Raw genomic sequence first — 62,671 nt, forward strand, 5'->3', positions numbered from 1 at the left:
AAAAGCTTGGCAGCATTTTATAAAACAAAATCTATGCATCTATGAGATGACTTAGCAATTACAGTGAAAAGTTATATTGACACAAAAATATGTACATGAATATTTACAGCAGCTTTATTTTTTATATTTATTTGCTGTACTGGGTCTTAGTTGTGGCAGGTGGGATCTTGATTGTGGCATGCAAACTCCTGAGCTTTAGCATGTGGGATCTAGTTCCCTAACCAGTGAACAAACCCGGGCCCCCTGCCCTGGAGTGTGGAGTCTTAGCCATTGGACTACAGGTAAGTCCTTGCAGCTTTAATAGTCAGAAACTGGAATGAGCTTAGATGTCCTTCACGGATGAAATAGTTTATACATACCATAAAACAGTACATACATCCAGGGGAGAGGGTGTAAATCTCACGCTAGGCCACACCCATATATGCAGGTCTCCAAGGTGAACAGCCTCTGGCATACATACCGTACTACTCAGCAATAAAAAGGAATGAATAAAAAGAATGAACTATAGATACATGTGACAATCTAGATGAATCTCCAGGGAGTTATGCTGAGTGGAAAAAAGTCAATCCCCTGAAGTATTGTATGATACTGTATGATACCACTTACATAACATTCTTGAAATGACAAAATTGTAGAAATGAAGGATTAGTAGTTGTCAGGGATTAAGAATGGGAAGTGGGGAGGACATGAGAGATGGGTGTGGTTATAAAAAGATAAAACCAGGGGTCTTTGTGATATTAGAAGTGTTAAGTATCTTGTAGGACACAGGAGCCCACACAGGTTATTATACAGAAAAACACACCATACAGATGAGTACAGGCAAGACTGAGAAATCTGAGGATGATGGGTAGACTCTCAGGACCATATCCTGGTTGTATTATTAGATTGTAGCTTTACAAACTCTCACCTTTGGGGGAAAAGGTATAGAGAAAGTCTCTGTATTATTTCTTAACAACTGCATGTGAATTTATAATGATCTCAAAAAAAATTTTCGATTAAAACAATCTGAATGCTTAATAATGCCTTTACACAAATTGCATCTCTTTTACAAATGAGGGAGCTGGAGTTGGATGTTTGGTACCTAACCTGAGATTACAGAGCTAAGTAAGTAGATGATGTAGGATTAAAATCTCAGGTCTGCAGAGCTCCGAAGTCACAAATTTAATCACAGAACTATTTTGACTGATGGTTCACAATGGGACGACAGGAATTAGGTAAGAGCAGAGTATCAAGAACTACTGTAAATATAAGCGATTTCATTTTCAGGTGCCTAAAAAAATAAAGTCAGTTTTTAGTCTAATAAAACTGAATTATAAGATCAGTCATAGAAAGCAAATACCAAACAGCACCCAAGCTTGCTTGGTAGTGTTCGGCTTCAGATTAAAATAAAAATATCATAAACCAAGTTGAAACAAAATAATTTTTATTTCCTAACCCATGGCAAACATATACATCCAATATGTACTTATCTTCCATACTCAGTCACAGATGACTTCCAAACTACAACCGCCTTGATATTTAAGCAGGAACTAAAAGTTACTTTAGTTGACATGACAAATGCTCTTAGATGGATAACGTATGAATATATTGGATTGGTGACAGCAGAATCTGACTGATTAGTTCTATAAATTTAAAGCTTGAAGTCTCATGGTTTTTCTCGAGTTGCGGCGGGAACCTGGGGTATATTCTCGAGTTATGACGGGGATGGCTACTACTTTGACATCTAACACTTTCCAACAAGCAGGATGCAGCAGTATCAGCTTGTATTCCAGAGAAACTTCCTTAGTTTTTCTGGTGATGGAACCACTTATCCACTGTAGTCAGGAAAAAGATAAACAAATTAGAATCCCTGTTAGGAATCAAAATTACACCCAACATATAACAGTGAATAATATATTCATTGCTTTGATATATCCTGCTATGGATTACATTAAAACAAATCTACATACATGCACAGCTTCACTAAATTACCAAAACAGGTAATTTATCAGTATTTTGTTTGGGGCATCCTTACTCTTGTGGAGAAGGAAATGGCAACCCACTCCAGTATTCTTGCTTGGGAAATCCCATGGACAGAGGAGCCTGGTGGGCTACAGTCCATGGGGTCGCAGGGTCGGATATGACTGAGCAACTAAACATCCTTACTCTTGATGGCTGATCCTACAGGCAATTCTCACCAGACGAACCTTACAGAGAATTCTAATATCTAAAGATGGAAAGAACTGTTTTCTGGGTGCATCAGCCTATGGCCAGACAGGGATGCAGAGCCCAGCCTGCTCCAGCCTCCACGAGGCATCTACCTCCATGAGGCATCTATCCTCCATGAGGAACTCAGAACAGTGGGTGATGACTTGGAAACTGCTGTCACTGGGGGCGGCACTAAAGGGGGTACGTACAGCCACCTTTTCCCCACATCTGCCTCAAGACACTGAGCATGTGCTTCTCCCCCTTCTCCTTTCTCTGTATGTATGTGGTATGTAAGGTATATCTAGAGATATACATGTAATTTCCCACACTAATGCATAACGTTTAATGTAATTTTACTAGAATACAGATCTTACCATCTGTTGGTATTGTGCAGGCAGATTCACACGGTGGTGGTAACTAAAATACAGTATTAAAATATATTAGCCTAATCCCAGAAAAAGAATAAGCTAAAAAAAGTATATTGACAGAAAGATCAAAAGGAATGTGAACAAAAGACAACGATCTCAAATTTTAAGTTCTAAAAATAATTTACACCAGATGGGAACAATGCAAAGCTTGCTCTACTGCTAAGAAATGCTAACAAATTCAAAACCTCTTGGCTTTTAATGATACACAGGAGAATAATTAATAAAAATGTTAAAAAAATGTATATATAGACTTTATATATACATACATATATATAAAATGTAGGCAGAATATTCTTATTGAAAAGTAACGGTTGTTAACGGCTTTTCCCTTCTAATTTATCTCAACTTTGTCAAAATTTATACACAAATAAAAATAAATCTAAAGGTACTGGCTTCTCATTAAATTGTCTTTTTCCCTTGTACTACCTTGTTTACAAGTCAGTAAAGTCAGACCTCATTTTCTTTGTTTTTCTTGTCTAGTATTATAAATGAGAATAATTTTAAACAAGCTTCAGTCTTTAGGTTAATCAAAATCAGATTGTTTCTTTGATGGATGATTTATTACCTCACATGAAAGTCTCTCTAGGACTACAAACCACTCTTGGAATGGTACCTGAAATTTGATGACTTTCTCCATCCTTGCTATGAGCACGCCAAGTAAGTTTCCATTGGTACTCTTGTGAAAAATGGCTTATGATAAGTACTCAGACACGTGGATTATTTAGAACATTCTAGAGTCATTTTGAGTCTTACAAACTGTCCTACCTTGCTATCTGCCCAGGTTAGGGTTGACTAGGATTCTCCTCAGGTTTCCCTCAGTCCAACGTCTACTTGAGTTTATGGTTTGTAATTTCAAGACCTCACACCATAACAGACGTACAGGACACCCTCAAATATTTATTGAACGTACTTTCCCTCCCCATTCAACACCATATTTTTTGGCCGTTGCGTGTGTTTTTTTTCCAGGAAGCCTTTACTTACAGCATCCACAATGGCTTTGGCAGCATCAGGATCACACTGGAAGGGGCTCTCAGACACCGTGGTGTTCATGCTGTTACACAAAGGGAAAGTGTCACACTAACAAACTTCTCTCATTAAAACTGGTGTATAAAATAACAAGTTGAAGCTGGTAGGTCAGGTGAGATTCAAGTTTGGTGTCGTTGAAAGACTTCTCACCTATATTAAACATTCTGATTATTTTGGCAAGATACAGCTATTCTTAAGGTAGATTTTACTCAAATACTTTAACATGTTCAGATTTTAAAATCTGTGATTGAGTGCTTTCTAATTCTTTGAGAGAGCTAAGAAATGCAAATTAAAATGAGAAACCTATTTTTTCTAATTAGATAAAATGAAAAAAACAAAAATTTGGTTTCTATCGGTGTTGACACCTGGCAGGAGCAACACCTGGTTCAATATTTCTGAAAAATAATCTGGTAAAATGTCCACAACAAAATATAAAAAGAAAAAAAATGTAAAACTACCACCAAAAAAAAAATGTGTCCAAAACCTTTTAAAAAGTACATACACTTTGACAGACAAATTCCACCTCTCCAAACTCTAATTTAAATAATTATGTACAAAGATGTTCAACATACATGATTTCACTATTGATAAGATTGAAAAACTGGAAGTTACCAAAATGTCCAACAACAGAGATGATTAAAAATGATTTATCCATCAGACAGAACAATATACAGATGGAATATTTATAAAATATTATATATATAATGACATAAATGCTTGCAGTGTTAACTTTTCTAAACCACAAAACAAAATGTATATATTATATATGTGCATATGCTTAGTTGCTCAATTCTGTCTTACTCTTTAGGACCCCATGGACTATAGCCCACCAAGCTCCTCTGTCCATGGGATTATCCCGCAAGAATACTGGAGTGGGCTGCCATTTCCTACTCCAGGGGATCTTCCCGACCCAGGGATCGAACCTACATCTCCTGTGTCTCCTACATTAGCAGGTGGATGGATTCTTTACCACTGTGCCACCTGGGAAGCCCATATATTATACATACAATATGATTATTTTTGAAAATATACTTAAAAAGGACTGTAAAAAGAGAAAACTCTACATGTTACTAAGAGTATCTATGGAAAAACTGAGATTAGAGTGATTTTTTAAAAACTTTTTTTGGTTAACTATGATGCAAAATTTCCTTCACATTGAATTATTATATACTATTATGTTGTTATGATCAAAAATATTCTATGAAAAATAAAAAATATTCAGCTACCTGTTACTTAACGTGCACTAAGGCCATTTCCATAGAAATAATAGGATACCACAAAATAGAGAAGTTATTAAAAGCAAAGTCTCATGATTGTACATTTTCATACAAAGGTGTGTGTGCTCAGTTTTCCTTATGTGTGTGGAAAGACAGATGTTTTTATTTCACAAGACATTATCCCGACTTACAGAAGATTCCCGGGAATTTCCTATAGTTCTTTTCTCCCTCCAGAAAAGAAATTTATTTATTTTTTTTTTTCAGAAAAGAAATTTATAATATAAACAGATGCTGGGGTGTGTATGTATATCTTACCTTGCATAAATGGGATCACACTATAATAAATATACTGCTACGGACTTTGCTTTTCTCATTTTAATATATTTTGGACATCATTCCATATCAACATATAGAGAATAATGTGCCATATACTGTTCTATGAATTGCTTAATCATTAAAATTTGGTTGTTTCTAACTTTTTTGATATTATAAATGACACTGCAATGAACATCCTTGTACATACATCTTTCAGGACTATCTCTATAGGATACATTCCTAGTAGTAGTGCTACAAAGAAATACAAGAATTTAAAATTTCGAGATTAATGGCTGATTTACATGTTATACAGCAGAAACTAACACAACATTGTAAAGCAATTACCCTCCAATTAAAAAAAAAAAAGACACACAAAAAACTAGGAACTGACTACTGTCAAACTGCCCTCACAAAGGCTGTACCCATCCAAACTCTCACAACTACATATAAATGTTGCCACTCCAGGCTATCATTTAATTTTTTAAAATTTCACACATCTATTGAAGGATAACGCTATCTTTCTGAGCTGCATTTTAAATTATAAAGTGAGGCTGCACATCTTCCTATATGTAAACTTACTTTATCTTTTTCTCTCCATAGTACTCCTTCTTCTTATCAATTTGAGTAATTTATTTATAAATTAAGAAATTTAGTCCTTTGTCAGGTGTTAAGAAAAAACTGGGAAGAACTGCCTCCTGATACATTAAAAAATCGTAAATCTTTCTTTTCTGGATTTTGAGTCTGTCTTCTGTTTAGAAAGGTCTTCCCTACTACAAGCTAATGAATTAAATTCACTGAGTCTTTTTCTAGAATTTTCTCACATTACAATTTATCTGTCTGGAATTAAACACTGACATAAGAGCTGCAAACTCATGCTGGCAGCCAGCGCCAATTAACATGTGGGTATAAAGTAGCTGGGGTTAAGGACACTGGTTGGTGCTGGGCTATTTGTACAGGGCACTTGTGGAGCACCTGCCTGGTTACAGCACCTTTCAGAAATGAAAAACAGCCACAGCATAAGGGTGGTTGCCAGTGTGCATATCTGGAGGAAGAAAGGAATGTAAAGGGCAAGTTAAAGATCTATCCTCATTTTCTTCTTAAATAGGCACTTGGTGCAAACCTCACCACCACTACACCCTTGTTTTTTTTCAGGATTTCTCTCACTATTCTGACATGCAGTTTTTTTTTTCTAGATGAAACTGAATGTTATTCATGAATATATGATACCTTTACATTTAACATCTTTTATATTTCTCTATAGAGTTTTAAAGTTTTCTTCTTCTGGGTCCTTCATATTTCTTATTTATACTTTTTTTTCTTAAATACTATTCTACATGGGATCTTTTCCTCCATTATAGTTTCTGTTATGTTCATATACTAAGCTAGCAATGTGCATATATACTCATTTTATAATCATCTACCTTATGGAATTCTTTTTTCTAGGGTTTTCTGGGTACACAGTCACATCATCTGCAACAATTTGCTTCCCCCTTTTCCAGTATTCCTGCATCTTATTTCTTTCTCCTATTTACTTCATCAGCTAGTATTTTCAGAACAACACTAGTTAAGTGGTAATGGTGGCCATTCTCTTATAATCTTTTAAAGGAGGGAGTATATTATACTAAAAATAAGCTGGGGCCACACAGACTCGGATGCGAGTCCTCACTCCAAAACACTTAACTGTGGTATGACCTTGGTTAAGTTTAATCTCCCTGTATCTCTGTTGCATGCTTGGCAAATATTAACTGCTCAATCAGTATTAGTTATTGTTATTAGCAGCAGAAGTAGTAGTAGTAGTTAATTCAGTGTGCATGGTAGATCCTGGTTTAGTTGTGATGATCCTACATATTTACATCAGAGAATACCAACCCTTGCACTCAACCCATTCTGAGCACCCTGATGCTAGGCAGTTTTCCCCAGTTACCCTTACAAAGCTCTGATCTCACTCCCCTTTATAATTTTAGTTTGTACTTATTCAGAGTATCTTTGTGGCATTTTTTTTTTTTAACTTTCTGCAAAGAAAAAAATGTTGCCTGCTATATTCCAGTTCTACAAGGATCAAGCCATTAGCCACTATAGTTACCTGCTGACAGTGTGCCCTGAGGGGAATTCAGGATGGAGAAGAACAAGAAAGATTTGGGTATACTGGCTCCTAGATAGTTAACATGAATTTCTAAGAAAAAATTTCAAATGACCCCAGATTCTTGCCTCTTCTCATACATAGAAAAGCACTGAAATCCTTAACTTGAGATGCCTCTTCTTTATGATTAGCAGTCATCTTTTTATGCTTGATTACATGTTTTCCCAGCAAAAAAAAAAAAAGTTTATATCTCTCTTGGCTTCTCCCTTACATCTCTGCAGTAGTTCTTTAGGGCTATCTGAGAGGCTGTCTCCTGGGCTATAGTCCTCAAATAAACTGTAACTCACAACCTTTACGTTGTGTGGTTTTTCTTTCAGTCTACACTTCCTATTGACGTAAGTACTGATAAAACCAGTTATCTCTTTCCTAAGTGAAGGTTATTAATGTATCTGGAGTAAGCTAGTCTGCTTTGTGTGTTAACATGGAGAAAAGAGTTAATGCTTACCAGCTGATTCCTTTTCCATCAGTTTTCTTAGTCACTAATGCTCTCCAGTAGTCATGAGTGCTTTCAATAATGTCAATTGCAAAGTTCTAAAATTTAAAGAGATATTCATTAGAATAACAGAAACAAGTTCTTTCCTTTTCTAATTTTGGGCACGGTGCATGGCATGTGGAATTAGTTCCCCAACCAGGGCTAGAACCCATGGTACTTGCAGTGAACACAGAATCTTAACCCCTGGACCACCAGGGAACATCCCTGTTCTTTTCTTATTATCAACATTTTACCAAAGCATGATAGCTTCCTCTCTTCTGAATCATTTCCTTGTATCAAAAATGGAAGAAAACCATTTAAACGAACAAATCAACATAAAGCCTGTCTTGGTGTCTTTAAACATCTATTTTATGGTCATATAGTCTTTAGATGGTAAAAATATGGTTAAATTATGTCTCAATACAGATAGGCCTAAAGCTACAGTTCTGAGCGACACCTTACCTTATCTTTAAACTCTGCATTGAAAGCAAACTCATTCTCAGGTTTTCCATCTGGAACCTTGTACCTCCTAAACCAATCCACAGTAGCTTCCAGGTAGCCAGGTTTCAGCCGCTTGACATCATTAATATCTAAGAAGAGAATAAGTTTCTCTTCTCAGATTGCAAGATATATATGTAATTATTTATGCATTCAATAAAAATACCAAGTACTTTGAAGAGCTATACGATGGATTGTCAAAAAAGTTCAAATAATGTTAGAACTAATATCTTTTTGAGAAGAGAACATATATACACATTAAAAGAAAATCATCTAGTGTCTTAGAATAGCTCTGACATTAAGTACTAAAAGAACAATCAGTACCACAATAATTCCTATTAAATAAGAGGAGGGAGAAATGACTGGGGGCTGCATGAGAGAATAGTTTGGCAAGCGTGTGTAACTTCCCAGGGCTCAAACCTGCGTCTCCAGCAATGCAGGCAGATTCTTTACCACTGAATCACCTGGGAAGCCCTAAGAGAAGGATGTGTGTTTCAGTTTTCAGTCATGTCCAACTCTTTGTGACTCCATGGACTAGCCCTCCAGGCTCCTCTGTCCATGGGATTCTCCAGGCAAGAACACTGGAGTGAGTTGCCATTCCCTTCTCCAAAGAGAAGGATAAAAGATACTAAGTTTCTGTATAGTCATTATCAATGCTGAGCCTCAATGCCATCAAACTCAAGTGTAAATGACCAAACTGCTTTTCCATGCAAACAGAAGATACAAGTACAAAAAAAATCCATCAGGAAAATTGTAATTGGAAGGAGGAATACGTTCAACAACAGCTTATTTATATTTCTGTAATATAAACTTGCCTTAAGCCTAATTTATAATGTATATAGTTAAAGAAAATCATGCATTTTATTATCAGAGTACCACTTAAAGTAGGGAAAGTTTACAAAGTGGACGGGGAAATGTTTAAACACTGATAAATTTCAAGGAACTTATAATTCACATAAAAGGTATCATCTGATACAGAAATAGTTTGAAAATCCAGAAATCCAAAATGCAAGTGTATGTTGTCTTCCAACCAACTTCCCATCCAATTCTATTCTTTAGGCACCAAATGCAAGTCTGACAATTCAGTTCAATAATGACACTGACTAATGGAGTCAGGTCGCACAGTTAGAGGGCTCAGTTCCACAAGAGTGATCCCACTTCAGATGTTGGTGGCAAATTCCAAGCCATGACCACTTGCTATAAATCAGTTTCCTATAACTCTCTCCTTGGGTTTGATAATTTGCCAGAAACTCATAAAACTCAAGGAAACACTGAGCTTATGTTTACTGCTTTAGTATAAAGAATACAACTCAGGAACAGTCCAATGGAAGAGATGCATAGGACCCAGGATGGGGGGATGCAGGGTGTAGTTCCCACGTCCTCTGCAGGGCGGAGGGAGGCATGCCACTCTCCCAGTACTGCAGTGTGCTCACCACCTCAGAAGTGCTCCACATCTCATGATTCCAGACTTCTCATGGAGCCTCCCCTGCCAGTCCCAGGGGTCAGTGGTTGGGGCTATAAGTTCCCACCCTTTAATCATTCAGTTTTTCTGTTGACTGAGCCTGTCTGAGGCTAGCTAGGGGCCCCACCTTAAGTCACCTTATTAGCACAAGCTCAGGTGTAATGAGAGGGGCTCACTGTGAATAAAAGACACACTCATCACTCAGGAAATTCCAAGGGATTTTGTTCTTTACCAAAAACTAGAGACAAAGATCTAACATATTTCTGTATTCTATCATAGTAAGGAATAAAATCTAAGAACTGATGAACTGTTTGACTTTTTTTGAACCAGATATTGAAAGGTATGCTGGACCCAGACTCGGGAACCCTGGACACTAGACCCAAGGGAAAAAAAAAAAAGTAGGAAAAACCTCAATTTTTGTTCCTCATGTTGTACTTTATGTATCAGTTCTGTGCTGTTCCTTGGGTTCAGCCTCTAATCAGCCCATAACCATGAGCAGCAAGAAATGCTCACTTTCCTGACGCCCACAACTGCAGTAGGCAGGTGGCTGGCCATCGTGGGCCCCACAACGTCAAAGAGGATCAACATGGCCAACCTGGTCACCTTAGTGGGTAGGCCATCCTCCCCTTGGCTCTATATTCCTCCCAAAGTGGTGGCTTGTCAAGTGCTCTCTCTACTTAATTCTCTCCCAGTTATAACAGATGACGGACACTGCCTTACACTGACATTTAAGGAAAGCTATATATTGCTTGCACCACGGGACCAGCCACCCAGAGATACCAGTGTTCAAGGTCCCCCACGTTCAAGGTCAGAGAAACCCAAGTAAGACAGTAGGCACTGAAGTGGCTGTGAGGAGATACCCCACGTCCAAGGGCAAAGTAGAAGTCCCAGCAAGACACCTTGTCTAACTCAATGAAACTAAGCCATGCCGTGTGGGGCCACCTAAGACTAAGACAGACGGGTCAGGGTGGAGAGGTCTGACAGAATGTGGTCCACTGGAGAAGAGAATGGCAAACCCATTCAGTATTCTTGCCTTGAGAACCCCATGAACAGTATGAAAAGGCAAAAAGATAAGATACTGAAAGATGAACTCCCCAGGTCGGTAGGTGCCCAATATGCTACTGGAGATCAGTGGAGAGATAACTCCAGAAAGAATGAAGAGATGGAGCCAAAGCAAAAACAACACCAGTTGTGGATGTGACTGGTGATAGAAGTAAAGTCTGATGCCATAAAGAGCAATATTGCATAAGAACCTTGAATGCTAGGTCCATGAATCAAGGCAAGTTGGAAGTGGTCAAATAGGAGATGGCAACAGTGAATGTCAACATTTTAGGAATCAGTGAACTAAAATGGGCTGGAATGGGTGAATTTAACTCAGATGACCATTATATCTACTACTATGGGCAAGAATCCCTTAGAAGAAATGGAGGAGCTATCATAGTCAACAAGAGAGTCCAAAATGCAGTACTTGGATGCAGTCTCAAAAACGACAGAATGATCTCAGTTTGTTTCCAAGGCAAACCATTCAATATCACAGTAATCCAAGTCTATGTCCAGAGCACTAATGCTGAAGAAGCTGAAGTTGAACAGTTCTATGAAGACCTACAAGACCTTCTAGAACTAACACCCTAAAAACTATGTCCTTTTCACTATAGGGGACTGAAATGCAAAAGTAGGAAGTCAAGAAACACCTGGGGTAACAGGCAAATTTGGCCTTGGAGTACAAAATGAAGCAGGGCAAAGGCTAATAGAGTTTTGCCAAGAGAATGCACTGGTCATAGCAAACACCCTCTTCCAACAACACAAGAGATGACTCTACACATGGACATCACCAGGTGGTCAACACCGAAATCAAATTGATTATATTCTTTGCAGCCAAAGATGGAGAAGCTCTATACAGTCAGCAAAAACAAGACTGGCAGCTGACTGTGACTCAGATCGTGAACTCCTTACTGCAAAATTCAGACTGAAATTGAAGAAAGTGGGGAAAACCACTAGACCATTCAGGTATGATCTAAATCAAATCCCTTATGACTATACAGTGGCAGTGAGAAATAGATTTAAGGGACTAGATCTGATAGACAGAGTGCCTGATGAACTATGGATGGAGGATCGTGACATTGTACAGGAGACAGGAATCAAGACCATCCCCAAGAAAAAGACATGCAAAAAAGCAAAATGGCTGTCTGAGGAGGCCTTACAAATAGCTGTGAAAAGAAGGGAAGCAAAAAGCAAAGGAGAAAAGGAAAAATATACCCATTTGAATGCAGAGTTCCAAAGAATAGCAAGGAGACATAAGAAAGCCTTCCTCAGTGATCAATGCAAAGAAATAGAGGAAAACAATCAAAGGGGAAAGACTAGAGATCTCTTCAAGAAAATTAGAGTTACCAAGGGAACATTTCATGCGAAGATGGGCTCAATAAAGGACAGAGATGGTATGGACCTAACAGAAGCAGAAGATATTAAGAAGAGGTGGCAAGAATACACCGAAGAACTGTACAAAAAAGATCTTCACAACCCAGATAATCACAAAGGTGTGATCACTCACCTAGAGCCAGATATCCTGGAATGTGAAGTCAAGTGGGCCTTAGAAAGCATCGCTATGAACAAAGCTAGTGGATATGATGGAATTCCAGTTGAGCTATTTCAAATCCTAAAAGATGATGCTGTTAATGGGCTGCACTCAATATGCCAGCAAATTTGGAAAACTCAGCAGTGGCCACAGGACTGGAAAAGGTCAGTTTTCATTCCAATCCTAAAAAAGGCAATCCTAAAGAATGCTCAAACTACCGCACAATTGCACGCATCACACAATTGAGTAAAGTAATGCTCAAAATTCTTCAAGCCAGGCTTCAGCAATACGTGAACCGTGAACTTCCAGATGTTCAAGCTGGTTTTAGAAAAGGCAGAGGAACAGAGATCAAATTGCCAACATCCGCTGGATCATGGAAAAAGCAAGAGACTTCCAGGAAAACATCTATTTCTGCTTTACTGCCTATGCCAAAGTCTTTGACTGTATGGATCACAATAAACTGTGGAAAACTCTGAAAGATATGGGAATACCAGACCACCTGACCTGCCTCCTGTGAACTATGTATGCAGGTCAGGAAGCAACAGTTAGAACTGGACATGGAACAACAGATTGATTTCAAATAGGAAAAGGAACATGTCAAGGCTGTATATTGTCACCCTACTTATTTAACTTATATGCAGAGTACATCATGAGAAACTCTGGGCTGGAAGAAGCACAAGTTTGAATCAAGATTGCCAGGACAAATATCAATAACCTCAGATATGCAGATGACACCACCCTTATGGCAGAGAGTGAAGAGGAACTAAAGAACCTGTTGATGAAAGTGAAAGAGGAGAGTGAAAAAGTTGACTTAAAGCTCAACATTCAGAAAACTAAGATCATGGCATCTGGTCCCATCACTTCATGGCAAATAGATGGGGAAACAGTGAAAACAGTAGCAGACTTTATTTTGGGGGGCTCCAAAATCACTGCAGATGGTGACTGCAGCCATGAAATTAAAAGACACTTACTCCTTGGAAGAAAAGCTATGACCAACCTACACAGCTTACTAAAAAGCAGAGACATTACTTTGCCAACAAAGGTCCGTCTAGTCAAGACTATGGTTTTTCCAGTGGTCATGTATGGATGTGAGAGTTGGACTATGAAGAAAGCTGAGCACCAAAGAATTGATGCTTTTAAACTGTGGTATTGGAGAAGACTCTTGAGAGTCCCTTGGACTGCAAGGAGATCCAACCAGTCCATCCTAAAGGAAATCAGTCCTGAAGATTAATTGGAAGGACTCATGCTGAAGCTGAAATTCCAGTACTTTGTCCATCTGATGCATAGACGTGACTCATTTGAAAAGACCCTGATGCTGGGAAAGATTGAAGGCAGAGAAGGGGATGACTGAGGATAAGATGGTTGAATGGCATCACCGACTCAATGGGCATGAGTTTGAGTAAACTCCAGGTGTTGGTGATGGACAGGGAGGCCTGGTGTGCTGGGGTGGATTCACAAAGAGTCAGACATGACTGAGCGACTGAACTGAACTCTTATGTAAATAGCACGTGTGAAAATGGACACAGTGATCAACAGGATCAGGACTAAATGAAGCAATGCACTCTCAATGTATACAATTTAAATAATACAGAACTATCTGAAAGAAAAAGTCAGTCTCCGTCTTTTTTTCCCATTGCACTGTTAAATGTTGGTGTTGAGTCTTTTTTAAATGAGTTTATATATATATGCAAATATGCACATATTTAAACATATATGAGCTGGTACTCTGAAAGGTAAAAATAACAGCAGAAAGGAATAATATAAGAGCTAAATTTATAAAATTCTTAGAAGGAAACAACTTTGTGACCTTGGATTAGGCAATGGTTTCTTAAATATGATACCAAAAGCACAAGCAATAAAAGAAAAAATAGACTACATCAAAATGAAAACTATGAGTACTTCAAAGGACACCATTAAGAAAACAAAAGTACAAATCCACAAAATGGAAGAAAATACAGACAAATCATATATAGCTGATAAAGGTCTAGTATCCAAAACATATAAGTACTCTTATAGCTCAAAAATATGATGATACACCCCATTAGAATGGCTATACTTTAAAAAGATAAATAACTAGTGCTGGCAAGGAAGTAGAAAAATTGGAACCCTCTCAGGACTGTAAGATGGTGCAGCTGCTTTTGGAAAAAATCTGGCAGTTCCTCAAGGGGCTAAACATGTGACCTCTCTGGTAGCTCAGTTGATAAACAATCCGCCCACAATGCAGGAGACCCCAGTTTAATCCCTGGGTCGGGAAGATCCAGAAGAAGGAAATGGAGCCCACCCCAGAATTCTTGCCAGGAGATTTCCATGGACAGAGATGCCTGGTGGGCTATAGTCCATGGGGTTGCAAGAGCTGGACTCGACTTAGCAACTAAATCACCATCAAGGGGCTAAACATTAAGAGTTACCATTTCACTCAGAAACTCCACTCCTAGTCAGTCAGTTCAGTCGCTCAGTTGTGTTTGACTCTGCGACCCCCTGGACTGCAGCACACCAGGCTTCCCTGTCCATCACCAACTCCCGGAGCTTGCTCACCCAAGAGGATTAAAAATACATGTCCACACAAAAACTTATACAGGAATGTTCATAGCAGCAACGTTATTCCTAATAGCCAAAAAGAACCCAAATGTCCATCAACAAAAGAATGGATAAACAAAACGTGATATATATCCACACTACAGAATATAACTCAGCCATTAAAAAAATAAGTACTGATACATGCTACAACATGGATGAACCTAGAAAACCTCAGTAAAAAGAAACCAGACACAGAAGGCCATATATTTTACAATTCCATGTATGTGAAATATCCAGGACAGGGAAATTCACAGACATAAACAGGTAAGTGACTGTCAGGGCCTCGGAGGAGTAGGGAACAGGGGGTGACTAAGTACTTAAAGGTACAGAGATTCCCTTCAGGGTGATGAGAATGTTCTGAAATGAGATAAGTGGTGATGGTTGCACAACATTGTGAATGTACTAAATGCCACTGAATTCTACCCTTTAAAACAGTCAAGACAGTGAATTTTATGTTAATTTTACCACCAAAAAAAGGGAGGGATAAAGTACTGATACACATTACAATGTAGAGGAATCCTGAAAACAGTATGCTAAGGGAAGGAAGTCAGATATCATGTGATCCCATTTATGTGAAATGTTCAGATCAAGCAGATCCATAAAGACAGGCAATAGGTAGGTGGTTGCCAGGGCCTGAGGGAAGCGGGGATACGGAGTGACTCTTAATGCACGTGGGATTTTCTGTTGGAATGGTAAAAATGATCTAGAATCAGATAGTGGTGGCAGTTAACAGCCTAGTGCATGAATCAAACCCACGGAATTGGAAACTTTAAAATGGTGAATTTTATGACATGTGGCATGTATATCTCAATTTTTTTTATTTTTTTAAAAATACAGCAAATAAGTGCTAGCATGTGGAAAAGGAAAGAAGAAAACAGGAGAGACAAACTGCCAGATTTCTTCTTTCCTGGAATGAAGGAGAAAGCTTACTTAGTTAACCACAGAAGTTCAGTAGCAGAAATCACAATGCTCTGTCAAATGTTTTGCTCCTCCATCCTTTAATAGTTTGAAGGCATGGGCTTAACGACTCTGTCATTACAGGTTAAGTCTGGTACTGGGTAAGGCTCAGACCCTACATATTTTCTTACCATTATAATTGGCTGCATCAGGATCTTCCACATTAATGGCAATGACTTTCCAGTCAGTTTCCCCTTCATCAATCATAGCTAGAATGCCCAGAACTTTCACTCTGATAATTTCCCCTCGTGCACACACCTGAGAGTCAAAAACCACAGCTAGGTCAAAACTACAGAATCAAACTTTGGAAGAACAGTTTTACTTGGTGGATAATAGGAAATGAGGAAGATGCCAAATTTCTACAAACTTAAGATGGTTCCTGTAAGCAACTTTTAAAAAGCTAAACAAGTAAATGTCCACTAATCTTATCGGAGTTGAGGGTGATTCATGTTTTTTAAACTGTCATTGCTTGTGCTGAAGAATAAATGCTCCAGAGTTTGTTTCAAACACCTATTTTAATGCACCCTCTTTACCTTCTATTTTATAGACGTCACTGAGTTAGGAAAGTCATACAATAAGCCTGGACTTTATGACTTAAGCAACTGAATGACAACTTTCTTTTCAGTTGCTTACTCTTTTCTTGAGGCTGGGAAAGATCATAAAGAAAATAACCATTTAAAAAAAAAAGGAAAATAACCATAGTTAGAACCTTAGAGTAACTCTACTTGATAGAGGAATCCCTACCATAAACCCCCAACATGTGGGGTTATTTAACCCCTATGGGGCCAATTTACTAGTCACTCCAAATCCTGAGGCAGGTTTTGCCTTGTTGCCTCCTGGTACCCTTCAGCCACTGACTCCTCATCTGCCTTTTAAAGCAATGCAGAACATGTCCAGTTCTTCCACACACATGCATATAATATACACCTTTTCCTAGGCTAGGTTTAAATTACAAATTATATTGTACTAATGCTTAGAATGGAATGGAAGCTTTTATCACCCAAAGAGACATCATTACTTCACTGATATTCATATATTTACAATGTTTTTTAAAGTAAGAACTTTGTAGATTTCATTGCTCTCATCTCAACATTAAAGAAAAATATTTCAGATTCTATTACCTTGCTTCCAATTTCACACACATCAATTGGGTCATTGTCACCGCAACAGCCAGTGTGTTTGTCATTGTGTCCTGGGTCTTCCCAAGTCTAAAAAAATAAAATAAAATAAAACTTAAGAGTGTATTATTCCTATATGTGTTAACGACAAAAGCGGATCATGTTGGCACTAAAAGATCCGTGATCTTTCTGCAAAGGTAGGAATCTTCAGCTATTTATTTCTCATTAAAATGAATCCTTTATTCATACCTTTACTACCACAATAATCTTAATTAAATGCTGGGCTCCCGTTAAGCACATAATGCTAAACTAAATTTAAACTTTAAAATGGATAATGATCCTATTTTAAACAGAAAAAACCCAACTATCTAATAACTGAGACAATATGCAAACACAAATGTAGACCCAGATGTTCACTTAAAAAAATGTATCCAAAGAAAACTGCTTTGGTGAACTCTTTGTACTTATTCTATTAACTAGACTTTCTTTAAAAGATGTCTCCAAGCAGAGCTAGGTAGGTGGTAGTATCAAGATGGAAATGACATGTGCTGACGGCAAAAATGTCATCACTGGCCAGGATCAAGAATGAGAAGTTTAATCAGGATTTGCTGAAAAGTTAAATCGCTGGGCTTCTTTCCTGCTAAACTGTAAGACAGAGTCCTCTCGGAGCACGGCGCAGGGGAAAGGATGGGCTGCGCTTGTCAGGAAGTTCAGTCTGCAGTGCAGATGCCGCTTTGGTTCTTTTCCCTCCCAACCCAGAACATATTTCTCGGATTTGTTTGCTTACTCAGCTGGAGTAAGGGCAGGGAGATAAAAGTGATGGGGAAAAGAAGACCAGACCCAACAAAACCAAATTCAACCTACAGAAGAATCAAGCATTTCAGCGATGTTTTCCCAGCGGAACGACGTTTCAAGGCTGAACAGTAAATCACCTGAAGTATAGGGTGGAGTGCTCTGCTTAGACTTGGTGATTACCTCACAAGCTAGATGGGGCTTCCCTCATGGCTCAGCTGGTAAAGAATCCTCCTGTAATGCGGGAGACCTGGGTTCAATCCCTCAGTTGGGAAGATCCTCTGGAGAAGGGAACAGCTACCCACTCCAGTATTCTGGCCTGGAGAATTCCATGGACTGTATAGTCCACGGGGTCGCAAGGAGTCGGACACGACTGAGCAACTTTCACTTCACAAGCTAGATGGGTTTGCCCTATGTTTTAGTAACTTACAGGTTGTTTCACAGTAGATTCCACTTAGTAGACTTAATGGTTAATAAAAACAAACTTATCAGCAGGAAGAAAATAAATTGAATATTTAGAAATCTTAAGTGTCACAGCATTGGTTTAATCAAACCAGAATTCAGTATACATTCAGTAATGTATACTGAATTCTAGTGATTCTTTATTCAAATATGAAATAAGAGCCTATACACACTGCTATTGTGCTAGGGATAAATTGGTAAACAATGCAGATATCCCCTCACGTCAAAGGGGTGACTGTTTAGGAAAACAGAACTCCATTATTACTTTACCACAAAGAAGGAGAAATCTGGATGATAGAGATAAAAGTCAACAGCTGTGAGAACTTAGATGTGCCACGTTCTAAGTGCTTGATTCCTCAAACAGCCACATGAGCTATGCACTAGTAATATTTCAAGGGGGAATATTACCATCTCAGGAAGGAAGAGGCAGAAGGAAGTTAGAAAATCTAGAAAGTGGCAGACTTAGGATTTGTACCCTCTTCTAGGTGGTGCAAAAAAATCAGTGCTTTTAAGCTCTAGTTTCTCAATAGATCTGCTACTCAACCTGTAATGAAAGAATTTGTGTAGTTTATAACCAGTCCATGTTAAAAAAAAAAATAGATATTTCAGAGAAGAACAAACTTTCAAATGTGAAATAATTACCTTTTAGTTTATCTTGAAAATAAGTTATTTAAGGAAGTATTAAAATGACTTAATTACCCCATATAATTTATAATCTACTATAGGAAAAACTTTTTGTAGGTATTTAAGTCTTTTATTTAAGTAGTAGGTTAAATTTTTGTAAGCTAAGCTGAAAAATACATTTCTCACAACTGCACAGAGACAGACCTGAGGGATGGCACCGTAGTTCCAGATATATCCTTTATAAGGGAACAGATTTGCAACGTAACGGAGTTTTCCTTTCTTCACATCTTGCTTAATTGGGTTTAAAGGGTCCTTTGTAGCAATCTGAAACAAAAAATTTCAAATCATTGTGTATTTGTATGTGAAATACTATTCAAATAGGGATTTAAGGAATTATGAAATAGGCATCCCCTAGTTCCACTTTCATGACATATTTTTACCCTGAACACTTTCATAATTTAAAATAAAAGTTTCATCATAATCAGCCTCTAAGTGGAAAATTTATTTAAGGTACACAGGAATGAACAAGATGGGAAAAAGAACATTTACTTTTTTCTGAATTCCAGAAAGCAAAAGGTAAATTATCAGCTAGAATAAATCCTAACATTTGAGAAAATATCTAACTTCGGCTTTCCTTTAAAGCATTTAGAATTATTCAAATATTTGTCTAATACATGTGAAGTTTTATTACTGTCAAAAAGCTTAGGTGATAGCAAATATTATGGATATCCACAACAGAAAGCCAAATTTATTAGGTGTCATCAGAATAAATTAATACAATGTGACAGAAATTCCAATAAAATTATTTTTATGGCTGGGCTGACTGAAGCAAGCCTGTTGACTACATGGAGGAGTCAACAAAGGAATTAAAGAGAAGAAGACAGAAGAGAAAAAGGTGATTCTCGGTTTGGGGAGTGCCAGAAGCAAAGGCGTGGTAAAGGAAAAAGTGTAGCATATTTGCACACAGTAAATGGTTGAGTTTAGCTGGGGCACAGAAGGAAGACAGGCAGGCAAGGGGAGATACAAATGGAAAACCAATTGGGACTAGAAAGACGACAACCTTGGACTTTAGCTGTTTAACCCTTGAGCAAATCGGTGTGACCACATCAAAACTGATATCCTCTATCTGACGAGCAAAGGTGAAACATACCTCCATTTTTGCATTTGACCAGCGTGGCACTTCAACCACCATGTGAAACACTTCCTGAAACACAGAAAAGGACAGAGGGTCACTGGGGCTCATCTGTCCTCTTACTTCAGTGGAAAGAATGCTCCTATAAAGAACACAGTTTTAAACATAGCAGAACTTGTATCTCTGAGGAGGGCCATCTTCAAAGCAACCATCTCCAAAAGCTACGCATTTCCTCCAGAGACAGTGCAATTACTCAAAATGCTTTTGGAGCTTCTATCTTAACAGGCGGTTTATAAGACAAACCCCAAATCAGAACAGACAAAATCAATCAGCTTGATTACCAACATTATTCTCCCAATTTTGCTGTTTTTATGTTTTTAAAAATAATTTTATTTATTTTTGGCTGTGCTGGGTCTGCATTGCTGCAAGGGCTTTTTCTCTAGTTGCAGTGAGTGGGAGCTTCTCTCTAGTCGTGGTGCTCCGGCTTCTCCTTTTGCAGAGCACGGGCTCTAGGCACATGGGCTCAGTAATGGTGGCTCCTGGGCTCTGGACTACAGGCTCAGAAGCTATGGTGCACGGGCTTAGCTGCTCCTCAGCATGTGGGATCTTCCCGGGCCACGAATCAAACCCACGTCTCCTGCATTGGCAGGCAGATTCTTTACCACTGAGCCACCAGGGAAGCCCCAATTTGGCTGATTTTAAAAATCAGGTACTCCTCAAAAGACAAGAAGTTTGGCACTGGAGATAAAATACAAAGTGAAATGTTAGTTGCTCAGTCACGTCCGACTCTTTGTGACCCCATGGATTGTAGCTGGTCAGGATGCTCTGTCCATGGGATTCTCCAGGCAAGAATACTGGAGCATGTTGCCATTCCCTTGCCCAGGGGATTTTCCCAACCCAGGGATCGAACTCAGGTCTCCTGCATGGCAGGCAGATTCTTCACCATCTGAACCACCAGAGAGAAAAGCCCTTTTAAAAATCAGGTATAAAAAAATAAAAATCAGGTATGGTTAAAATATTTTTGGAACACAGTTATTTTACTTTCAGTGTCAAACTTCTTGTCTTTTTTAAAAATCACTGAAAGTCGCTCAGTCATGTCCGACTCTTTGCGACCCCATCGACTGTACTGTCCATGGAATCCCCCAGGCCAGAACTGGAGTGGTTAGCCTTTCCCTTCTCAGGGGATCTTCCCAACCCAGGGATCAAACCCAGGACTCCCACACTACAGGCGGATTCTTTACCAGCTGAGCCACAAGGGAAGCTCTTTTTAAAAAATCAGGTACTCCTCAAAAAGACAAGAAGCTGGACACTGAAGATAAAATTAGTTCAGTGCAGTTGTTCAGTTGTGTCCAACTCTTTCAGATCCCATGGACTGCAGCACTCCAGGCTTCCCTGTCCATCACCAAATCCGGGAGCTTGCTCAAACTCATGTCCATCGAGTTGATGATGCCATCCAATCATCTCATCCTCTGTCATCCCCTTCTCCTCCTACCTTCAATCTTTCCCAGCATCAGGGTCTTTTCCAATGAGTCAGTTCTTTGCATCAGGTGGCCAAAGTATTGGAGTTTCAGCTTCAGCACCAGTCCTTCCAATGAATATTCAGGACTGACTTCCTTTAGGATTGACTGGTTGGATCTCCTTGCAGTCCAAGCGACTCAAGAGTCTTCTCCAATGCCACAGTTCAAAAGCATCAATTCTTCAGTGCTCAGCTTTCTTTATAGGCCAACTCTCACATCCATGCATGACTACTGGAAAAACCATAGCTTTGACCTTTGTTGGCAAAGTAATGTCTCTGCTTTTTAATAAGCTATCTAGGTTGGTCATAGCTTTTCTTCCAAGGAGCAAGCATCTTTTAATTTCAGGGCTGCAGTCACCATCTGCAGTGATTTTGGAGCCCCAAAAAATAAAGTCTCTCACTGTTTCCCCATCTATTTGCCATGAAGTGATGGGACCAGATGCCATGATCTTAGTTTTCTGAATATTGAGCTTTAAGCCAACTTTTTCACTCTCCTCTTTCACTTTCATCAAGAGGCTCTTTAGTTCTTTGCTTTCTGCCATAAGGGTGGTGTCATCTGCATATCTGAGGTTACTGATATTTCTCCTGGCAATCTTGATTCCAGCTTGTGATTCACCCAGCCTGGCATTTAGTGTGATATACTCTGTATATATGTTAAATAAGCAGAGTGACAATATACAGCCTTGACATACTCCCTTCCCAATTTTGAACCAGTCTGTTGTTCCATGTCCAGTTCTAACTGTTGCTTCTTGACCTGCATACAGATTTCTCAGGAGGCAGGTCAGGTGGTCTAGTATTCCCATCTCTTTCAGAATTTTCCAGTTGTGATCCACAGTCAAAGGATTAGGCATAGTCAAAAAAGCAGAAGTAGATGTTTTTCTGGAACTCCCTTGCTTTTTCGATGATCCGACAGATGTTGGCAATTTGATCTCTGGTTCCTCTGCCTTTTCTAAATGCAGCTTGAACATCTGGAAGTTACAGTTAACGTACTGTTGAAGCCTGTCTTGGAGAATTTTGAGCATTACTTTGCTAGTGTGTGAGATGAGCGCAATTGTGCAGTAGTTTGAGCATGCTTTGGCATTGACTTTCTTTGGGATTGGAATGAAAACTGACCTTTTCCAGTCCTGTGGCCACTGCTGAGTTCTCCAAATTTGCTGGTATATACTAAGTACAGCCCGTTAACAGCATCATCTTTTAGGATTTTAAATAGCTCAACTGAAATTCATCACCTCCACTAGCTTTGTTTGTAGTGATGCTTCCTAAGGTCCACTTGACTTTGCATTCCAGGATGTCTGGCTCTAGGTAAGTGATCACACCATTGTGGTTATCTGGGTCATGAAGATCTTTTTTATATGGCTCTTCTGTATATAAAATACTATGAACTATTTTATTGTATTCTGTATATAAAATACTATGTATATTTGGTATATAATATTATGTATATTCTGTATATAAAATACTATGAAGTATTTTACAGTATTCTGTATATAAAATACTATGAAGATAAAATACTATGCTCCAAAAATGTTTTAACCAATGACAGTTCTACTGTAATCAGTTTACAGCCTTAAATTGACTATTTGAAATTGAATGATATATTTCTTTAAAAAATCTCAGATGCTTACTGTCTAAAAACCCAATTAAAGAAAAATCACATTTTGTTACCTCCTTTGTACACCAGAGTCAAGTAGCACCTTGAAATAGTCTCTAAATAAAACTATGCTTTAAATAATCATAAAATTATTTTTTACCAAGGAATAAAATTTTAAATGCAGTTTTTCAGTTTAAAACTTCTATAAAAGGGTACACATGATGCCAAATCTGCCATTACTTTTAAAAAATGCATATTTTAAACAATGATTTAAAATGAAAATCACTTAGTGACATACTTATTAGAATTACTTCTTTGCTACTTTGCATCAAAAAACAGGGACTGATACAATCAGTACATGAAATAAGCCAAAGATTTCCAGACAGTAATTACCTTGCTGCTACTTTGGCTAAGCAGAAAGCTACAAAGATTTATATTCAAAAGGCTAAAACTTCTGTCACTTATTTAAGTTCTTGGTCAAACTAAGGGAGACTACAGTATTCCTCAGTTTCTGCTCCAAGCCTTCCGACACCTACTCTATACAACATAAAAAAACCAAAGAATGGTGCTATGCTGTGCTTACTTGCTCAGTCACATCCAACACTTTGCAAGCCCATGGACTGCAGCCCACCTGGCTCCTCTGTCCATGGGGATTCTCCAGGCCATAATACTGGAGTGGGTCGCCATGCCCTCCTCCAGGGGATCTTCCCAACCCAGGGATCGAACCAGCGTCTCCTGCATTGCAAGCTGATTTTTTTTACCAGCTGAGTTACCACGGAAGCTGCCAAAATGGAGACATTATTTAAATCCAGGACTCAGAAAACTGCTCTATCCCTGAAGTCATAACTGTGTGGTTTAGAAAAAGTAACACATTATTCATGGGTAGGAAACCTCAGACTCAATATGTGATTACATGTCATTCTACTCATTGGAAGCATCTAGTAGCTAGCACCACATCTACACCTCAGGTGTCAAAATGAAAGATCTGCACATCGCAAACAAGTCAGAACTTAAAAGCGTACAGTAGTAATACCCTTAAGGTCCGCAAGATGGAGCTGTTACTACATGAAAACATCACTGAGACCAGCACACCAAGGAAACTGGCTTTTTTTTTTTAACTTTATTTTGTATTAAAGTATATCTGATTAACAATATTGTGATAGTTTCAGGTGGACAGCAAAGAGACTCAGCCATACGTACAAATTTATCCATTTTCCTCCAAACTGCCCTCCCATCCAGGCTGCCACCTAACATTGAGCAGAGTTCCCTATGCTATACAGTATGACCTTGTTGGTTATCCATTTTAAATATAGCAGTGTGTACATGTCGATCCCAAACTCCCTAACTATCTCCTCCCCTCATTCTTACTTCTGGAGACCAGAAGTTTGTTCTAAGTCTGGGATACTGGCAAGTCTTTTAAAATAAAATATCAACAAATGAATAAAACGCCTCAAGTTAAAAAAAAGGAGTGAATAAAAATCACTGATTCAAAGTTTGGAAAATACATTGAATGCTTTACTAAATGATAAATACATAGAGATCCTCAAAAACCACATTAGCTAACATTACAAACCTACATAAACTATTACGAATGTAGAAGAAAAGAAAGAGAAAGAGAAAGAAACAACATTACAGGAAAGAGAACATCTTTCAGGAAAAAACTACTGAAAACAGAAGAACTCTGAAAGCCTGAAAGTTTGGTACTTTTTAGAAATTAGCTGAGCCAAAAATAGCAAGGAGTATCCTGCAAGAAGCCTCAGAGACCATTCATTCATTTTTCATCAACAGATATGTATTGAGCACCGCTATTTTGTGCCAGATACAAACAGTGAACATATTTCAAGCTTTTTCAACTCCCTAAGAGTTCGGATTTCTGAACATATCACTTAGCTTACAGGCCTCAGGCTATAGCCTGAAGTCCACACATCTAGGTGAGGGACGATGTAAAATGAATATTTAGCGTATTTTCAAGTGTAGGTAGCTACTGTAGTGATTACTGTATCTTTTTTTAAAGCAATGAATGCGTAATAACTTTCAGTCACTACTTTCCCCATTGATGATTATCAAAAGAGGGTGTTTTTCAATTATCTTGATATTTAAAAAGGGGGGATGTTCTTATTCTTTAGAAGGAACTACTAGTAAAGGACAGTTCGTTTCTCCTAGACACCATGTCTACAGTTCAGGGAGCTGCCACGAGGTACACGATGATACTCAGGATTTTCAGGGCAACCGATATGAGAAATTCAACCAATCACTCCACTGCTACTGGAGGAAAAAAACAACACTTTTTCTGTTAAAACATTATGCATTGTATTTGGAACTCTTATGCACTGTTGATAGGAATGTAAAATGGTATAGCCACTGTGGAAAACAGTATGGTGGCTCCTCAAAAAATTAAAAATAGAATTACCATATGATCCAGCAATTTCACTTCTGGGTATATACCGCTGCACCCCCAGAACTGAAAGCAGGTCTTGAAGAGACCTGTGCACCCGTGTTCGTGGCAGCATTGTTCACAATAGCTAAAATGCAGAAGCATCCAAGTGTCCGCCAAGGGAAGAATGGATAGGCAAAATGTGGTATGTACATACAACAGAATACCATTCAGCCTTAAAAAGGAAAGAAATGCTGACACATGTCACTACAGGGATGAGCCCTGAGGACGTTATGCTAAGTGAAATAAGCCAGTCACAAAAAGACAAATTATGATTCCACTCAGATGAGGTATCTAGAGAAGTTGAATTCATAGAGACAGAAAGCTGAAGTCTTTTTTTTCTGTCCCCCCCCCCCCACTTTTTTCTTTATAAATATCAAAGAGATATCAACTGTAGAAAATCTGGAAAATACCAAAAAACACAGAGGAAAATCCACCACCCATTCTCACTTGAGCCAGTGTGGCTCAATGGTTAACACGACAGGTTCTAATACCTGGGTTTGCATCCTGCCACTGATGCTTATGAATGCTGGTTGGTAATCCTGGACAACTAAGTTAATGAAAGAACCCAGCTTGGAGATTGGAATGTCGGCTAAAGGAGATAATCCACATAAGGGCTTTAGCATAGTGCTAAATGTAATCTAAAACACCCGCTAAGACCAACAGTGCTCAGAGGTAAAGCAACTTGCTCAATATGACCAAGCTAGTTAGTGGCAAAACCACGACTAAAACCAAGGTTTCTTACTCCCAGTTCAGTGATCTTTCTACAATAGAGCTCTGAAAGGCTTCAGACAGAACCAGTCATTGTGGTTAACATCATCATCCTATTGTGGGGTTTTTTTTTGTGTTTTTTTGTTATTGTCTATTGAGACCGTATAAGCCAGGCATTATGAATGCACATTACATGCATATTTAATCATCACAACTTTTTAGTCAAATCCATCCAAAAAATTTTGTCTTTTTACTTATTTTTTTTGATTGACATATAATGGACTTAAAATATATGAGTTTCAGGAGTACCGCATGGTGATTTGATATTTATATACATTATAAAATCATCACCATGATAAGACTAGTCATCTGTCACCAAACAAAAGTGATCACAATATTATTGACTATATTCCCCATGCTGTACTACATCCCCATAACTTATTTTATAACTGGAAGATTGTACCTCAATCTCCCATAACTATTTCCCTCATCCCTGTTCAGGCAACCACGAGTTTGTTCTCTTTATATGAGTCTGTTTCAAGTTTGTTTTACAAACTCTACCTCTTTGACAAAATTGATAAACCAGAGATTATGGTCAGGATATCTGTTTTTAAAATTTAGCCATCTTAAAGCTCATCTGAGGGGGGAAAAAATAGGAAATTTATTCTCAGTTATGACATGCCAATTAAGTTTTAATTGTTATCACTTTTCATCTATGTTCCCAGTTCAAACTTTGGTTTGGGAAACACAAAACAAAACTCCAACCAGTCTATATACATATAATTTTGGAGAAGAGGAACAGTATTTAAATTATTAATTTAGTGACATTCTTTAAAGTTTCATTTATAAAACTGAACATAAAAACAAACAGAAAATTCAAAACAAAGCAAACCCTGTAAGGAAGTGAGTACCACTGACCCTTGGAACAACACTTTGGGTTTGAACTGTGTAGGTTCACTTATATGTGGATGTTTTTCAATAGTAAATACTACAGAACTACATGATCTGTCAATTGAATCCCCAGATAGGGAGGAATACAGGGGGCCAACTGTAAATCATAAGCCAGTAGGGGACTTACCCCCACATTGCTCAAGGGTCAACAATAATCTAAAAAGCATCCGCTTGGGTGGCATATCTCCTCTAGAAATTTCAGGTATAGTAAGATAGTATCTTTAAAAAGTTAAGAATGGTACACAACTGCAGAAAATATCCTGTTCAATTTCTAGAGCAACCACCCATTTGACTAGAAGCTTGGCTTTTTTTAAAGGTGAAAAGTTCCATATTTACATATTCTCCCAACAGTCTCCTGAAAAACATTACAAAAGCCTATATGGTTATAACTGGTATTTAATATAGGAGTTTAAGATATGGAATAGAAGATACCAAACTTCTAAAATTAGAACATCAACTCATGATACTTGAGCACTTTAAAGCTTGATTTTGATAAAGCTTTTTAATCTACCCAGTGCTTCACACCGTTTATCCTGATTATGTTCTGGATACTTAAACTTTCTGTTATCTCAGAAGTTTTAAGTCAGAATACACTTTGAGCTACAGATATTTTTATATTTGATCCCAAAATAGACCCAGAGCAAAGGATATCCCTACAATTAAATATCCAGTGAGTCCCTCTTTCACTTTCACCCAGTGGATATGGAAATAACCTAGTAGGGTATCCGAGTCACAGAGATTTCCAGAACTGGCTGGATCAATTATCTAATGACACATAGTAAGAAATCAAATACTTAACTGTCCACATTTTCTTTTTTTTTTGGCCTTGCCATATAGCATGCAGAATCTTACTTCCCCAACCAGGGATCAAACCCATGCCTCCTATAGTCGAAGCAGGAGTCTTAAGCACTGGACCACCCCAGAATTCCCAAATTCTATCTACATTGAAAGGTCCTGATGTGGAGTAGAATACAAGCCTTTGGGCATTTTTTCCTTATAGAGCTGAGTTGTGTTAAAGGCACATTCCCTCATTACCATCCCTCAAACTGCAGGGCACATTAGGGATAAAGTCTACGTGTCCCCACACAGAAATGTATTTACATAAACTTAATCATACTGAATTCCGCACCTCCCCCCCCCCCCCCCCCCCCCCCCCCCCCCCCCCCGCCAAATCACACTCTTCCGTAACCAATGGAATTAATCAGATCTTTTATTTAGGCTAGAATCCAAAATAAATTGTGTACCACACCCATGTTTTGTATAGACTAAACTTCCTTAAAAACAAACAAAAAGAAACAACTCTTTCCTGCCTCTAAGGCAGGAGTCTTGAGTTCACTGAGGTCTGGACCACTGGTGAAATCCATGGTCATTGCAAGAACTTGTGCTTTTGAGCCAGTCCAGGATAGTACAAATGGGGTTTCCCTGCTGGCTCAGAGGTAAAGAATCCCCTGCATTGCAGGATGACCGCCTGCAGGAGATGAGGCTCAATCTCTGGGTGGGGAAGATCCCTTGGAGTAGGAAATACCAAACCACTCCACTATTCTTGCCTGGGAAATCCCATGGACGGGGAGCCTGGCGGGCTACATACAGCCCACAGGGTTCCAAGAGTCAGACTTAGCTGCTAAGTTAAGTTGCTAAGTACTTAGCAACTACACCACCACCACCACCAGGATGGTACAAAGGCGGACTCTTCACTTGCATAATCCCAGATTATACATACAACCAGTCCTGTGAAAGACATCAACGAGTTGCAGGGTAACCAGAGTGAAGATGTTTTACACAACATCAAAAGGTAATCTCAGTTCCTATTTTGGGATAACTTGTAGCAGCAACAAGATTAGGCACCATAACTGCTATGATTTGTCTGATCCTAGGCAAGAATATTGTCCAACAACTTACAGCTATGGGCTAAATGTTTCTGTCCCTCCAAAACTCGTATGTTGGAATCTTAACCCTCAAAAGTGATGGTACAGTAGGTGAGACCTTTGGGAAATGCTTAAGACATAAGGGTGGAATCCTCGTGAATGGGATCAGTGCCTTATAAAAGAGGCTCCAGGGAGACCCCCAGCTCCTTCCACCACATAAACAGCTAGAACTCTGTGACCAGAAAAGGGCCCTTGCCCAGCCATGCTGGCACCCTGATCTCAGCCTCCCAGCCTTCAGAACTGCAAGCAACAAATTTCTGTTCTTTATAAGCTACCCAGTCTAGGTATTTTGTTACAGCAACCCAAACAGGCTAAGATGCTATGAACATACACACACACACACAAAAAAAAACCCCAGCTCTATGTCAAGAAAATGGTTTCCTTCCTTACTACATCTGTATGCCAAGGTATCAATAAACTTAGGGTCATCATTTTATACTTCTTGATTATTCAAAATGGTCTGAAATGTAACTGCAAAGTACTTTGATTACTAATTATACAAGACAATTCAAGCCAACCAAATGATGCCAAGTCAACCAAACGATGCCAATTCAAGAGGAAAGAAGGATTCTGCAGTTCATATCAACTCCCAGGAAATCAAATGTAACAAATTAAAAGGTTCTAAATAAGTACAGCTTGGAGAATCCCACCGGAGAACACATGCCAATTAGAGGTCTCTCCTGTAACTATACCACATAATTGGCCTTGAGCTGTTTGCTCCAATGCCTCCAGTTAAAGCCCAGCTCAGGCAGACTACTCAGAAGCAACACACAAGATTAGATTTTCTGCCAGCGTCCAAGTGTCAGGACAGAACTGTAGCAATCTTCCCGATAGAAGTACAATGAACTTATCTATTTCTGATAGTCCAGCATAGAAAAAAAGTAAGACTCAGCACACATAAGGATAAGATTTCATCTTTATTATTCTAGACAAACACTGGAATGTGATATTCACAGGTATTATGTATTAACATCTAAACGATTTGCACTCACTGTGGGTCAAATTTCCTGGCTGAATTAAAAAAAAAAACCTTAAAGGTATAAAAAGAATCACATATTTGTCCTTGTGTCAGTTCCTAAATATGTATAGGATAAACTTTTCCTATTGGGAGGGAGCATAAAACAAGCAATGGCTTAAAAAAAAAACTATTTAAGTTTGCACAAATAATACACACTCTTTGCAAAAAGATTAGGAAATATAAAAAGGCAAAAATGAAAATAAAAACTAAAAGAGTTACCAGTAATTCTGGTGGTTTTTCTTTTTTAAAACCCAGGCAGGTTTAATACATTTGTTTCTGTTCCTCTACTCCTTCTCCAAATTATAGCTGCTTCTTCTAACCAAAAAATCGGAATCGAAGACAGTCTCCTTTTTAGTCAATGCACCTTTAACTCATAGCACAATGAGGCATTTTAAGCACTTGTTAAGACATACAAGAAAATCCCCATGTCAAACTAACTGAGCTGAGCAAAGAGACTATGGTCAGAGAATGAGGTCTTACCTTATCTGCATAAATTGGAATATCATGAAATGGAGAGATATATTGTCCTTTTTCATTTTCTGCAAAATCAGTTAGAAAATATTATTACTTTTATTGGTTAACTACATTTCCAGATGCATGAAGTACACATTTTTCAAGACTTTAAGAGAATGTTTAGATTTACAATAAAATTGAGAAAAAGGTACAGAGATATCCCACATACCCTCTCCTCCCCATAATCAACACCACTCACCAGATTTTATTCCCACCCCAGAGAAACTGGTTTTATACTTGACTGCTCCAAGACCAGGTTAGGTTTTCATTCTACTTGTTCCTTAGGGGTCTAAAAGGTACTAACCTCTCTGGTGAGGGTGGGGACAGCTTTACAAACCTGGGTTCCCCAGAGCCTGTCTGCAATGTCTGGTATACAAAAGGCAAGCAAATTGTTTGATCTTTCATCAGTTAACACAGCTAATGACATACCTGGGTTCAGGGAGAAGGGAGGGGACCAATTTGTCAAATTATAAACCATGTTGCTTTAAGTGGTGTTTCCAGGGAGACAGAGCCATCTGAGATTATAATTTTTCTTAAGGATAATCTAGTTGTAACAACACTTTAACAGGCAATTTCTGTATTCTAGAGAACTAGCTACCATATCAAAAAAGTACTTCTAAAACTTCCTCACTATTCTTTAGGAAACCTAAGGCTTAGTCCACATTGCATTCCTTCATGATTAAAAATCAAGGTGGAATAGGAAAAATTGAGCAGTGACCACCCCCAATGACCCTTCAGAGTCAACAGTGACTTGTGATCCAACCCATTATCAGTTTTAAAAAGATTGGCAAATTAACATTATAGAGGTAAAATTAGCATCCTATTAAAGAAGGATGCTAAGAAGTCTATAATTTTTTTAAATTAAAATTATATAGTACTCACTACCTATGCATAATCTGAGTAAAAATTGTTTTTCTTCTGTAAACTGTAACTTGAAAACAATTACCCTAATCATCCCCAAACCTTCAAACTAGAGTCACTTCTCTAAGTCCCTCCTGCAGAGAAATTCTGGAGCCAACACTAACTGCAGAAAAACTGCTCAGTGAATTGTCAAAGGTTTCTGCACTGCCCTTGTTGCTGATTCCCGAAATTCATAAAATGGGTGTGGGAGGTCCCACACTTTTTTGGATTTTAAATGGCAGTCTAAACTTCGACTAGTTGTGTAACTGAACAGCTCACTTTCCTTTTCCCCTAACACCAGGCTACTTTAGGCTAGGAGCTCTGTTCTTTCAGTATTAACCATGTATCCCCTCTTCCCGTCTCTTCACTGCTCTTCATACCAGGAACTCATAGAACTCAAGGCACCTGCCCATTTCCTTTGGAACAAAATAGTGAAGCAGTTCAAACAGAAACGCCTCCGTTCTCTCTAATAATCTTGGAAGGGTGGGGGGGGGCGGATGGTAAGAAGATAAAGATAAACAAGAGATAGCTTTCCCCCACCTAGGAGGCTAAAGGAAAGCGGAGCCTGCAGCCTTTAAATGCAGACTTTGAGTGGGTGCCCCTTAGACGCGATTCCCCGGCCCAGGGGCCAAAATTTGGCACTTTCTTACTCATGCTTGCCCGACTGACGTCACCTGTTTGACGGGAGGAGAACAGCTTTCTGTTTCATAAGGCATCTTTCCAGCATCTGGGCTATGGGAAACCAAGCGTCAGGGAGACAGAAGCGCCACTGGGACCTCAGAGGGACCGGTCCAGTCCTCTACTGACCGCTCCTCAGTTTCCCCGTCTGTAGGACGTGAGCCTGGACTTGACCCCTCCAGGTCCCCACAACCTGAGCTACAGAGGAGGAATTAAGGTCTTAGGATGTCACCACCGTCACCTCCTCTCCCCCACGCCGTTCCTCCGAATTGAATAATCCTCTTACGGGGATTAGCTTATCCCAAGACACCTTATTTAGGGTGGCTCAGTGGTTTCCTTTTCCCATCAGACACTGCCTAAGCCGGACACCTGCAAAATTAGCCTGGCGCAGGTTCAGGTCCAATCGGGCGTGTGAAACGGGAACGCCTATTCACGCCGTCCGACGCGCGAGCGGGACGTGTGAAATGAGGGCCAGGCCCTCCCAGATCCGCCGCCCAAGTCCCCGGGACCGGAGGAGGAGGCCGGCCGGCGCCCGGGAAAACGAGCCGAGCGCGGGCCGCAGCTGCTGGAGCGGGAGCCGAAGTGAGGCCCGGGAATGAATGGGCGGGCTGGCAGGGAAGGGCCGTGGGCCTCCGACACTCACTGAGAAAGACTCGGTACTCGAGGGTGAAGGGCGCCGCGCGCTCCTCGCTGCTGAAGCCGCTCATCCTGCCGGAGACCAGCCGCCGCCGCCGCCGCCGCCGCCGCCGCTACTGCTACGGAGCCACAAGCCCGCACGCGGCGCCGAATGACAAGAAGTGAGCTCCGGGCCTGCGCACTGCGGAGACTGGAGCGGCCAGCAGGGCGGGGAGCCGCCTTTAACGCCGCTGGCGCGCTCGGGCTACCCCGTGCGCAGGCGCACTTCGTAGAGCTGGCGAGTCCGGGCGCCCTAGCTCCACCCCCTCGGGCCGCGCCTCCGCTGACCGCCGCTCAGCTAGCAGGCTGGGCCACGTGGCTGGCAGCCGGCTTTGGCCGTGATCCTTCTGACCTGGCGGGCTTTATGCCTCTGATCCAGGAGGGTGACCAGTTCTTAGCTTGGACTACCTAAGAATTGACTGTCGACATCTCGCGCACACTGGGAGCTCACCTTTGACTCACACACCCTTCTCCGCAGAGTAATTCCTTATCTCAAAAGAAGTTTAATAGGAGTCAGCTGCTTTACCTGACGATCTGTGCCAGGCGGGAGCAGTTTTCTGATCCGTTTAAGCAAAGTTAAGGCATCTCGGAGGTTAAAGCGTCTGCCTGCAATGCGGGAGACCTGGGTTCGATCCCTGGGTAGGGAAGATCCCCTGGAGAAGGAAATGGCAACCCACTCCTGTATTCTTGCCTGAAGAATCCCATGGACGGAGGAGCCTGGTAGACTACAGTCCACGGGGTCGCAGAGAGTCGGACACGACTGAGCGGCTTCACTTTCACTTTCTTTCAAGGCATATTACTGACACCAAGCTGTAATGGCTCCCAGCTAGGTAGCAGCTCCATCACTTTCTAGCGTGTGGCATCGAGCAAATTGCTGTTAACCTCTCACTCAGTTTCTCACCTGGGTTTCTCACCTGGGAAATGGAGCTGGTCAGAGTAAAGATTTCAAAGGTTGTAGGGATGATGAACCAAGTTGATGGACGTGAAGATCCGGGGGAGGAATATCCCTAGATGTCCAGTGGTTAAGACTCTGCCCTTCTACTGAAGGGGGCGCGGATTCAATCCCACGTGCCACGTGGTGTGGCCAAAAAAATTGCAAATGAGGAAAAGAAAGGAAGAGCTGGCTTGTAAGCACTCAGGAAGTGTAACTTGTTATTCCCACCCTTATCTGCAGAGGATTCAGTCTGCACCCTCTGCTTGTGTAACCCTCCCCACGCCCTTAGGACTTCAAATGGAAGCATTGGAAAAGTCCAGGCCTGAACTCAGAGTCCCTTGAGAACATTTCTCCCAGGCACAAGCTCTTTGAAGCTTATTTTTATACCACTGTTTCATGGTGTCAGGCCAGCCCCCAAAAACTAAAGTCTGATTGAGGTTATGGGCAGATAATTTACATCACTTACATCCCCAGTTCTGTATGTTGGGTTTTTAATGTAAATTTCAAAATCCTCAAACTAAGCAATAATTATTCACTAATTTGATTACAAAATTATTTCAGAGAATGCCTAGTTTTATTTAAAATTTTGATGAGTTGGGCCTCTTTAAATAATCTTGATTTTCTAGGACATTAAATATAATGTGCCTCAAAGATACTTTGATTTAAACTCTTTTTCCCCAAAAAACAATGTCTAATATGTAAAATGAGATGTTCCCTGTATTAAATGAAAACCTAGTAAGATAATTTTCCAGTTAGTGGGAGTATCCTTCCCTTGTCTCCATCCAAACTCTCATTAATCTTCAGAAGGCCATGACTCACTGACCTTTTAAACACTACACCACACAGCTTGACCGTACTTGGAACAGTATGGTCAAGGGCAGGAAAAAGAAAATGGTAGAGCAGTAGGTAATGCAACACATTACTGAAAGCTAAAGGTACCTCTGCGAAGTGAACACTAAGGAGGCTCACCTTCGGAGAGTTTCTTAAAAGGGTGCGGAAATTGAACTGCGCCGTCAGTTTTCCACCTTTGAGCAGATGGAGCTAGTTTTCTTAGAAAAACCCCAGAATCTCATGTAACTGACTTGTGAACAACTAGAAATGATGCAATAGTGTGCCACATGCACTTTCCCTTTTGCTTCCTGCTACTAAGAGCAAGAAAATTAAGTCTTGCTGACCTCTGGACTTGCACACGAGCTTTTATTGAATGAGTTTTATTCAATGTCCTGGGAGAGCCAATCAGTACCAACCCCAGTAAAAAGCCAAATCCTGCCTTTGCTGGAGCAAAGTCAGTGCTGTGTAACTTTCCCCCGCAGGCAGGTACGGTGAGCCCCACAGATACTTTGGACCTTGTTCTCTTTCTCATATCTCTCTGGAGCCAAGTACAGTACTGGCCTAGAGTAGGTGTTTAATGACTCTTTGCCAGACCAATAGGTAGAGGAACTGATGAAACGGAGAGCAAAAATACCTTCTTTAAGTATAATAGTTTGACACAGGATGAACCCAGCTATTCTCAAATGTTGTCTCTCTTGCTCTGTAACTGAATCCAATGGTGCTTTTTAGTCCATATCCTGTTAGCCCTGTTAGGCACCTCCAACTTCCTGATACCCTCTCTCTTCCTTGGCTTTATGACTGCATTTTCTTCTAACATCCCTCCTACTTCTCCGGCCACTCTTTTCTCATTCTCCCCTTTAGCCATCTCTTCCTCTGGATCATCACTATTTTTCTAACTTCTCATGTTCTTTTTCTCTAGAGATACCCCCTCCCTAGGTTATCTCATGAATATGTTTGGTGTCAACTACCACCTATAGGTCCTATAACAGGAAAACTTTCAAATTTATAACTATGTTTTATTTAACACTCATGACTATTATTGCTGCTAGGTGGTAGGGATGTAGTACTTTGAAAGACATGGTTGTAGAGCTGCCATATGACCCAGCAATCCCACTCCTGGGCATACACACCGAGGAAACCAGATCTGAAAGAGACACGTGCACCCCAATGTTCATCGCAGCACTGTTTATAATAGCCAGGACATGGAAGCAACCTAGATGCCCATCAGCAGACGAATGGATAAGGAAGCTGTGGTACATATACACCATGGAATATTACTCAGCCATTAAAAAGAATTCATTTGAATCAGTTCTAATGAGATGGATGAAACTGGAGCCCATTATACAGAGTGAAGTAAGCCAGAAAGATAAAGTCCATTACAGTATACTAACACATATATATATGGAATTTAGAAAGATGGTAATGATAACCCTATATGCAAAACATAAAAAGAGACACAGATGTACAGAACAGACTTTTGGACTCTGTGGGAGAAGGCGAGGGTGGGATGTTTCGAGAGAACAGCATCGAAACATGTATATTACCTAGGGTGAAACAGATCACCAGCCCAGACTGGATGCATGAGACAAGTGCTCAGACCTGGTGCACTAGGAAGACCCAGAGGGATCGGGTAGAGAGGGAGGTGGGAGGGGGGATTGGGATGGGGAATACATGTAAATCCATGGCTGATTCATGTCAATGTATGATAAAAACCACTACAATATTGTAAAGTAATTAGCCTCCAACTAATAAAAATAAATGAAAAAAATAAACCTAAAAAAAGTTTAAAAATTTAAAAAATTAAAAAATAAAGAAGACATGGTTGTGGGCCTCACAGAACTTATAGTCTGAAGGGAAGACAGACTTCAACAAATACCTGCAATAAGTTTGGATAAGTAGCGAGTGTTCCCTGGTGACCTAGTGGTTGGAATTCCAGGCTTTCACTGCCATGGCCCAGGTTCAATCTGTGGTCAGAGAACTTATTAATAGATCCCACAAGCTGTGGGGGCAAGGCCAAAAAAGAAAAAAGATTTGGATAAGCAGAGTGATAAAGGAGGTACAAGGCTTTGCATTATAGGAGCAGGGAAACTTTTCAAAGAAATGATCCTTAATCTATGACCTAAAAGATAAGACGTGGTTAATAAAGCAAAAAGGAGAAGACAGAAGCCAGAAAGAGTGTATTTTTTAAAATTTATTTATTTTTAATTAATTAACTTATTTATTTTACTTTACAATATTGTATTGGTTTTGTCATACATTGACTCGAATCCACCATGGGTGTACATGTGTTCCCCATCCTGAAGCCCCCATCCCACCTCCCTCCCGATCCCATCCTTCTGAGTCATCCCAGTGCACCAGCCCTGAGCATCCTGTCTCATGCATTGAACCTGGACTGGCGATTCGTTTCACATATGATAATTTACATGTTTCAATGCCATTCTCCCATATCATCCCACCCTCACCCTCTCCCACAAAGTCCAAAAGACTGTTCAATACACCTGTGTCTTTTTTGCTGTCTTGCATACAGGGTTATCGCTACCATCTTTCTAAATTTCATATATACACGTTAGTATACTGTATTGGTGTTTTTCTTTCTGGCTTACTTCACTCTGTATAATAAGCTCCAGTTTCATCCACCTCATTAGAACTGATTCAAACATATTCTTTTAATGGCTGAGTAATATTCCACTGCATATATGTACCATAGCTTTCTTATCCATTCATCTGCTGGTGGACATCTAGGTTGCTTCCATGTCCTGGCTATTATAAACAGTGCTGCAATGAACTTTGGGGTACATGTGTCTCCAGAAAGAGTGTATTAAGAGATGAAACCAGAGAAGAGGTCAAAGTTAAGTGATGCAGGGCCTTGGAAGGCATGATACAAGGATTGAACTTTTTCTGAAGGAGCAATGAAAAACTTGTAAGTGTTTTTAGTAGGAAAGTGACATGATCAGAATTGCTTTTAAAAGTGGCTCTGGGGACTTCCCTAGTGGTCCAGTGGTTAAGAATCCTCCTTGCAATGCAGGGGATTCTGGTTCCATCCCTGGTTGGGGAACTACATGCTGTGGAGCAACTAAGCCCAAGCACCACAACTACAGAGTCTGTGCGTCTCAGTGAAAGATCTATATGACACAGCAAAGATCCCACATGCCACAACTAAGACCCAACACAGCCAAATAAATAAATAAAACACAAATATATATATATTTTTAAGTGGCTCTGTTAGCAACTTGAAACCTGGATTCAAGTTTAGCAAGAACAGACAGAGAGAACCATGAGAAGTCTGTTGCAGTGACCCAGGTAAAAGATGGTGGTGCCCTGGATTTGGGTGGCATGATTACAGAACTGTATTCAACGTAGATTCAATGTGATTGATCACTGGCTGAACAGAGTGGGAGATGAGCAAGATGGATCTGAGGATGATTTCTAGGTTTCTGGCTACAACAACTGGTTAAATGGTGTGTCATTTACTGAGAAAGTTTGGTTAGGATGGAGGGTAAGAAAAAGGATGACTTTCAGTTCAGTTCAGTTCAGTCGCTCAGTCATGTCCTACTCCTTGCGACCCCATGAACTACAGCATGCCAGGCCTCCCTGTCCATCACCAACTCCCGGAGTCCACCCAAACCCATGTCCATTGTGTCGGTGATGCCATCCAACCATCTCATCCTCTGTCGTCCCCTTCTCCTCCTGCCATCAATCTTGAAAAGACCAGCATCAGGGGCTTTTCAAATGAGTCAGCTCTCTTTTTTGAATATTATAGGAAACACTGCTAGTTGCTGCCCAATAACCATATCACCTTCTCCTTTCTAAAAGAATCCTAAGTTTGTTCAGGAATCTATTCCTTTATGCATACCTTTGCTTCAGGGCAGCCAGCCCCTCCACTGTCTTCAAGGAATGCATTTTATTTTATTATTTTTTTTATTGAAGTATAGTTGATTTACAACGTAGTATTAGTTTCAGATGTACAGCAAAGTGATTCAGTCATACATATATATCTATCCATTCTTTTTCAGATTCTTTCCCCTTACGCGTTCCTGCATGGTCAGTTACTTCAGTCATGTCCGAGTCTTTGTGACCCTATGGACTGTCGCCCACCAGGCTCCTCTGTCCATGGAATTCTCCAGGCAAGAATACCAGAGCGGGTTGCCATGCCCTCCTCCAGGGGATCTTCCTGACCCAGGGATCAAATCTGAGTCTCCTGCATTGCAGGCAGATTCTTTACCGCTGAGCCACCAGGAAAGTCCTTTCTCCTTATAGATTATTACAAAATATTGAGTATAATTCCCTGGCTATACAGTAAATCTTGTTGCTTATCTATTTTATATATATAGTAATGTGTATATATTAATCCCAAACTCCTAATTTATCCTTCTTTCCCTATGCCCACAAAGAAATGCATTTTAAATAAGCTAAGACAATCAAGGTTGTCAGTATTTGTTTTAGGCATGTAAATGTGATACAATTCTTCCCAATGGGATAAAGGGAAGGCTTCCCAGAGTTTTTCCAGGAACGGATTTATCTTAAAAAGAGAGTATACTTCTGAATACTTGTTGTTTGAAGCCACAGAAATTTTAAAAGTTGTTGTAACATCATAATCTGGGCTTCCTGTGGCTCAGTGATAAAGAATCAACCTGCCAGTGCAGGAGACACAGGTCTGATCCCTGGACTGGGAAGATCCCCTAGAGGAAGAAATGGCAATCCACTCCAGTATTCTTGCCTGGAAAATTCCTTGGACAGATGAACCTGATGGGCTAGAGTCCATTGGGTGGCAAAGAGTCGCACATGACTGAGCAACTGAGCACCCATGCCTACACGCATAGCATCACAACCTAGCCCAAACTGACCAATACAGATAACTCAAACTGCTGTGGCCCTCTATGAGGCATCAAACATCAACAGAGTTTGCGTGAGAACCAAGCTGCCGTGCAGAGATTAGCAAATCAAATGATGGAAAGAACTTGAGTTCTTAAGATGTCGTTGAGCTACTGACTTAACTAAGCCTGGAGTTAGATTGCCTCTGAATCTCTAATTGCATTAGATAATAAACTTCTTAGAGTTTAAACCTGCTAAATTGGGGATTTCTGTTGCTTGAAGTCAAAACATCTTGGCTAAAATAGACAAATAGCCTGAAAAAGGAATGAAACCCTAACTCATGCTACAACATGTTCTACCCTCCCTGAATAGAGCAAGACAGGGGGCAGTGGGGATTAATTACTCCTCAAACAGAGAATGATTTAACACCACCACTGGCTATGTGACAGATAAACTAATTTGCTCAAATCACCAAGCTTGGGTTTTTCCACCCACATTTATTTGGTTGCTTACACATGACAATAGCAGCATTTGTTGGTGTTGGGACTCAAAGGCCTAGGCACTGCAGTTAGCAAGAGAACACAAATAACTCAAGATGGGACTGACAGCCAGTTCAGCAGCTTTCATCTCATCAATGACCCCAGGGCAGAGGGGTCGAGAGGATAATTTCTTTCAGTCCATGGCTGCCATGAAGGCTTGACATGGCACTGAATCAGACTAAATGTACATCATTTACTTAAACTGCTGGTATTTCTTCCATCTCAAATCTGTGGAAGCCACTGAATGTGATGAAAATATGGTGTTCTGGCCAAAACAGCAGTCTGGAACCTGGCTGGTTTTATTTTTTAGGAGTAAAGGGGACTTCCATCAAGCCTCTTTCTTTCATTTTGAACCTGTTTCCCAAATATAGGAAGGAGAATTCACAGCAGCTTGAGAGAGTGGCAGAAATCTGGGCTTCCTGGTCAGATGCACCAAGATTTGAGTCTCAGCTTCAGCACCATCTAGTTATGTGACCTTCAGTAAGTTACTCAACTTCTTTGAGACTTGCTTTTTCCGTCTATAATATGGGGCTAATTTAAAAAATACCTGTTTATGTAATTATTTCATTAATTCAACAGACATTTATTGAGTGCTCCTATGTCCCAGGCAGTATCCTAGATCTGAGTCCACAAAAATGAGTGAAATAGACAATACCTCCTGTCTCCATGGAGCTTACGCACTGTTGTGAGAGATAAATAACAGTCACAAAGCATTCAGTACAGCGCCTGGTTTTTAACAGGCCCTCAGTAAACGGTTTGAGTTGACCAGAAATGTAATTTTTGAAATTCAGTACCATTTTGATATGCATTAATTCCTTCCCTACTGGTTCCTCCTCTATCTCAGGGCCTTTGCAGATGATATTCTCTGGTTGGGTCGTTCTTTCCTCAGCCATTCCCATGGCTCTGTCTCTCACTTGATTCATATCTATATTCATATCTCAATCCTTAGAGAGGCCATTCCTAATAACCTATTAAAATAGCCCTCCACCCCTAAACACTTTCTATCCAGAGGATCCCTTCAAAGGGTCTGTCTTGTTTTAGAGCATGAGATGGTTAGATAGCATCACTGACACAATGGACATGAATTTGAGCAAACTCCAGGAGATGGTGAAGGACAGGGAAACCTGGTGTGCTGCTGTCCATGGGGTCACAAAGAGTTGGACACAACTTAGTGACTGAACAACAACAAATCTTGCTTTAGACACATTCTTGATAGATTTTAAAATCTTTTATTAGTAGTAAATTCCTCTTAGATTCAGGGCAAGTTTTTGTACTAAAGTCTCTATGATATAATCATATTGTATAATTACATTTCAACATAATCATATTTTTAAAGATAGATTTGAAAACACTGTAAATAAAAGATGTAAGAATGACTAATAAGCATACAGAAAGATGCCCAGCATTCCTAGTCATCAGGAAAATTTTCTAAACACTGATACTACTCAGTGTTGGCAAGAACAACTAGAATGCTTGTACACTGCTGATGGGAATGCAAAATGGCAGAGCAACTTTGAAAAACACTTTGGCAGTTTCTTGCATAGTAAAACTATACACTTACCCTCAACCCAACCCACTCCTAGGTTACTCAATAGAACTGAAAACATATATACATATAAGGACTTACGTGTGTTCATAGCAGCATTATTCATAATTCATAAATTCATAAAAAGTGTTAATAAAATATCCAGTCACTGATGAATAGACAAATAAAATATCATAGAGCCATACAATGGAATACTACTCAGGTACAGAAAGGAACAAACTACTGATTCAGGCTCCAACATTGATGAATCTCAAAAGCATTATTCTAAGTGAAAGAAGCCAGATCAAAAAGCTACACAAGTAGATGACCTTCCAAAATCAAATGAGTGGTTATCTGGGGCCAGGAGGAGTGGAGAGGGTTGACTACAAATTGGCACAAGGGAATTTGGGGGAGATTCTGGAAATATCTTGAGTGTAGTGGTGGTTACACAACTGTATACAATAGCTAGAACTCATCAAAATGTACAGTTAAGATGGGTGAATTTTACTGCATGTAAAGTATGCTTTAATAAAGCTGTTATAAATTTTTAAAACATATATACACATAGAAAATGATTCCACAATTATCTCTTGTGGCAATATTTGGGTGCTTTTCATTTTCTTCTCTTTGTTTATCTAAATTTTGTAAAATTTCCACAATGGAGTGTTTGTGTAGACAGAGAAAAAGAGAAACAATAAAATGTCATAAACATAAATAATTGGGTTATTCAACAAGGAGTCTATTGTTGATTCAACATTGTTTGCTTGCAGTGAAGCCCATTTGGGTCACCTCCTTCTCATTTGTCTTTCCTCAGTGGCACTTCTGAGGGGTGAGCTGAGGAAACATGCAAAAAGGTACAGTGCTTAATAGCAATGCTTTGTCTATCCAGCTCTCGGCTTGGCTCTCACCTGGATTTCTGGATGAATACACAGTAGACTAATGATAGGGGGGCTCTCATCCGACTTTGCCAACTCTACCCTCCATTCCAACCCAAATCATGCATCCCCTGGGCCCCAAGAGAAAGTTCTCGGCCTACGGCCGGCAGACTGTGGTGTGCAGGGCCCAGACTGGGCATCCGCCTCCAGCTCCCGTTGGCCTGTTGCGTGCTGCGTAGCCTTGGTGAAGTCAAGAGGCCATTCATCAGTGGAGACCCATGATTAGAATGACCGCTCGTTGCTGCAAATGGCAGGACAGGACACGGAGTCCCTCCAAGAGTTCCTCTGGGGTGGGGATGCTCAGTGTCCACAGGCCTTTGGCCCTTTCCCCCATCACACATCCAATTCATTTCCAAACTTGCTGCCTGTGAAAAGGCAGTCACCTTAGGAGACCCAGCCAACCTGTAGGCAAATGGCAGCACATGGGCAGAAGTCCACGTTGCTTACTCTTGTGTACCCTGGGGTAACTGGGCAAGGCCCCTGACAGGGCCCAGGTGTTGGGTCATAGGATACCAGCCAGAATGATAAAGCTATACTTAGAAAAATATCTTCATAAAATAGCATCTCATGGAGGGAACATACAATTTTCTAGCCACTCTGGTCAAGAAGTAAAACCCAGCTCAGAGCAGCTGGGGTGGGCTAGGAGAATAAGACAAATTATAGCTTTCCTTGAACCACTGCTTCATCACCCATACATGCCAAGTCAGAAGAGATCCTGGATCCCCACCTGGGGCCTCTGTTCTCAGGGCTCACACAGACACTATTTTCAGGAACTATGTCTAGCATCTGAAACCTCCACATATTATTCACAATAGACAAAATGAGGAAGCAACCCAAATGTCCATCGGTGGATGAATGGATAATGACTGGCATATCCATACAATGGACTATTACTCAGCCTTTGAAAGGAAGAAAATGACACGTTCTACAACATGTAGGAACCCTGAAAACATTATACTCGGTGAAACAAGCCAATCACAAAAGGACAAATCCTGTGTGATTTCACCCGTACAAGGTGCCTGCTGCTGCTGCTGCTAAGTCACTTCAGTCGTGTCCGACTCTGTGCGACCCCATAGACGGCAGCCCACCAGGCTCCCCCGTCCCTGGGATTCTCCAGGCAAGAACACTGGAGTGGGTTGCCATTTCCTTCTCCAATGCATCAAAGTGAAAAGTGAAAGTGAATTCCTTGAGAATTCCTTGAGACAGAAAGTAGAATGGCAGTTACCAGAGACAGGAAGAAACAGGGAGTTATTGTTTAATGGGTACAGAGTTGCAGTTTGGGCTGTTAAAAAAAAGTTCTGCAAATGGAGAGTGATGGTTATACAGCAGTGTGAAGGCACTCAATGCCACTGAATTGTACACTTAATAATAGTTACGTGATAAATTTTATGTTGTATATGTGTTTTGCACATACACAAGAAACCAAACACTCCACAGATACCCACAAGGCCTCACCTCTCATGAAAGCATCAAGTCATGCCTGAATCAAATCAAATCTGAACAAGCAGACACAGCCTTTGATGGATTTTTTTAGAAAAGAAATAAAAATACCAGCAAACATATGAATTATGGCCTAGTGCAATTTTTTTTCTTTTGGCCAACCCAGTCTTTCAAAGCATGGCATCTTTGGGGAAAAGTGAGACAAAGGGGCCTTGATAGAAGGTTGGCTTGGGTGAGTGCCCTGGTCTCCCCCTAGGCTGTGATTCTGTGGTTGGGGAAGCCATGCTAAGGGAAAAACACGCACCAAAGGAAAGACCAGACAGTGTCTCCCAACAGATCCCCCCCAGCCACAGGGACAAGCCTTCGGATTTAAGATGGCCCTTTCTCTGGTCTGTTTTTAGAGCCTGGAGTCAGAGTTCTTTAAGGCAAGCAGCTGGGAATTCTCCAGCCTATTCTCTAGTGACATAGAACACTGATAGAGGACCAGAAGTGGGTCCCAGACACGTACTAGTTAATGAGGGACAGGATGGCACACCCTTTCCTGAGACCCTCCTCCATCATTCCTAGACACCTTGACCGGGGTGGGGTCATGATGGATCTTGGCAGCCTGCTCTGTTCATGGGTTATAGATAGCATACACAGAACAGCTCAAGCCAGAAATTACAAGAGTAAACACAATAGACTCCTTTCCCAGACCGAGAGCTTGGGGCGGGAGGATGAGATTGCTGGTTCTGTGAGTATTCTGGCTCACCATCAGGCAAACAGCATTTGTGGGAATTTCCACCTCTCCTCCCCAATCCACCTTCCTTGAGAGGCAGGAAGGGGCATGGGAAGAAACCATCAGATAAACTAACTCAAACCCTGCCCCGCTGTGGCCCTTCCCCTCTTGGTCCTTTTGAGCCTTAGTTATTTTGCGAATGGCAACATCACCTTTAGCCCCTTTGCATGGATCAAACGTGTCTGGGGACATGCTTGTAGAAAACACTGTACAATGGCTTAGGAGTTTTCTTCTGCTCCTATAGATAGTACTTAGAGTGGAGTCAACAGGGTTAAGTCATTGTGTGTCAATTAAGAAAACTAGTGGAGCCTCAGAGTCACCTTCTCTGCCCTGGAAATGTTTCTTTTTTATTTACTAAAATTCTGGCAACAGTGTGTGTTCTATAGAGATGAGGGGGAAGTATCCAGTTAACTACAGATGACTGGGGCCATGCAAGGATCACAGGATAACCCCGATTCCTCCCACCTCCTGGAGAGAAGCCTCTCTCTTCAAGGTAATGCAGGCATGCTGCGTGAGAGATAGAGCAAACAAGGGGTGGATCCCATCCTTTTTTAGGGCACATGAACTATCCATGCTGGGGAGAGGTTTAGTGTTTGTCATCCCAGAGGCCTTAGGGGACACCGTAGCTTTGGTTGGCCAGCTTCGCCCCCACAATGCCCTGGAGGGAGCAGGGGAAGGGTGTTGGGAACACTGTGTACTTGCAGCTCTAGTGAGCAGGTGCGTTTTGGAAAGCTGAAAGTGGGTGCTCTGCCCTCCTTTCCTCCTGTCTGTGAATAAATAAACTGATGCTTCTTGTGACCCTGCCGCTGCTTGTCACATTGTGAGCTCTGATCTGGGTCTGGGTGATGGTGGTGGGTCCTATGAGAGAAGAGGGAGGACAGACACCCCCTTCGCTGGGCTCAGACCCAGAGTATCTGCAACTGACTCAGGCTCCCTAGGGATTGTTCTGCAATTGCTCAGGCATCAGTTCAGCTCAGTTCAGTCGCTCAATCGTGTCCAACTCTTTGCGACCCCATGGACTGCAGCATGAGGCCTCCCTGTCCAGCACCAACTCCCGGAGCTTGCTCACTCATGTCCATCAAGTCAGTGATGCCATCCAACCAACTCATCCTCTGTCATCCCCTCCTCCTCCTGCCCTCAATCTTTCCCAGCATCAGGGTCTTTTCCAATGAGTCAGTTCTTCACATTAGGTGGCCAAAATATTGGAGTTTCAGCTTCAGCATCAGTCCTTCCCATGAATATTCAGGACTGACTTCCTTTAGGATGGACTGGTTGGATCTCCTTGCAGTCCAAGGGACTCTCAAGAGTCTTCTCCAACACCACAGTTCAAAAGCATCAATACTTCGGTGTTCAGTTTTCTTTATAGAGCTCATGCTCAGGCATGACGTCCTGTTAATGGTACTTTGGGGAGAAGAGAATGGCCCCAGACACTTGAAACAAACAAGACAAACCTACACAGAACACACTGTGTTCTCTTGGGAAGGGATCAGGGGAGTGGCTTCAGTCATACATAGGAGACTCCAGGACATGGACACCAGGCATCAGATGGACAGGCCAGCCTTGCTTTTCACTTCTTCCCAGATGTCTAATTAGGATTCACATTTTTCACTGTGCTCCGCCCTAAGCACAGATTAGGCAGCTGGAGGCAGCTGGAGATGGTCAATAACAGACAGGCAGGCACTGAAGTCATGCAGGCTTTAGTTGAGAGACAGACTAGTCTCATCTTCTCTTCCAGCCTCAGTTTTGCACCGGTAGAAGGAGTATGTTATTGTTCAGTCACTAAGTTGTGTCCGACTCTTTTGCCACCCCATGGACTGTAGCCCGTCAGGCCCCTCCGTCCGTGGGATTTCTCAGGCAAGAATACTGGAGTGGGTTGCCATCTCCTTCTCCAGAGATATTTCCAACCCAGGGATTCAACTGGCATCTCCTACTTGGCAAGCAGATTCTTTACCAGTGAGCCACCAGGGAAGCCCCAGAAGGGGGATAAGAAACCCTATTCCCAAAGAAACCCCTATTCCCATCTCACTGAATCCTCAGTGAGATGATGCCTAATGATCCCTGTGGCTTCTGCTGCAGAGGGTTTCAGGCAAACAGCCCCTCTCCCTTTCCCCTCCTCTGCCTCTGTCTGAGGGGGAAGGTGATGGAGAAGCTTCCACTAACAACAGTTCACTGCCTTGTGTTTGAGAGGGAGACATATGGCAGCCTCTCCTAACACCACACCAGACGCTGTCATGCCTGGGTGTCACATGTGCGGTCGTGGCCCTCGGGTTCAGAGGCCTGCGCTCCGCATCCCCCTCAAATGTCCCAGGCTGGGATGGTGAGGGGCAGATGGGAGCAGCCGGGACCCTCGGCAGCCAAGCTATGGTGAGCCACGCGGCCATTGCGCAGCGGGAGACGGCCGGGCCTGGGGGCTCCGCTGCTCGGGCCCGACTCGGAGGGCAGGCCTGAGTCGCTGGGCTGCACCTCCACGAACGCTCGCGTGCGCAGGAGCCGGCTGGCCCGCTGGGAGTAGGCCTCCCGGTGGCTCCCCCACGGCGGCGCGCAGAGCTGGGCGCGGAAGGCGGCCTGGAAGCCTCGGCGGAAGTTCTCGTTGAAGTAGCCGTAGATGATGGGGTTGGCGCTGCTGTTGAAGAAGGCCAGCCAGTGGGCGAAGGGGAAGGCGTAGGCGGTAACCAGGTGTAGCTGCGGCTCGCTCAGCTGCCCGTAGTCGATGAGGAGCAGCAGCGCCCAGAGCGGCAGCCAGGACAGCGTGAAGAACAGCGCCACCATGACCAGCATGTGCACCACCCGCGCCCTGCGCCGCGCGCCTCGCCCGCCCTCGCCCGCCGCCTCCTCGCCGCCGGCGCCGGCGGGCCCCGGCGCCTGGCACAGCTTGCGGGCGATGCGCGCGTACATGACCACGATCAGCGCCAGCGGCGCCAGGTAGATGTGCGAGAAGAGCACGGCCGTGTAGACCTTGCGCATGCCCTTCTCGGGCCAGGCCTCCCAGCATGAGTAGAGCGGGTAGGAGCGGTTGCGGGCGTCCACCATGAAGTGATGCTCCTCGCGCGTGACGGTCAGCGTGACGGCCGAGGGGCACATGATGAGCAGGGCCAGCGCCCAGATAACCGCGATGGTGACCAGCGCCTTCCGCAGGGTCAGCTTCTCGCGGAAGGGGTGCACGATGCAGCGGAACCTGTGACGGAGGAAAGAAAAGCAGGGGGTCTGGGAGGGCCCCAGGGATGAGTGCCAACCCCATGGAGGGCAGAGGGCTGGGGGATGGCGGGGCTGGGGCACTTCACCTCCACCATTGCACCTTAGGCGGTGTCAAAGAAGGCTCGGGTGTTAATTATGTTCGTTGACAAGCAAATTGGTTTCTCACCTGTAGGGCAATCAACTCCAAGGTTGGGTGGCCATGGAACAAGACTAAAGGGCAGGTTTCACAAGAACTGAATCCTGTTTGTGCATTTTGGAGGATAAACTGAGTAGCTGGCAGCAAGCAGTGACTTAGTTGGCAGATTCTGTCCCTGAGTAGGCCGGTTGGGTAGTTGTATCAAAGAAAACAAATTTTAGCTGTTTATGGCTTCTCCAGAAAACCTTGGGAGCTCAGGTGTGGAGTCTATGTGACAGGCTCTCCCTATGTCATCTTAGCCAGCATCCTTCCAACAGTGCCTCCATAGTATCAAGACAGTTCTGCACCATTTCCTCCTTAGGATGTCTCAACTGTGATTATTATTACACCCTTACTTTACATATGGGATTCAGAGGAGTTAAGTAACTGGCTCAGGGTCACACACCTAGCTAGTACCAAGGACCAGGCTTGAATACAGATTTGTCTTGCTCCACTCTGCCATATAAACTGGCAGCCGTAAACCCTCACTGTGCATTAGAATCTCCTGAAGCATTTCAAAAAATACATGTACCTCGTTCTCCTGGTCAAAGATGCCCATCTAGTTTAGGAAAGTCATGGGGCAATTTAAGGGCTAAACCTGCGCTAGAACACAGCTGACTCCCAGCCAACTGCTCTTTCCACTTCACCAAACTGTCCTGCTCTCCTCCCTCCTATCCTTTTCCCCACCTGACAGCACTTGCCACTTCTCCCACAGCTTGTCTCAAGCCTTATTTTCTCAACCTACCTGACTTTGGCCTCCTGGTTTCATAACATCAAATATTTAAGGAACTGCCAGAAAACAAATAATTCTTAAAGCACATAGTACTGGCTCTAAGTGCAATAGCACTTAATGAGTGGAGAAGGATCCTAGGACAGACCAGGAAGTGTTCCCAGAGGAGATAGGAACTTGAAGAATACCCAAACACCACTGGGAGACATTGTCATCGTTAACAATGACAACAAAATGAAGACCAATGAAGGAGGACTTCCCCTAAATACCCAGCTAATTAGTGGCCTTGCAGATGGGGACCCAGTTCTGTCTCCCCAGCTGCCTTCTTCACTGGGTCACAAAAGACTGGATTTGATGAGGGCAGAAGTGGAGGGATGATGAGGACACTAGATTCTAGGAAGGGTGGAGCTAATAGTGCCTGAGTTTGGAAGAAGACAAGGAGGAGGGTGTGGGTGTAAAGATGAATACTATTAACTGCTGACATATGGTCTCCGTACCAGGTACTATGTATCAGCTTTACAAACAGAAGTTCACTGAAGCCTCCCAGCCACCCGGCAGGGTATGGACTATTTGACAGGTGATAAAACGGAGGCTCAGCGTAGTTAAATGACCTACCCAAGGTCATCCAGCTAGGCAGCCCTCCAACTTACCTTCCTGCCTCCCTTGCTCTGGGATAAGCACCCTTATTGAAAGGGCTCATGGAGAGGGAAGAGGACCCCCTTGCAACTGGGTCAGCCAATTCTAGAGGGCAGGCAGCCCCACCACCCTTCCCTCTGTGGTTCAGGACCACAGACCACAGAGCAGTCCTGGCCTTCTGCAGGCCTGGCAGTGGAAACAGCAGCTAATCCTCATGCTGTGTCCCAGTCAGCCCAGGATAACCCAGCCAGGAACCCTCTCACCTTTCCACAGCGATGGCCACCAGCGTGAAAACGGAAGCAGACACAGACATGCCCTGCACCAAGCCGCTCATCTTGCATGTGGCGTTGTCGAAGGGCCACCCTGCAATGACAGAGGCCATCAGAGTGAGAGACGCCTCATCCACAAAGAGCCAGAGACCTCCAGCCATCCGGGCCAGTCCCCTCTGTGGCTTGTATCTTTCCTCCAGTCGAGCTAGGTTGTCATTCCGCCTCTGCTTACACGCTTCCAGGAGTGAGGAGCTGACCGGCCGGTATCTCTGTGGACAGTCCTACTAGAGACAGCCTTTATACTGACCAACAATTTTTCTCCATGAGCTTTAGAACCATCCAGCCCTGTCTGGCTTTCTGCTCCCATAGCCCAGCTCCAAGTTTTAGGCCAGTAGTTCTCAAACCTGGCTGCTCATTAGAATCAACTGAGAGCTTGGAAAAGGATCAGTGCCCAGGACCATGCCAGACTAGTTACAAACAGAATCTCTAAGGGTGGGACTCAAACTACCATATTTTCCAAATCGACCCAGGAGATTTAAGTGGCAGCCGAAATGGAGACCCACTAGGACAGATCCATCCTGACTCACAAGTTGGGGGAGGTATAAGCAGCTCTAGCCCATCGTACTTGATGTCCTCACTCTGATCCCTGAGCTTCTGCTTTCTCATGAGACCTGGGTCCCACATGCTTTCAGGACTGGTAGCCAGGTTCACATCTTGGCTACCTGAGGCTCTGTGTTGGTAACTACCTGGTGTTTCCAACCCTCTAGGCTTGGGATGGGGAGGGGCAGCTTATTCTTGCCTGTTGTGCCTGTGGACAGGGGTCATCTCCCAAGACTGGGGTCTTCTTTCACCAACAGCCTCTGCCATGTTGATTTTCTGTCTGCACCCTTATGAGGTACCAGGCACTGGCCCACTCAGTCCTCACCACAGCCCCATTACTGTCTCCTTTTTACAGATGTGAAAATGAAGGGGGAGATTAATTTACAGTCTCTTTGTCTCTAAATCACTATGGATCAGTGCTGAGAGTTTGATCTGGGTGCCAGGGAGTTTAAATGTCATGGAAAGTCAATATTGCTGTAGAGAGTAGATGGAAAATCATGAAAAAATGTTCAAACCTCATTCATAATTAAAAAAACGCAAATGATACTTGCTGTGGAGAAACAGGAGCTCTCAGACATCACTGGTGGGAATGCAAATCATTACAGTCCTTCTAGGGGGGAACTAGGCAATGCCTAATTTATGCACTTGTCTTTAGATCTAACAATCTCACTCTACTCTGAATATACACCTCTGATGACACAAAATACAGATGCACAGGGTTGTTCATTGTAGCACTGTTGTAACTGCAAAATATCAGAGAAACTCTAAATGCCCACATTAAGAAGTTGTTAAATAAACAACGGTTTATACAGATAAAAAAGGACTGGCAGACACTACTGTAACCAACTAGTGACCTCACCAGACTATTGTTAACTGGTGAGTGTGCAAGCATGTGTGCACGCCTTTATGTGTATGCACATGTGCATGTGTGTGTGCATGCATATGTTTGTGTGTGTTTGGGGAAGAAGGATGCACGGCCTCTGTTCAGCATCCCTGAAAGAACCTGTGATTCAGCTGTGATTAAAGACCCCACCAGGCTTAGCCAGAGGACAGCCAAGGGGAAAGTGACAGCCCTGGCTTCACTTTCTGGGTTTGTGAGTCCCCCAACCTCACATCAGCTGTGGTGTGTGGTAGTGTGTGCTCAGTCATGTCTGACTCTTTGTGATCCCATGGACTGTAGCCTGCCAGGCTCCACTGTCCATGGGATTCTCCAGGCAATAATACTGGAGTGGGTTGTCATTTCCTCCTCCAGGGGAGCTTCCCAACCCCAGGGATAGAATCTGCATCTCCTGTATCTCCTGCATTCTAGGCAGATGCTTTATTGCTGAGCCACCTGGGAAGCCCAAATGGCTGGCATAAGGGAGAGCATCCTTGGGTGGGCTTGAACCACTAGCCTTTCAGTTAACAGCCCAACGTGCTAACCAGCTATACCACAGAGACACCACAGTCACTCCAAATGGGGCTGTCCAGGCTCTGAATCCTGTTTCTGGGAGCTCTGAGCTCAGAAGCTGCAGGCACAGGCCTCTAGGGGTCTCCCCAGCTCTGGAAACTAGTCCTTCCCATCTAGACTCTGCGGCGCCTTACTCTGAAACAAGAAAAGTGAATCCTGGGAGAAGGTAGATGATAGTGGGATCCTTCTGACATTTCTAGATACTGGGCAGGAATTTAGAAGTCGGGTGGCCTAGTTCTGCTTGAATCCCTCTACCAGATCCCTGCTAAGCAGCCAGCCAGTCCCTACTTAGACACTCCCAGTGACAGGGAGCACAACACCTGTAGGCAGGAACCCTTTGGTGGAGAACATCTCAAATTAGTTTTTAGGTACCTATTCAGAGGAAACCTGCCTCCTTACCACTTCTTCCTGCCGGTTCTAGTTCTGCCCAGAACTAGATGGAAGCTCCCTGGGAGAGTAGGACTGAAAGGTGCAGTGGTTAGAAATACAGATGTGAGAATGTGGGACTTGACACTTAGTTGTGTAAACTACAGAACCGCCCCTTAATCACTCTGAGCCTCAGTTTCCTCATCCATCAATTGGGGATAACAATAATGCATACTTCATTGGATTGTTGTGAGGATTAGCTAAAATAATGCAGGAAGAATAAGTCACACAAAGCCTGGAACAAAGCAAGTGATTAATTCATTGTATCTGTTATTTCTAGTCTAATCCCTCAGCCATAAGACTGGGGAGTTTGAGACAACGGCACCTTGGCCAGGAGATCAGGCCAGCTGTGATTTCAGGGGGAAGCTGCCTCCATTGCCTTTACTCACCAGTGATGAGGTTGTCCACAAGGGTGGTGGGCATGCAGAAGATGCCCACCAGCAGGTCGCTGATGGCCAGGTTGAGGATAAACATGTTGGTGACAGTGCGCATGTGCCGGTTCTTGAGCACGATGAAGCAGACCAGGGTATTGCCCACCATGCAGAGGAGGAAGATGAGTACGTAGGCCACAATGAACACGGCAGCCACTGGGGAGGAGTGCTGGTAGTAGGAGGAGAAGGTGAGGTTTGCAGCCGGGGTGGCCTCAGCATCACTCCCATTCTCGCTTGGGGGCCAGCTGCTGTTGGAAGGCTGGGAGGGCTCCCCTAGGTGCAAAGGAGCACATAGGTCAGGATCTTAGGTGAAGAAGAGATGACTGACTTCTCACCACTGGGAGATCCTTCTGTGCTCCAGACCCTGACCATGCCCAGCATCCGGGCATGAGCGCAACTCCAATTGCAACTGGATTCACCAATCTAAGACTTTCAACACAGCCACTCAGACCCTGATCTCACACCTCCCAACCCACTTGTCCACCTCTCGTGTCATTTCCCAATGTTGGTCACTCTCCATTTGCACACAGTCCCACTGTGCTGCATCCAGGCCCCATACTTCTCAGCCCTGCTCTCTGCCCCAGAGGCTGACCTCTCAGGAACCTGTATCAGCCAGGTTCCGTTGCTCTCTGGGTCTTTTTTTTTTTTTTAATTGGAGTACAGTTCACTTACAGTGTTGAGTTTCTGCTACAGAGCAAAAGTGAGTCAGTTATACATATATACAAGAATATATATATATATATCTCTCCACTCTTTTTTAGATTCTATTCCCTGCCTTCTGGTTTTTTAACTGGGTTTCAGCCAATGGGAGGCACTGAAGGAGATTGAAGGAGTGGAGGAGAGAGAGGTCAGGGTATTCACCTCCTGCTTTCCTCCCTGCCTGGACCAGGCCTGCCCATGGGGCTGTCTTTATGGGTTCAGCTCCGGCTGGGTCACTCCCCTTCCACAGCTCCAGTTCCTGCAGGGCTGCAATAACAAGGTTCCCCTCTGCAGTGACAGCTGCCTGTGACTGCCAGTCCCTGTGTGCATCACCATCCCATGCTGGTTCTCTTGCTCTCCTCTCCCTGCTCTCAGGTCTCTCTACCAAACTGTCTTCAGTTAAACCCTTCCTGAGTGCACCACCTGTTTTCTTCTGGGATCCTGACTATTATACCCTCAATATCTTTGACGTCCCTTCTCCCCATTGCCATCAGACTTTAGCTGTGGAAGACAAGAAGGCAGTAGAGGGAGGAAGACTGAAAGGGGACTCTGAACCAGGGCTGAGGATCAAAGGCGCACATTCAATTCTTCAGACCATCCAAAGCCAAGGCCACCACCCATCCTTCACCTTCTCCCATCGTGGTATCAGCTGCTTCATTTGCACAGCTTTTAGCCAAGAGTTTCCATATCTCCTGGGCTTCCCTGGTGGCTCAGATGGTAAAGAATCTGCCTGCAATGCAGGAGACTCAGGTTCAATCCCTGGGATGGGAAGATCCCCTGAAGAAGGGCAAGGCAACCCACTCCAGTATTCTTGCCTGGAGAATCCCATGGACAGAGGAGCCCGGCAGGATATAGGGGTCGCCAAGAGTCGGACATGACTGAGCAACTAACATTTTCACTTTTCCATGTCTGTTATTTGATCCAATCCTTCCTGCTATCTCATGAGGTAAATAGGTTAGGTATTAACTCCATTTGAAATGGCAGGACTGTGACCAGAGGGGTTTCCAGACTTGCTCAGGAGAACACTGGTCTCTGCAGCTGAGCTGGTGTGGTTCTGTGTCTCTAATGTGTCTCGGGCTTCAGAGTGTTTCTCCAGGCACCTGTGGAAGGAGCGGCTGAGCGTCCAACCACAGTTCTTCTGGGGAGTCATTAGTTGTGGTGACTCATGATGTTGTCTTGTAAACTCTCCTCCTGCTTTCCTCTGGGACTGAATGGGGCCTGTTCAGGAGATAAGGAGTCTCTGGGGCATCTTCTGTTGCATACAGAGCTCAGCCACTGGCCTGGAGGCCCACAGGAGGCTCGGGACCAGAGACTAGAAAGACCCTGGGGGAAGCACGGCCAATAAGCTGGCACGGTGGGGCCACAGAGACCAGCAGGCACAGGGGGGCACTTGGAGGGGCGAAGGGTCTGCCGGTGGAGGAGGAGACACTGGAAGTCTCGGGTGCACAGTGAGAGGAGGAAATGATACTACTCTGCTTAGGCCCTCCAGGGGCATCCGATTATGCCCAGACATCTTTATTTTAATAACAAACATGTACAAGAGAGAATGTAAGAGTGAACGTATATAACAGTACATAGTTTAATAAACCATGATAAGAGAGAAGAGTAAGAAGAACCTCCAAGCGTACATTATTCACTTTCAGCAGTTGCCATCTCAAGGCCAATCTTGCTTCACCCATACCCACACCTCTCCTTGGATGATTTTGAAGCACAGTCACTTCTCTTTCATTCACAAATATTTCAGATTGTTTCTAAAAAATAGGACTCAAAAAAATCCATAACCCAGTATCAAAATTAACCATTGTGTTAATTATCAATTAGCATTTAAAATTCGCTCATTGTTAGATTTTTTTTTCATTGTTAGATTTTTTAACTAATTTATTTTTTACTGAAGGATTTACAGAATTTTTTAAATAACTGGTTTGTCTGGGTGAGGATCCAAATGAGATTTCCATTTCTATTATGTATTATGATGTGGCAAACCACCCCGAAATCTAGTGACATGGCACTGTGGTTTCATTATCTGAGTGGCCCTTCTTCAGGTCTCTCTTGGGATTATATAAATGTCTGGGTCATTTGTCTGTAGACCATCTCGCAGACTGGATTTCACTGATTGCCCCCTCTTGATGTCATTTTACACGTTCTGCTCTCTGTCTGCTGTATTTCCTGTAAATGACAATTAGATCTATAGGCTTGATCTGATTATGTCTGGTGGACTCTCTCTCTCTCTCTCTTTTTTTTTTTTGGCTGCAGCTTGCAGAATCCTGGGCTGCAGTAGTGAAAACCTGGAATCTTAACCACTAGGCTACCAGGGAACTCCCTGCTGGTCACTTTCTTAATGCTAAGGTTGAACAGTGGGCTTAAGTGATGTCAGCTTGATCCCTCCTCTCTCAAGTTCCCCATTAGCTTTTCACCAATGTTTTCAGCAGGAGCCACTAACAGTCATTGCCTAGACTCCTCACTGCATCTCAGATACAACCCAAACTCCTTACTGCATGGTCTGATTCCTGTTACCATCCATCTGACCTCACCCCCCTGCCACCCTCCCCTTTGTTCTTTTGCTCTGGTCCCCTCATGGTACCTCCAACGCACTGTTAACGCCTTTATCTCTTCCTAGTCCCTCTGCCCTTCCCCTTCCTTTAGCGTTCAGCTTAAATGCTGCCTTCTTGGAGAAGCATGTCCTGATTATTTAATTTAGGTGCCCACTATTATCTCTTATAGTATCTTGCTTATTTTCTTCCATCTGCCAATATTTTCTTTGCTCCCAGGTTTATTGGATCTTTTTTTTCCCCTCCAGCTTTGAAAATCAGCTCCTGGAGAGGAAGGATCTTTTCTTTCTCATTGATGGGAAGATATCCTCAGCATCTCAGCAGGGCCTTACCATTGTGTTAATAAATGGCTTACTAAATGGTTGTTAAGTGGATAAATACGTGTATGAAGAGAAAAAGGAAGGAAAGGCGGATCCTGATGTCAGGTGACAGGGTCCTGCTCAAGGCTGGCATTGCCAGTGTTGAGAGGCCTTTTCCAGGATCCTCTGGAAAGAACCCCCATCACAGTCTGTTGTAAGCCTCCTTAGTTAACTCACTCTTGCTGAGCCTCAAAATTGACCTGAATAACTTGGGGAAATCTGTGGGTGTGGATGAGTAGAGGAAATTGTCAAAACCTGCTCAACTAAATTCTAGCCTGTGTGTTTGCCCCACTGCCTTTCACTGGGTTTCAAGGGACTGCTTAGTGAGCTCACATTCCAAAGGCTGGCCCTGAGAAGTGTCTGCGAGCAACCTTGCCCGTCCCTGGACCCTTGGCTGAGCCTGAGCATCAGTCTCTACACTTAGGACAGTTTCCAGCACTGTAGACTGATTTATTCTCAATTTATTTAAACTCCTTCCTATTCCTGGCAATTCCGCTGGCTGGTGGTGAGATGGGTTGGAGACAGGCAGGCCTCCCACCCCATCTGGACCCCATACCAGCAGCTGGAGACCTCATTAACACCTGGACTTCTCCTTCTGGGGATCTGCCTGGTGCCCTTGTGGATACATTACAGCCTGTGAAAATTTCATCCGTTGGACCCAATTATGCCATTCCCCTTTCCTCCAGGGAATTCTGATGCTCTCAGAGATTACGGTCTGAGCCACAGAAAGTCTTGGGGCAGAGAGGACGAGGAAGCCCTGGTTATCAGTGTGTGGTCCCGGACCAGCAGCATCAGCCCCACCTGGGACTTGCTAGAAATGCAGATTCTCAGGAATCACCCCTGATCTAGGGAACCAGAAATGCAGGTATCTCTGTTTTAATGTGTCTTCCCCATGATTCCAATGGACACTCCAGTCTGGGAACCACAGAGCTGAAGGTCTTAGACCAAAGACCCTGGAGGTAGTGGATGCACACAGACTGGTAAGTCCCAGCTCTCTTTTCTCCTGACTTCAGGCAATAGACAGAATATTTGTGTCTCCTCAAAATTTATATCCAATGTGATGGTATTTGGAAGTAGGGCCTTCGGGAGACATACCTGACCCTTGAAAAATGCATGAGGTGGTTCGGGGCTCTGACTCCTGTGCAGTCAAAAATCCAAATATGACTCTAAATTCAGCTCAGTCAGCCCTGAATATAAATTTACAGTCAGCCCTGAATCCACATCCATGGATTCAACAAGCCTCAGATTGTGTAGTACAGTAGTATGCATCTAATGGAAAAAAATCTTGTGTATAAATGAAGCAGTGCAGTTCAGATCCGTGTTGTTCAAGGGTCAACTCTAATTAGGTCACGAGGACAATCTCTCATGAATGGGATGAGTGCCTTTATTTTAAAAAGACCGCAGAGAGCGCCCCTGTCCCTTCCACCACATAAGGACACAGGAAGCTGTGTAAAAACCAACAAGAGGATCCTCTATGCCAGAATACTGGAGTGGGTAGCCTTTCTCCTCTCCAGCGGATCTTCCCAACCTAGGGATCAAACTCAGGTCTCCTGCATTGCAGGCGGATTCTTTACCAGCTGAGCCACAAGGGAAACCCAAAATGGAGATAAGCTCACACTTACTGAAAAGAGTGAGATAACATGTGAAGAAAACTTGACACAATGTGGGACACAGAACACTCAATATGTGTTAACTCAGCAGCAGCTGAGCTGATGGTATTATAACTGCACAATGGATCCGAGAATAATATTTTATAATACTCTTGTTGTGGGCCTCCCTAAAAAGCTGGGAAGATGTGTGAGAGAGAAAGCAACACCAAAATGAAAGTTCAGAGCATGGAATCCAGCTGGGTACTCCACCAAGTTCACAGTTCTCCTACTAATAACTGCATCGTTAGCGCCACCTACTGGTCTGCCCTAGTACCACATGGAGCTCAGCCCTAGATTAGAAACCCAGTTATACCATTATGACCAACCTAGAGAGCGTATTAAAAAGCAGAGACATTACTTTGCCAACAAAGGTCCGTCTAGTCAAGGCTATGGCTTTTCCAGTGGTCATGTATGGACGTGAGAGTTGGACTATAAAGAAATCTGAGGGCCGAAGAATTCATGCTTTTGAACTGTGGTGTTGGAGAAGACTCTTGAGAGTCCATCGGACAGCAAGGAGATCCAACCAGTCCATCCTAACGGAGATCAGTCCTGGGTGTTCATTGGAAGGACTGATGTTGAAGCTGAAACTCCAATACTTTGGCCACCTGATGCGAAGAACTGACTCATTGAAAAAGACCCTGCTGCTGGGAAAGGTTGAAGGCGGGAGGAGAAAGGGACAATAGAGGATGAGATTGTTGGATGGCATCACTGACTCAATGGACATGAGTTTGAGTAAGCTCTGGGAGTTGGTGATGGACAGGGAAGCCTGGCATGCTGCAGTTCATGGGGTTGCAAAGAGTCGGACACAACTGAGTGACTGAACTGAACTATACCATTCAGCGCCCACTTCCTGAGAGCCTCAGGGTGAACACAGCCTGACCCGCTGAAGAACACAACACAACACAGTACAAATGGCTAATAAACACATGAAACGAAAAGTTCATTTGTAATCAAAGAAATGCAATTTTAATAGAACACTGGGTAAGCATGCCATCAACCAGACTGGCAGAGAGGAAAAGCTCTTGGTGACACCAGAGGGTGGCTGTGCACTGTGGGGGTTGGAAGGACACACATCAGCTCAGCCTTTGCCAACAGGGCACATCCATCCAGCACCCTGATCCAAGACGCACTCCCAGAGCCAGCCAGTCCATTTTTAGGGATTTACTTAAGAAATAGAACAAGTTCTAATGGTGGGAGGATAATGCTGACCAAGGTGGTAATGGTTACAAAATAGTAGGCAGAAGCATTATAAACTGTGTTCCATATAAAAGTGTGTGTGTGTGTGTGTGTGTGTGAACAAATGACCAAAAAAAAAACCAGAACAAAAGACGTTAACAGTGTGTAGCAGAGTGTGTTTTAAGTATTTCTTTTTCCTTTGCACGAACTTGAGATCTAACCTTTCTAATCAGAAGGAAGCTCTGATAAATATGATTAAAATATTCATGATGGCAGTGGTTCTCAACTCTGACAGCGCTGCTGGCAGCATTTCTGGGGGCAGGGAAAGCAGAACCCACCTGGATTTCCAAGAAATTTCTGGGTCCTGCACTGGAGGGAAACCAGCTAGCTTGCTCCTCTCTCTGGCAGCCTTCCCCTGCGTGGGCCACTTCCCCACAGGTCACCCACCACCAGGCAGTGTGAGCAGACTCCCCGCCTCTGGCCTCCCTCAGCCACAGAGCTCCCAGGCTGGGCAGGCAGCCGTGGAGGCTGCCAGAGGCTCTGAGGAAGCTGCCAGCCTGGGGCTGGGCTGGGAGCGGGGTGGGAACCGTGCCCTCTGCCGACTCACTGCACAGCACACCACCAGCCAAGGCCCGGTGGGGAAGGCCTGAGAGGGACTACTGCCCAGGTGATCCAGCAACTCTGCAGGAGGACGGACAGACTGCGGTGTCGGTCTGCGGGCTTCAGAGACCCTCCAGGCCCTATTTTTGGTCCAGCCACCCAAGAATACCTCCTTCTGCCCTCCAGTCAGTATCCAGCCAGTCAGTGACCCTTGCTTAATGAGACCTGGCAAGGACACAGCTTCTAGGCCAACTCTGAGTGACAGAAAGTTCTTCCTATTGTTGAGTTGTCTTACTGCAACTTGTCCCCCACCTGTTCCAGTTCTGCTCCTTGAACAAGAATAGGACCCTGTCCCCAAGGGCATCCCCCTCTCCCGGCCTTTTTTCCCCACTCTGAACATCTCAGGGTCTTTTCAGTAAGTGGGAGTTTTGGGCCCACGTCCGTCAGTCAGTTGATTTTTATCTCCCCAGAAACCTTCCTCAATATTACAAGCCAGATCTCCTCTATTTGAAATATACGCAATTGATTTTTTTGGACCTAAATTCAGGTCTTTGCTATTCACTTTACATTTCATTTTCTTGGTTTTGATCCAGTGTTCCAGAATGTTAAGATACCCTAATTTAAATTTTGAACGTGTTGCTATGTGGGTGTTATGGCTCTTATCCACAGATTTGATGAGCATGCCTTTTATTTTCCCTCTCAATTATTTGACATCAATGTCAAGGTCAAAGTCTGAGGGACCTCTAAGCTGCATTAAAGTTAATAAAAAGTCTTTTCATCAGTCCTCCAGCCCCCTTGCCACAGCTCAGTTCACAGGGCTCTCTCATGAGAGATATTAGCAGGGTCCTGCTGAAATCTCGTAATTCATCTTTCTACCTCTTAGAAACCCAGTGTGAAAGAGGAAACGTGGGAGGTTTAGCCTGAGTTGTTTTTAGCACTAATATTGGCCCCTAATGACTACTACATCACTACATGTTTTTCTTTATTTTTGAAAAAAAAAATTGTTTTTATAAAAAAAGCAACATGTTTACTATAAAGCAGTTCTGAGCACTACAAAAGAAAAGAGTGAAATAAACATCCCTGAAATTTCACACCCAGAGATGCCCCCACGGCCATTGCCTTTGTGATGCTCCCAGCCACATCCCAAAGGCTCTGGCCAAGTTGACCGTACCCTGCATTTCCAGCATCTCATCAAGCCGACACCAGGGCTCTCTGTTTTGCTTTCTTTGAAGCCACAAAAGGGATCAACCTAGAACTGTGGGAGTGGAGCCACCTTCAACCAGTGAAGAAGAACAAACAGATGTCAGCTACCCATCACTGTAGGGAAAATCTTGGCTGCCTTCTGCACTTTTCTCAGAAGGCGTCCAAAGAAATAGAGCCCTAGGGGACCACCAATAAGCCCAGTTCATCCACACACTCAGTTCTGTTCTTGCCTTTTCTCCTTTTCCCATCTCAGTCTCCTGGCCTCTGCTTTCAGGCATCAGCTCCTTCTCTCAGGGTATACTTTCAGAAGCAGGAGCACCCAAAGATGTTAGTGACCATCTCTTTGCATGTATTTTACATATACATTCAATAATAAGCCTATTTAATTTTGCATAAAGGGGATCATTCTACACATGTGTTCTAAAACCTGCTTTTTAAAAAGTTACTCACAGTAGGTAGTAAATATATTTTCATATCAGTAAATAAAATCCTAAACACAACTCATATAGCATGCTGTTGCAAGTGCTCTCATCCCTTAATTTACTTAACTTAGGGACATCAGATGATTTCTAATTTTGCACTGTGATGAAAATTCTTGTGCACATATCTTTGCAAGTGTACAGGATGCCTCCTTTGAAAAAATTCTGTGATGTCTGATCACTTTATTGTCTTCTAATTCAGCAAAAACAAGACCTGGAGCTGACTGTGGCTCAGATCATCAGCTTGTTATTGCAGAATTCAGACTTAAATTGAAGAAGGTAGGGAAAACCAGTAGGCCATTCAGGTATGACTTAAATCAAATCCCTTATGATTATACAGTGGAAGTGACAAATAGATTGAAGGATTAGATCTTGTAGACAGAATGCCTGAAGAACGATGGATCGTAACAATGTACAGGCGGCAGTGACCAAAACCATCCCCAAGAAAAAGAAATGCAACAATTCAAAATGGTTGTCTGAGGAGACCTTACAAATAGCTGAGAAAAGAAGAGAAGCAAAAGGCAAAGGAGAAAGGGAAAGATATACCCAACTGAATGCACAGTTCAAAGAATATCAAGGAGAGATAAGAAAGCCTTCTCAAGTGAACAATGCAAAGAAAGAGGAAAACAATAGAATGGGAAAGGCTAGAGATCTCAAGAGAATTAGAGACACAAACGGAATGTTTTATGCAAAGATGGACACAATAAAGGACAGAAACAGTAAGGACCTAACAGAAACAGAAGAGATTAAGAAGAGGTGGCAAGAATACACAGAAAAACTGTACAAAAAAGATCTTAATGAACCAGATAACCATGATGGTGTGATCACTCACCTAAAGCCAGACATCCTGGAGTGTGAAATCAAGTGGGCCTTAGGAAACATTACTACACACAAAGCTAGTAGAGGTGATGGAATTCTAGCTGAGCTATTTCAAATCCTAAAAGATGATGCTATTAAAATGCTGCACTCAATGCACCAGCAAATTTGGAAAACTCAGCAATGGCTATAGGACTACAAAAAGTCAGTTTTCATTCCAATCCCAAAGAAGGCCAATGCCAAAGATTGTTCAAACTACCAGATAATTGTGCTCATTGCACATGGTAGCAAGGTAATCCTTCAAATCCTTCAACAGTACGTGAGCTGAGAACTTCCAGGTTTATAAGCTGAATTATAGAAAAGGCAGAGGAACCAGAGATCAAATTGCCAACATCTGTTGGATCATAGAAAAAGCAAGACAATTCCAGATAAACATCTACTTCTGCTTCATTGACTATGCTAAAGCCTTTGATTATGTGGATCACAACAAACTGTGTACAATTCTGAAAGAGATAGGAATATCAGACCACCTTATCTGCCTCCT

General features: G+C 42.6%; 2 protein-coding genes across 2 annotated transcripts; both read right to left on the reverse strand.

The window, feature by feature from the left end:
* Window positions 1–1,406: 1,406 nt before the first annotated feature.
* PPA1 (inorganic pyrophosphatase 1) lies at window positions 1,407–33,056 on the reverse strand. Its single transcript, XM_043926441.1, has 12 exons — window positions 32,860–33,056; window positions 30,606–30,664; window positions 19,998–20,051; window positions 19,052–19,171; window positions 16,973–17,059; window positions 15,983–16,109; window positions 8,248–8,375; window positions 7,759–7,844; window positions 3,597–3,666; window positions 2,562–2,604; window positions 1,705–1,814; window positions 1,407–1,642 (listed from the first exon to the last, which is right to left on the reverse strand). The coding sequence occupies exons 1-11, from the start codon at window positions 32,921–32,923 to the stop codon at window positions 1,783–1,785; spliced, it is 870 nt and encodes a 289-aa protein (XP_043782376.1). The 5' UTR covers window positions 32,924–33,056; the 3' UTR covers window positions 1,407–1,642; window positions 1,705–1,782.
* Window positions 33,057–46,980: 13,924 nt separating this feature from the next.
* NPFFR1 (neuropeptide FF receptor 1) lies at window positions 46,981–53,934 on the reverse strand. The gene is made up of 4 exons (XM_043926442.1): window positions 53,925–53,934; window positions 52,556–52,870; window positions 49,685–49,784; window positions 46,981–47,860 (listed from the first exon to the last, which is right to left on the reverse strand). Exons 1-4 carry the CDS (start codon window positions 53,932–53,934, stop codon window positions 46,981–46,983), a joined length of 1,305 nt encoding a protein of 434 aa, XP_043782377.1.
* Between the last annotated feature and the right edge of the window lie 8,737 nt (window positions 53,935–62,671).

The sequence above is a fragment of the Cervus elaphus genome, chromosome 15, assembly GCF_910594005.1.
Source record: "Cervus elaphus chromosome 15, mCerEla1.1, whole genome shotgun sequence".
In the NCBI taxonomy this organism is placed as follows: domain Eukaryota; kingdom Metazoa; phylum Chordata; class Mammalia; order Artiodactyla; family Cervidae; genus Cervus; species Cervus elaphus.

Bases quoted from the DNA above. Each gene is read 5' to 3' on its own strand.
- NPFFR1 (XM_043926442.1), bottom strand. The intron at 49,785-52,555 runs GTGAGTAAAGGC...CTGTCATTGCAG, and splicing joins TGTGGACAACCTCATCACTG to GGTGGCCCTTCGACAACGCC. The intron at 47,861-49,684 runs GTGAGAGGGTTC...CCTCCGTCACAG, and splicing joins GTGGCCATCGCTGTGGAAAG to GTTCCGCTGCATCGTGCACC.
- PPA1 (XM_043926441.1), bottom strand. From the start codon at position 32,923: ATGAGCGGCTTCAGCAGCGAGGAGCGCGCGGCGCCCTTCACCCTCGAG. The intron at 17,060-19,051 runs GTCTGTCTCTGT...TTATTTTTTTAG, and splicing joins ACTACGGTGCCATCCCTCAG to ACTTGGGAAGACCCAGGACA. The intron at 1,815-2,561 runs GTAAGATCTGTA...TCCTGACTACAG, and splicing joins CTGCACAATACCAACAGATG to TGGATAAGTGGTTCCATCAC.